The sequence below is a fragment of the Pleurodeles waltl genome, chromosome 5 (assembly GCF_031143425.1).
Source record: "Pleurodeles waltl isolate 20211129_DDA chromosome 5, aPleWal1.hap1.20221129, whole genome shotgun sequence".
NCBI lineage: Eukaryota > Metazoa > Chordata > Amphibia > Caudata > Salamandridae > Pleurodeles > Pleurodeles waltl.
Window position 1 is genome coordinate 1,309,933,023 of NC_090444.1, and position 72,089 is coordinate 1,310,005,111.

Below are 72,089 nucleotides of genomic sequence, written 5' to 3' on the forward strand. Positions count from 1 at the left end.
CATGTTATTGTGAAGTGCCTAACACCTCACTCAGGACAACCAAGTGGTTTTCCTCTGTGTCTGTGAATAGGCGGATGTCATCCTGGTAAGCCAAGATATTTTTCACACCACCCAGGATCCTATACATCAAGTTTTTAAAAAAATGATCATGCTAAGGCCCCAAAAGGAGTGTTGAAAGCTGTTAAACAGCCAGATTCAAGACTAAGTTCAACCTGGTAATAAGCTGACCCTACGTCTAAGGAGGAAAAAACTCTGGCAACCCCCAGCGGGCTTACATTTCATGGATTTTGGGTAGAGGAAACCAATCCACAAGGACAACTAAAATGGGAGAAACCCACTGAGGTAAATCAATAGGTTCAATAACATTTTCAGAACATATTTTGTCTAAATGTCCTTTCAACTGAGACCTAACACTTAATGGTACATTCCACACCATATGGACAACAGGAATGTCATCAGGCTTGAGAATGATTTTATGTTCATAACCCCTTTCTTTTTCCAATCTATCCACGAATAACGTCTTGTGTTTCTTAATTGTTAGACCAGCTTTAGGGTGGCCATCCCCCAACTTTTTGCCTGCCTCCCCCACTTTTCTGACACTGTTTTTGCTGGTTGTAGGACTTTGTGCACTTTACTAGTGCTAAAGTGTATGCTCTCTCCCTTAAACATGGTAACATTGTTTCATCACAAATTAGCCTATTTGATTTACTTATAAGTCCCTAGTAAAGTGCACTACATGTGTCCAGGGCCTGTAAACGCTACTCATGGGCCTGCAGCACTGATTGTGCCACCCACATACGTAACCCCTTAACCATATCTCAGGCCTGCCACTGGAAGGCCTGTGTGTTCAGTTTTACTGCCACTTCGACTTGGCATTTAAAAGTACTTGACAAGCCTTACACTCTCCTTTTTCTAAATATAAGTCACCCCTAAGGTAGGCCCTAGTTAACCTATAGGGCAGTGTGCTATGTAGGTAAAATACAGGACATGTACATATGTGTTTTATATGTCCTGGTAGTGAAAAACTCCTAAATGTGTTTCCCACTACTGTGAGGCCTCCTCCTTTCATAAACTAGCATTAGGACCGCCCTCATATACTTTTTGAGTGGTAGATTCTGATCTGAAAGAGGTAATCAGATTATATTTATTATGGCCAGAATGGTTAGAGGAAATCCTGCTTATGGGTGAGGTTGGATTTTATATTACTATTTTAGAAATGCAACTTTTAGAAAATTAGCATTTCTCTTCTCTTAAAACCCTTCAGTTCCTTATAGCCTGTCTCCAATCAATGTCTGGGCTGGGCTGGTTGACAGCTCCCTTGTGCATTTCACCCAGGCAACCACAAACACAGGACACTCAGTCGCACCTGCACTCATCTGCATATTGAATGGGTCTTCCTGGGCTGGAAGAGTGGAGGGCCTGACACTTACATTTCAAAGGCCAATGGCCTGCCCTCACACAATGAACTGCCAAACCCCCCACTGGGACCCTGGCAGACAGGACTGAACTGAAAGGGGAACTTGTGCACTTCAAAACCACTCTTTGAAGTCTCCCCCACTTCAAAGACATTTGGGGTATATAAACTGACCCGACCAACTCAGACACTTCTGGACCTACACCTGTCAAGAGGAACTACCTGGCTGTCCAAAGGACTGCTTTGCTGAGAAGGACTGCTTCCCTGTTGTTGCCCTGCGGGTCTCTGACTTGGCTGAGAAGGATTCTGCCTTCCCCAAAAGTACTCTCTAAGGGCTTGGACTGAGCTTGCCTCCTATTTTCTGAAGTCTCAGGGCCAAAAAGACGTCATCTTTTCAGGAAATTCCTTGTGCACAAAAAAAAAAAAAAAAAAAAAAAAAAAAAACATTGCTGCACCACCTGCCGAAATGACCGCAAAGCCTGCATTGCGACCGAGATATCGCTGCACAACCAACTGGAACGATGCAGCCCGACTTCCTGAGTGGAAATTTGATGCAGCGCCTGTCTTGCAAAGTAAATTGTGACGCATCATCTACCAGATCGATGCAACACCCATGCCTTCTTCCAGGGGATCAAGGATTTTCCCTGCATCCTCCCTGGGCATCAAAATATTCCCACACCGCGGTGAGGAATCAAGACTGCACGCCGAAAAACAACGCAAACAATGCAAACCCCTTGCAGCGTGGAAAGAAACAATGCATTGTCTGTGTCACAGCAGAAAATTTGACACATCTCCTCCTCCGTCGTCTCCGTGCATCATTATTTTTGACGCATACCAGGTACCGCTGTTTATTTCTAATGATTAAGACTCTTTTAAACTTTTTAAAAGTGACATTTCAACTTGTGCTTTTTGGATCTTTGTCGTTTTGACCTTATTTTATTCAGATAAATACCATCTATTTTTCTAAACCTGTGTGGTGTATTTTTGTGGTGTTGTCACTGTGTTACTGTATGATTTATTTCACAAATACTTTACACATTGCCTAAGTTAAGCCTGACTGCTCAGTGCCAAACTACCAGAGGGTGGGCACAGGATAATTAGATTATGTGTGATTTACCCTGACTATGATTGTGGTCCCTACTTGGCCTAGCGTGTATACCTCTACCAACTAGAGACCCCATTTCCAACATGAATCAACTGTTCCAGAGAGTTAATATCAGGTGGAGGAACAACCACCAGGGAAACAGGACATTCAATGCCACACTTCAAAAACATCCTGAAAGACCCCTCGCCCTTCCACTCCAGAATATTATAAACTTTTTGCCACATATACTATTGTATGAATCAGTTTGTCCTTGTAAACACTCTTCTCTGGAAAATACCCCAACATATCAAATTCTACACTACGTCAGGTGCATAGAGTTTCACATGACTTCATTTGTGTAAAAACAACTTGTCAGTGACAACTGTTATAGGTGACCCTGAATCAACTATGACATTCACCTTCACATCTCTGATCATTACCTCACAGACTGGATCCCCATCCTTTGGTGAATTACCTGGGGAATCCACCATATTTATGGATAACATGACTCTGGAATTTTTATCGTCTTCAACTTGACCATTTGTTTGTACTTATAACTTGCTCGCTAACCAGCACAACATTTTGCACATTCTTACAAACCCTTGCAAAGTGCCCCATTTCTGTGCATTTTAAGCAAGATTTGTTTAATGCCGAGCACTCATTAGCGTTTGCCTAATGTGATTTGGAACCACATCTGAAGAACATGCCTGAAAGCCCAGAGTTGCTCTACCCACCACTCCTGCCCTCACTTTTCGGCATGCCATTACACTTAGGTTTTGAGACAAAGATATTTACACTATTTCTATCAGAAGGTCTACCCAACTTCTTGGAGGCCATTACAGATCTTTCAATTCCCCAAGCAATTTCTGATGTCTCACCTATACTTGGATTCTTGCAACATAAAATCTCTCTTGAATTCTGGCACCAAAACAATTAACTACTAGTTGATATTGCAAGTAGTTATCTAAGGTTCCATCAAAATCGCATGTCGACACAAGAATCCCTAACTCTGCCAGAAAACTGTCAATAGATTCATGCTGGACATGCCACCATGTAAAGAACCTATGACTTTTAACAATGATGCTGGTATCATCTTTAGAATGGTCTCCCAATCTTTAAATCCTCTCCACATATTCATCCCGGATGGATGAAGGTGGAGGAGTTAACTGGGGAATGTGATCAAAAGATCCTTTGACCTTCTTAACCCAAGCAATTATGTAGCAAGGCTTCTTCCTTGCTGCATAAAATCCAACTCCATCAATGGCAACCAAAGAGCTGTCAAAAGATCTGAACAATTGTGTGCACTTCACTTTTTGCACACCAGGGTCAGGTAAAAATGCAGGAGGCAAATTAGCATTCTGCATACTGATTGTGCACTGTTCACAAAGCCAGTAATTAGCACAATAGATCAAAGGAAGACGTCACTGAGAAATGATAACTTAAAATAGAGCTATTGCAAAAAAATTCCTGACAGGCATGCAGATGAACAATCGAACAGCCAACACATGTACAGAAAAGTGTCTCAGTGACCAGTGGGTTTTCTGTATTCTTTGAATGATGATAAGTGATCTGATTAGCTGAGCTTAGATGTAACAGCCACTGGCAGCCTAGGCCCCAGATCTGTTTAGTAGAAAACAATCCGATTGGCTAGGACACGTCATGCTGACCAATAACAGATCACAACAACGTCAAAGAAAGCAACAGATTCACAGTGAAAGTGCTTCTCCGTAGATTGAGCTGCCCTAGCTCTTTGCCAAATTCATGAGGTGTTTCTAGACACCAAAGCAGAGGAGGAGTTGAAGAAAAACAGATTTATTGGAGAAAGGAGTGAACTGCAGTCAACATCCTCCCTAGCAACTGCCCCCGACTCCTGCGTTTTCAGTTGGAGTGCTGAACAGTCACTAGGGAGGATGTTGCGTGCTGTTCATTCCTCTAATTAGTCTGGAAGCCTCACCAAAGAGTGCCGGCATAGATTCTAAATTTTAAGATGCTACATTTCATATCACATTAATAAAAGGCCATAAGGCCTACAACATTCAGAACAACTGGATACCTGTTCCTAGTTGGAAATTATAGCTTATTAAATGCAACAAGGTAACTCCAACGTTATCCTAAAGAAGCGATAGGCCCTGCAGTAGGGAAAAACGAATTTTAGACTTTTTCTCTACCAGGACATGTAAAACGTAAAGGTACATGTCCAACTTTTTAAATACACTGCTCCCTCTGATCTGCCCAGGGCCTACCCTAGGAGTGACATATGTATTGAAAAGGAAGGTTGGGCCTGGCAAGAGGTTTATTTTGCCAGGTCCAAATGGCAGTATAAAATAGCACACGTGAGCTGCAATTAGGGCTGGGCGGAACTCGCAGGGTTATATGAAAACTGTAAAATTCTGCAGAGCTCCCAAAAAGTTGGAATTAGGCATATCGCAGACTTGAGACATGTTCAAAAAGGTTACTTACGTGGTTGGTAGAAAAACTGCTGCAGTCCGACTAGTGGCATTTAAAGTACAGGCCCTGTGTACAAGTAGTGCCACATTTCTAGGGACTTACAAGTAAATTAAATATGCCAATTCGACAAAAGCCAATTCTACCATGTTCAAAGGAGAGAGCACAAGCAGTTTAGCACTGGCTGGATAGCAGTGATAAAGTGTGCAAAGTCCGAAAAGCAAACACAAATGGTTTCAGAAGCCAGGGGGTGAAGGCAAAAAGTTTAGGGATGACCCTGCAAAAAGGACCAAGCCCAACACTGTTTTACATGGAAAATATTACTAAAAGCAAATAAAGGTATCCTTTTATTTACATATTTGTAGAAAAAGTATTGTTTTTAATATGATATAAAGCATCACTGTCCAATGTTTGTGTATTAGATATATTTACAAAATGTGTATTATGACTTGTTTTATATTTAGAAGGACAAATGCCTACATTTTAAAGTAAAAAAACCTGACATATTTACGAAGTAAAACTTTAAATGTCCAAACTATTGAAAGCATGGGTAAACCTAAAACACCATTGGCATTTGGCTTTGTCAGCCACGAGTGCGAATAGGATATGAAGACTGCACGAGCTAAACTTAAATCACAATTTTCAAACCTTTGCTATTTAATGTATTCTCTCAGTCCTTAACAGCTCCACTCAAAGATCACATTTTTTCCTTGCAGATTATTGCTTCAAGTCAAAGACTTTCACCCCCCCCCGCTTTTACATGCCACGCGACGCTTTGTGCAGGCCCACAAATAAAAATCATCCGTCTCACTTAACTCGGTGCATGAAATGTCCTCACCCCGCGCACATTTATTAAAGATGCACAACTGTCAGGCCCATAACATTACATTTTTCAGTGTATGGCCAAGTATGCCATCGCGGTCATTTTTTCCATTATTATCAGCTTTGCATGACTGAAATATTAGATCAGCTCAATTGCTTTCCTGACTGATGCAGGGCCTGTTAATTTGAGAATGTAGTCTCTTAATGCGAATTTGACACTCAGGAGCGAAGGGCGGTTCTCCTGCCGTTAGTGCGGGAGTAAGGCATTCCTTGGCCGCGGCATGACGAACGAGGTATGCGTGGCGCACTTTAAAAAGGGTTCCGGACCCGTGGAGCTCACCTAACGCTGTCCGTGAAAGAAAGAACCCGTAAGCAATCTGTTAAAATGAGCCGCAGCCCGGAGAGGATGTCTTCGTACCGCCGGCACTTCGAGGACTTCAGCAGCTCCTCGGTGGTGAGGCTGAGGGTGTGCAGCCCGTCCCCGCCGCGCCGGCCGCGCTCGGCCAGCTTCGGCCGCAGCAGCAGGGGGCAGAGTCTGGCCTCAGCGCCCCGGGCGAGCAGGAGGAGCACCGCCGGCAGCCGAAGACCCTTCAGCGCCAGGTAAACATTAGGGTTTATGCAGCTGCACGGAGCGGGACTCACTAGGGACCGCGAGCGAAGGGCGGGCTCAGCGCCACGCACCTGCGCCGAAAGTACCATCCACGTGATGCTGCCGTGCCTATATATGGACGGAAAGACTATAGAAGCCGTTTACTTAGCGGCACTTCGCTAGAGGCGTCCCGTTTTACTTACTTACATGCGAGTGTAAACATAGGCTCGGTTTCCTGCCATGCATCTGCAAAACATTTACACCCGGTCTCTTTCAGTGGGATGGTTGGGTCAGGACAGCATTTCCATACCTGTTAATGACAGGTATGCACTTCTTCAAATGACTGCTCTATGTTCCCACTGCAACGTTTCTAAGCTTTCAAAGATGAGAAGTCCAAATGTTTTTTTATAAACCTATAGGCCTGCATCATATCAGTATTTTACTAATCTAGTCAATATTTGTATGTCAGGAATAATTCAAGATTGTGGAAAATCAGACGACGTGTTTTTCCTTTTTAAAAGGTAAACTTGAAGCAGCAACTAGCAAATCTCATCAAACACACGTTAGAGTGGTCTAAACCACCCAAATGATTATTATTGGCAGAATAGCTGCGTTAAAGAATACTATTTTACATAAATTCACAATTAGCTGTCACTGACAATTCCAGAATGCCAAAAATGAACAAATGGTTAACATTGTTCTACGAGAAAGGAGGCAACCATAATTCACGTTCAATACTACGGTATTGTGGAGGTAAATAAATGTGCTGCTTGATTTAGGCTACTTCCTTGTGTGCTTGAGTTTAACGAAATATTTTTTCTATGAAATATTCAAACGTTTCACTCTTCCCTTTTAGAATGGAGAGCACACCTTTTCAATGATAAGCTATGCTATTCTCAACTGATTTTTGTATGACCTAAAATATCCCACATTCCAAAGCCAGTCAGTGGGCAAATAGAGTGAGACAGCAAAGCACAATATTGTTGATTAACATGGATTAGTTCTTTAAATCAGTATTAACGCAACAATACTGTTGGGGTTGTCCCTCTTAAAAAAACTGTCCCCACTGTAGTACAAATTACAAAAATTACAAAAATTTAATTCACCTGTTTTTTCTGTGAATCTCATTCTTAGCTATTTCTAAATGTTGGACTTTCGCAATTGTCAGCACATTGCAATATTGGTTTATCACAAAAATGCTTCGCTATGAGTTTATGCACTTTAATAAAGGCAATGAAATCATTCGTAAAAAAAAATAATGAAACAATGCAGAAAGTATTTTGAATGTCTGCAGGAAAAAAGGTAGAATCTGCAGATGACAGACTCTAGTTAATGTAAAAAAATATTTAACAAATCACATACAAGTGCATACACTATTTTTATTTATTTATTTTGAACTTTCCTGAACCCTTAGAAAGGAAAAGCTAACCGAAAATTGTACATTCTTTGCCCTCGTCATCCTCATTTCTCCTGGTCCCTTCTTTGTATATCTTGATGTCAACATTACTTTCACCTTTTGCACACCTCTCTTTGCAGCTTCTTTTTTTATTAGCATGGTCTTTGCACCCCTCCCACCTAATTGCACATCCTTTAGTGTGCTAGTACCCATAAGACATATTCAAGCATACGTGGTAGAAAAGAAACTCAGTACATCCCACCCTACCTTACATGTCAGGCATCACGAGTCAAATCTAACCCAGTTACAAGAACACTCCCCAAAATTGACAGAGAGAAGAAAGAAAAGCACATTCTGAAAAGTCAGATGTTAACTCGGTGTATATGGTAAATACAAATGTCTCACTTGTATTCGTCTAAAATCCATTGGATGTTCTCCTACCCCATCATAACTAGACATCTGGTGTATCACAATCCTGTCACCCAGGACACTGTTAAAAGGGGAAGACTAAGGACCATAATGGAGAGATTAATATACACTACTAGCTTGCATGGTTTTATTCTCAAGATGAACCAGTGGACAATGTGAATAATAATGGGGAAGGTAACAGCGGGCAGGGGACTGAGTGCCAGTGATCGGTGTGTAGGATGCTGGTCACAGGTTTCAACCATGGTAGGGATGGCACATCCTTTTGGGAGTGATTGAGTTAATACTACAGAGTTGAGTAAAAATAACACATATTTTGAAAAAGAAACAATTCACTATCTCCATGCTTCCACAAAATTTGGGTTTGGTTTAAAACCCTAACTCTGTGTGTAACACCTGAATTTAAAACTAGGCATTTATAGTTGCCAACTTTGTGAACACTCAGAGTTGCTGTAAAACTTTAGAAATCACATTTATCTTATCAAGTCCACAATCACAACCAAAATAAAACAGATGTGAAGACTGACTGATTACCAGGATATGAGCGAATTGGGCTCCTTTCACGCATAATGTTTTAATTTTTAACCAGAGACGTGGTTTGCCTTCAGACAAGCAGACAAATTACTAAGATTGCAATGATTTATGTGAATGGTATTAATTATGAGCAAAACTGTTAATTGTTGACACCAATTTAGTTTAGAGGGCTGAGATATTGATGTTTGGATTTGCATCACATTATTGGGAATATGAGATATTAAAAGAAATGCACCAATAATTGTAGTCTTGTTGCTCCTATATTTCATTAAGCATTTAAAACAGATTGACAAAAGATGTTGCTGCATTGTAATTCCTGTGTACAGATTAATCATGTCGCAAACAGAAAATATGTAAAAATTAATGGGATAATCGACTCAGTTGCATTGCAGGTCATTGTAAAGTGAGCTAAATAAACTTTACATGCATTATTATTTTATGAGCAGCCAATCCCTTAACAATGAGAACACGTAATGGGATTAAATTGACGATTTATTAACAGTTAAATTATTGACCCCCTACTAAGCAATATAATTGACATTTTTAACAATGCTTTTTTTTCAGTGAGATTTACAACTTGTGTACAAAAGAAGAAACACATCATCCAGAATAATATTTCCTAGGTCCATATATATTTGGAGGGCTGTTGTTTTAACTGTGATATTAAAGTATTTCAAACATCATTAAGCTAATGCCACAGGGCACGTATTAACAGCCTTTTCTTGTTTGTTTGTGGAAAGAGAACGGGTGAAGGTGGTGCTTAAGGATGCAATTAACATATCTCTCAAAAGAGTTTACAGTTGATTTGCTCCTGAGATTTATTTTTCAGAGGAGGAAGCTTGTAACTTGGGGCTAGTTGTTGCTTTTCCCAGCTTCTGAAAGAATTCTACTGTACATGCATGATATTGAAGTAAGCACTGCAGGCCCAGAAGGATGCAGCATCCGTGAGTGAGAATCAAGCCATGCTTGCAACAATGGGCATACAGGGTGCAGAAATTGAGTTTTAAATGGAATAGTGAGGAAAGGCATGTGGTGGTGCAGGACCACTGCACAGATTTTTCAGAGCTGAAATCAGGTACACGTGGCTGTTCGCCTTCAAGTTGTCATTACAGAATTTAAAACCGCATTTTTCATTCAGAGGTTCACCATCAAACATGAAAGCACAATGTCTTATGTTTGACTCGCTATCTGATGAGATTTGATCATAAACAGGCCACACAGGCACATAATTATGGAAACTGACGAATTCTGTGTACATTTCATCACTAGTGTCATTCTTCAAACAATCCTATAAATTTGCAAAATAAATAGCATTGATTTTTGAATTGTGTGCATGACAGCATTTTATTTAGTTTCTTGTGTTTCATGCACATAAATGCATGTGTTGTGATTGTTAGTTCTGTATCGTCTCCAGAATTGCTTTCTTTTTTAGCTTAATGCAACCATTGAGGGACACTTATTTACGATTTAATGATGGCTTAAACTGATGTTGCATTAAGCAACCAACTTAAAATAGGAAACTCGGTGTAGCTATTTAGAGCTCTATTAAGTAGCCAAACTGTGGCAACATTAAGAGTCCTCTGTATCTTGGGGCACACAAGGTTTAAAAAATAAATATGCTGATGAGGAATGGAATTCCACAATATTGAATCATTATCTGTCCTGCATCACAGTAAATCACTCACGTTTCTGAGCACTGTTTAATGACACTACTGGTAGCCCTTCTGGAGCTCTTCCAGTCCTCGGAGCTTTAGGGACTGTATATGTTTTTTTAAATTTCCTTTCTGGTGGCTGTGATCATATTTACTTCAAGTCCAAAATTACGCTACAGTCCTTAATTTGTGGATGTGGGTACTATTGAGAATGTACAGTTGTGTAGAAGGAATTGAGATCAATCATGTAACCTACCACATGAGCTTAAAACAATACAAAATCAGTATGCATGTGATATGCCTTCCTACCTATGACCAGGAGGGGGTTCTCCAGTATCTTAGCTACCAATAACAATGTCATTCATTGTTATTGGTAGCCAAGATACTGGAGAACCCCCTCAAAAATAAAGTTTTCACCACAACTGTTAGTAAAAACTGTCATTTTGATTAGCATTATTAGAGTCTCTTGCAGTTACCTTTAGCTTTAACTGACAATACCGTCTGTTAAAGATACAGTTTAGCTGCTTAATATTTGAAAAATCCTGCGAGTAATGTTTGCTTTATGTCAGAAAATCAGCAGAATTGCACAAGTGATGGTATTATTGCTGTTTTGCTTAGTCAGGAAATTAAAAGAAATGTATTAATTGCCCTTTCATTAGTCAGTGACATAATTTAAAGAAAATCTTGGAACCAGTAATTTCCCAAAACGTAATTTTACTACATTATCACGAAGGGCTCTGTTGGCATGGTAAAGGGAATTGAGCGGGGTTATGATGACACATAAATTTGTTTAAAATATGTGCCTTGAAATTAACATACTTGACCTGCAAAGATGCCTTTGTTGCCTTACCGCTGCAGGGCTCAGAAGGGTATTGTCCAGACTGCTGCACTCTGACAACATTTATCAGCTACATTTACCTCTGGGGTTTAAAGGCAAGGACTTATTTAATGACACCCCTTTGGATGTATGTGTCTTTGCATCTTTTCCACATCAGAGGTAAAATGCACTTGTTAGAATACATGTCAATATCCAGCCTTATAGAGCCATGAGATCTCATCAAGCGTAGCTTGCTCTTGAGTAACATTTATAGATATCAGTCATGTAGTTTATAGAAAAGCGCGATCCCCTTTGATCCAAAGTGCTATGGCTGAAACACTAACTTGTGGGCTATTCTACAGCATTTTACTTTAGAAGAGCTCTGTGAAGCTCAGTGTTTATTTGCTATTAAACAAAAATTCACCATAGTTCCTGTGAAATAGCACATAATCACTGATCTTACGTGTATGATTAACACAACATATGGCGACGATGCTTCCTGTAACTCTTCATGTAACAACTAATATCAGGAGAGCGCCTTGAGGCTACATTTATGGATTGCTATGTAAATCTAATGTTTTCATTGTTGATATGTATCGCCCAATGAATATGATACTCTCATTATAAAGATAAACATAATTTACTGTGGCTTAAGATAAGAAATGCTCTAACAATGCATAGTAGAGAATACTATTAGGAGTCGCAGTAACCAGGGAGAAGCGCGGCAAACGCATTATGAGGTGTTAGGTCTGGCAATTCGGGCAGTGAGGCTGCAGAAAAATAATAACTGATTTTGAAATTCCACAAGCCATAGGTAAGTCCTGCGATGGTAAATAATAGCTTAACTGCTGTACAATATCGGGAAACTCTACTCCTACAAACAGGTGCTAAGCTTTCAATATTATCAGTGGTAGCTTTTTTAAATTTAATAATTCACTGTTTCTTATGATGGGGTTTGTATAAAAACGTTTAACAGATCGCTGGTCTGCTTTGGAGATTTTATGAATGGAGACATTCTGAAATACTCGTCCCCGGCAAATAAAACCCTAGAAATGCTGTATTGTTTGTACTCTAAAGTCGAGTTAACAGTCACTGTGTATCACAGTGCACGAACGACAGCTATGGGAATAAAATCACTTTGAATTACACGCAGCAACATAATAAGAACACGCAGTACACGAATAGCGGATTTAAAATGCTTTCTGGGTGTGTTATGTAAATGCATGACATTAAAATGAGTGAAATACTTGGCAGCATAAGAGCCGGACGGAGCAATAGGGCCTGCTACTGATAGTAAGTCCTAGCAGCAAGGGAACAATAGAAAATGTACAACAACTGCAGGGCTAAACATAAATAAACAGAAAAAGCATTCTGCGAATCCACGTTATAAAAGCATCTAAATACAACACCATTGTTGCAAATTCGTCGAAGACAAAACATCTAAAACATTAGAAGCCAATTTAAGTCCCACACACTCTATAACTTGATCCAATATCATCAGGAATGATTAAAGGGTGCATCAATTAAATGTCCTACAACAGATGTCAATACAAGTTAGTTATTCGGAGGTTGTGATTGTGTAAGCAGCACATCATCCATTCTAAATATTCAGTTTGTCTGTAGACATTGGCCACATCCACACTAAGATACAGTGTGCAAAAACCAAGATGTGGAGGAATAACACAATTCAAGTGTGTAGGTGAGTTCCCTTAGTAAAACACCGAAGATGGCATCACTTTGTCATTCTGGTATTAAATCTGGTACATGTTGTTGTGCTGTTTTATAGCCATTAGGACAGCATTTTTGTTTCCCTTTCCTAGTTCTATAAATAGCACGTAATAGGATTACCCAGTTCAGTGGCCTTGTTAGTGCAGATTAAATTTGAACCTGTAACATGCAAGTTGCACCCACAACACTTAACTCACAACTATCATCCTGACTCGAGAATTGTGGTTTGGTTCGGAGCTATGATATAATTCTCAAGTTGCCTCTATATGGGAAAGATCCTGAACAAGGCGTCCGGAACCACGCCTGCGTTGTTCACACAAGCGGAACAAAGTTTGCCTGAACAACACAGGCTTTTTTCTCTGCCCTAACCATGCATGTGCTGAACAATGCACATGTGTGGTTAAGGCAGAGAAAAAGGAAGATCCATCGGGAGAGGACGTGGTCAGGTAAGTGGGGCAGGGTTGGGGGTAGTTTTTAGGAGTGGGGTGGGGTGAAGGGGTTGGGGTGGTTAGGTTATTTCATAATTTTTTTTAAGGGGCTGGGGTGAGGGGGTCAGTACTATGGTTTTTACGGCGGGGTGGGGTGTTGGGTTATTTTGTTTTTAGGGTCAGGGTGGGGGGTCGGGGTAATTTTGTATTTGGGAGAGTCGGGTGTTTAGGGGCAGGTGGTCGGGATTTTTTTTTATTTTGGAGCGGTTGGGGGGTAGGGTTTTCAGGGGTGGAGTGGGGGGTCAGGGTAACTTTGTATTTGGGGGTTGGGATAATTATGTTTTTAGGGCGGGTGGGGGGTGGATTTTTATGGGTGGGGTCGGGGTAATTTTGTATTGAGGGCGGGTGGGGGGTCGGGTTTTTAGGGGCCAGGTTGGGGGTTTGGGGTAATTTTGTATTTAGGGCAGGTGGGGGGCGGGTTATTAGGGGTGCGGGTGGAGGGTTCGGGGTAATTTGAATTTAGGGAGGGGGCGGGTTTTCAGGGGTGTGGTGTCGGGTAATTTTGTATTTAGGGCGGGTCAGGATTTTAGGGGCAGAGTGAGGGGTTGGGGTAATTTTGTATATAGGGCTGGTGGGCTATTAGGGGCAGGGGTAGGGAGTTGGGGTAATTTTATATTTAGGGCGCGGTGGGTTTTTAGGGGTGGGGTGCAGGTTATTAGGGGTGGGGGTTGGAGGGTCGGGGTAATTTTGTATTTAGGACAGGAGGTGGGTTTTTAGAGGTGGCGGTTGGGCTGATTTCGGGGTCCTTGTTCCGACCGCGTTGTTTAGGCATGCGTGGTTGCCACATGCGTGGTTCCATCATACAACCCCTCTATATAAATGTAATAATGCTTTGATTCTCCAAGCTACTCATTACGACTCACAATATATTCTGTATCATCTGTGAGACCAACCAGTTGTCATGTTTCTTGGTTCTCTATCTGCACTTTGCAATAGCACAATACAGCAATAACATGTCAAAGAGTAGGGTCACAAGCTGTCTATTGCAGCCAGGTAAAATGGGTTAAGATACATACCGAGGTGAGCTAGATCTGGTTCTGGTGGTCTTGGGGACATGTGTTTGACCCCATTGTCACAGGTTGAATCCTGGCAGTCCCATTCAGCCTTTCAGTTGATAATAAAATGAGTACCACTGAGTTGGGTACCCGTAAGCACCTGCTATTTGTCCATAGCCCAAATTACCTGCTTTGGGTGAAGCCCCTCTACATATATGCCTGTCTATGAGAAAGGAGACACTTGATTGGGCCAGAGGAAGCTGCGATGTTGCTATAGTATGGGAGAAGAGGAATTGCGCCTTTAAGAATGCAAGTATAGGTGCTTAGAGAGCTGCTGAAGGACTAGTTTAAGGTGTATTTGGGAAAAGCACTGCGCAGTTGGTATCACATGAATCTAATCCACTAAAATGAATTAATCTTCATCAATAAAGATACATAAATTTTGAAATGGCAAACTCTGTAGCAGGAATACAGCAAATGTAAATAAAAATATTTGGACAAGTTTTTTCAGTAGTAAATTAGGAACATTAATAGGTGTATCTGTGTATAGGGTTAGAACAATTGCACACACTGATATCTGCCACACAGTTCTTGTATTCGAAGTTCATACATATATAAGTTGCAATAATGAGTTTGATTCCACTTGCTCATATGTGGATCGTACATCAACATCTTTGCCTCAATGAAGAAGACAACACAGTTAAGTGATTTAAGGCCAATGTAAAATAATCAATGACATTTCGGTCTTGAAGTTCAACATACAAGGATTACGTCACTTATGTCACAATATAGGATTCTTTTTACTGGTTTATTCTCTATAGGGGTGGATCATTTTGGCAGTATTTCACAGAGCTCTGAAGATGGTCTCAGTGCTTAATTTGTTAAGTGGCAGGGCCCTTGCCAGGAGGCTGCTGCAGCTTGAATCACCAATTGCCCCCTCACCCCCAGCGCTGCTAACGACAGCACCTACACAACTACTACCCATCACACTCCTACAAGTGTGACAGTTCAGACTATTCCAGCCCCTTATATCTGTAATACTTGCTCGGGTAGCAAGGATTTGTTGTTTATAATGTATATTGAATTAATAAACAACTGCTGTTCTGCTCATCTCTATATTACACGAAGAGTGCTACCATTTGGCAGATTGTCATATGTGCCGGTGTTGCCAACTAAAGACTGGTACAGAACACCGGAAACCACCAGCTCAAATTAAGCACTGGGTCTCACAAGCCAAATTAGTGTGTACTCTAAGTGGATGCGTTCAGCACCTAGATAAATGTGACAGGTTGGGATTCTGTAGCATGACGTCTATACCCTATTTGTTTAGAGTGCAAAGACATATTTTGGTTAAATATTTTAACCCAGCCTTCGCTGTGCTGTGTGCTGTTGCCGTGCTTGCATTGTTTATAATCTCGCCGCCATCTTTTGGAAGCGCAACATACATAGTGACAAGTAATTAACTAAGTGATAGCAACACCTTCCTCTGCCTCTTCCTCTCATGTAACGTCACTCAATGGTGTAGGAATGCAGAAAGGTCTAGACACAACAGACACAATTGGACAGCATGGGAAGAATCAATACTGTGCACCTGATGCCATGCTCACTCCCTGATGTCCACTTTCATCCTGCAGCATGGCAAATCTATGCTTTGGGCCGGCCTTGGGGGCAGTAGTGGATCTGGAAGCAGCCAGTGCAGCAAACCAGGAATTCCTCAGCACAAGGATCAGTGAAAAGCGTGAGATGGTCGGCCTGAACGACAGACTGGCTAAGTACATTGAGAAGGTAATGTCTTCACTACTAACAATGACTGACAGGATTAGCTGCATGAGTATGTTCGTGCCTCTCTATAGTATAGAAGCACTCTGTTAACTTCTGTGAAACTAGTCCCCTTCCAGATGTTTAGTGGCCGAATCAAAAAGCATTTATGAATATGGAAAGTAATACTACGGGAGTACTCTTTAAATGCTCTTCAATGCCATTGTGAATCGACCATGAAACATTTAACTCCCTACTAGTAAATCTGAAAAGTGGACGCTGCGTTTCTGTTTGTATTATTCTATATAACTATTCGCTCAGTATGCTCTTTTTTTCCCCATTTTAGCAATTTTTAAGTCAATTCACAAAAGCATGTAAGAAAACGTGAACTGATACTAAATAAGTACTCTATATACTCCAAGATGCCTTGGTGAATATTCCCCTGTGTTCGCAGTGTCTCTTGTTTAAAAGAAACATTTAAAGGCATTGAAATCACAAAACTGATATACTAAGGTTGGAACTTATGAATGATGAAATGAACTCTTATCCACAGGCACGCGATTTAGAGCAGCAGAACAAATCACTCGAGGCGGAGATCGAAACCCTTCAAAACCGTTACACGCGGCCTTCTGGACTGCGGGCCCTGTACGAGGAGCAGCTGAGAGACCTCCACAGAACCGCCGAGCAGATAAAAGTTCAAAGGGTAAACTGCAGCGCACCTGGTAACTCATAAGATAGCACTGCGTCATCGTACGTTAGATACCTGCAGAGTGAATGCTACATCGAGTGAAACCACAACACACTACGGTAGAGATTCCATATTAAGATTTAGTTATTTTCTCTAAGGTGACCACAGCTCACAGCACACCAGGATCCTGATTCTAAAAGTTATTCACACATTGAAGCTGAGCTTGGGTGTGCAAATACCTCAATTCATGAGTGTATATGTATGTTTTTAATTCACAAAACCTACATTTACACCTGGATAGGTGACAGTAAACCAGTTTGATGTAAAAGTATCTTACAGCAGATCTGATTCAGTGGGCTTGTTTTAGGTGTTCAAAGGTTGGAACACCTGCTTAAGTAGTCGAACACCATCCTTGAAATAGTAAGAAATGTACTCTTGTCAGTGGCAGGAGTAAGTTCATATCTAGGGTAAGAAGGGTAAAAGAACATGCCCAAATTTGGTGGTGACGGTACCCGAAGGGCTATTTTTATAAGGAGAGAAGTGTTTTCGACAAAAGAGGAAAACTTAAGGAATTCTTTGAAATGCAAATTCACTTTTGTAAAGTACTTACTTAAGCTTAAATATACAGTTATTACATTTACTCATCCAAGATTACTGTTGCTGCTTCCCAGGAGAACTCCCGGAATTTTCTGTGAATTCCAGAAATGTGGGAACTTTAATCCAAGCATGGATTAAATTATATGGGAATAGATTTTCAAACTTTTGTTATACTCAGGCTCCAGGAAAAATGCTATGACAGCTACCTCTGACGTTTGTGGTCAGTTCGACCAACTAAGCTATTTAAAGGTACCTAACAAGCAGCATACAGTGTTATGTAAGTTACCACTGCAAGGTTTTTGCATTGTTTTAAAGTTATTTGCATATTGTAAAGCACTCAGGGTAGGTCGCTCCCCTGTCCCCGCAGCGCCACCAGCTCTTGTGTGTTGCCTTCTCCTCCTTCTGCTTGCTGATCCGCCTGTTACCCCCTCTGCCTTCTGTATCCTGTGTGCTTGTGATCCCCTGTTTGCATTCTGTACCCCAGTGTGATCGCGCCCCCCCCCTTTTGCTTCCTGTATCCTTGCGTGCTTGTGCTCCCCTCTCCCCCCTTTTTGCATTTTGTATCCTCGTATGATTGCGCCCCCCCCCCCCGTTTATTGCCTTCTGTACCCCTGTAAGACTGTGCCTTCTGTCCCACTCGTCGTTTTTCCCCCCCCTCGCCGTCCGTTTTTCCCGCTTTTTTGAGGCCGCCTCGTCCTTTAGGCCTCTCTGCGCCGCTTTTTTCCGCCTTCGCCTTTTGCCGCTTTTCCCGCCCACCCGCCCTCCTCCCGCCTCCCAGCTCACCCCGCCCCCCCGGCTACCCCCTTAAATGGCGGCCGCTGCGAGGCAGTGGTGGTGACCCTTGACCTCAGGGTAGGTCGCTCCCCTGTCCCCGCAGCGCCACCAGCTCTTGTGTGTTGCCTTCTCCTCCTTCTGCTTGCTGATCCGCCTGTTACCCCCCTCTGCCTTCTGTATCCTGTGTGCTTGTGATCCCCTGTTTGCATTCTGTACCCCAGTGTGGTCGCGCCCCCCCCCTTTGGCTTCCTGTATCCTTGCGTGCTTGTGCTCCCCTCGCCCCCCTTTTTGCATTTTGTATCCTCGTATGATTGCGCCCCCCCCCCGTTTATTGCCTTCTGTACCCCTGTAAGACTGTGCCTTCTGTCCCACTCGCCGTTTTCCCCCCCCCCTCGCTGTCCGTTTTTCCCGCTTTTTTGAGGCCGCCTCGTCCTTTAGGCCTCTCTGCGCCGCTTTTTTCCGCCTTCGCCTTTTGCCGCTTTTCCCGCCTACCCGCCCTCCTCCCGCCTCCCAGCTCACCCCGCCCCCCGGCTACCCCCTTAAATGGCGGCCGCGCGCAGCGGGCGCGCCGCTGGCACGCCAAAGGCGCGCCTAAGGCAAGCCCGTCTGCGCCCGTCCGTGCCTGGACCGCGCCCAGCGCCTGAACCCCTGGTCCCCGCCCCCCCCGCCTGACCTACGACTCCGCCATCCTCACCAGCCTCAACCCCGGCCGCACGCCGGGCTGCTACCGCGCCACCCCGAAACGGACCCACGGATCCTTCACCTGCAACAACTGCCACTACTCCTGCCATCGGACCCACTCCGCTCCCGCCGAGAACAACGCCCCCGGAAACAACCTCCACTGCATCCTGATCAACACCCGATCCGTCCACAGGCACGCCATCGAACTGTGGAACCTCATCAACTCTACGAACCCGGACATCGCCTTCCTCACCGAGACCTGGATGAAACCCACCTCGGCACCCGACATCGCCATAGCCATCCCCGACGGCTATAAAATCATCCGGAGAGACCGCACCAACCGCATCGGAGGAGGCATCGCCATCGCGCACAAAAACTCCATCCGAGTCACAACCGACACCGACAACTCATTCCCCGACGCCGAACATCTCCACTTCACGATCCACAGCGACCCCAAGACCACCCTCAGAGGCACCCTCATGTACAGACCACCAGGACCTCGCTCCAAGTTCACCGAAGACATCACAGACTTCGTCAACCCTCACGCACTCTCCTCCACCGACTACATCCTCCTAGGAGACCTCAACTTTCACCTAGAGAACCCCACCGACAACAACACCACCGCCCTCCTGGACAACCTCGCCAACCTGGGACTGAATCAGCTTGTCAACACCCCCACCCACTACGCCGGACATACGCTCGACCCCATCTTCTCCTCCAGCAGACACGTCACCTTCAACCACACCACCGAACTCACCTGGTCGGACCACAGCTGCGTCCACTTCAGCTTCAAGAAGACCACCGTGCATCACCACACTCAGCAACCACCAAGAAGACACTGGAACCGTATCACCACGGAACAGATCGCAGCAACCCTCTCCCAGAACCAACCCACCGGCACCACCGACCCAAACGAAGCCGCCAACAACCTCACCAACTGGCTCTCCGACTGTGCAAACCTCCTGGCCCCCCTGAAGACTCAAGCCAGCACCAACAACCACAAGAAAAACGCATGGTTCACCCCCTACCTCAAAGACTCCAAGAAAGAATGCCGCACCCGAGAGAAGACGTGGCGCCTCAACCAGACCGAAGAGAACCTCTCAGCTCTCAAGGACGCCACCCGCCAACATCACCAACACCTCCGCGCCGCACGAAAAACCGCCTACCGGAATAGACTGGACAACAACGCCCACAACAGCAAGGAACTTTTTGGCATCATCAAAGAGCTCTCCAACCCGGACGCAGAAAACAACTCCATCCCTCCATCACAGGACCTCTGCGACTCCCTCGCGACCTTCTTCCACCAGAAAATCACCAACATTTACAACAGCTTCCCGACCGCCGACGCGAACCCCCCCCAGAACCCGCCAACGAGATCACCACCATCCTCAACTGGAGCCCAACCACCACCGAGGAGACCACCCGCGCCATGAATTCGATCCACTCCGGCTCCCCATCGGATCCCTGCCCGCACCACATCTACAACAGGGCCGACGACATCATAGCACCACACCTTCGAGACGTCATCAACGCCTCCCTCACCACTGCCACCTTCCCGGAGAGCTGGAAGCACGCAGAGCTCAACGCCCTCCTGAAGAAGCCCACAGCAGACCCCACTGATCTCAAAAACTTCAGACCCATCTCTCTCCTGCCGTTCCCCGCCAAAGTGATTGAGAAAATTGTCAACTCGCAACTCACCATCGCCCTGGAAACCCACGACTCCCTCGACCCCACACAGTTCGGTTTCAGAGCCAACCACAGCACCGAAACCGCCCTCATCGCAGCCACGGACGACATCAGAGCCCTGACCGACAAGGGTGAGACCGTGGCCCTCATACTACTGGACCTCTCTGCAGCCTTCGACACGGTCTGCCACCGCACCCTGATACGACGCCTCAGCAACGCCGGCATCAGAGGCAAGGCCCTCGAATGGATCATCTCCTTCCTCTCCGGCAGGACCCAGAGAGTCCGCCTCCCCCCCTTCAGATCGACAGCCACGGAAATCATCTGCGGCGTACCCCAAGGATCTTCCCTCAGCCCCACTCTCTTCAACGTCTACATGACCCCCCTGGCAAACATCGCACGCAACCACGGACTCAACCTAATATCATACGCCGACGACACCCAGCTCATCCTTTCCCTCACTAACAATCCCACCGCAGCCCGAACCAAACTTCACGAAGGAATGAAGGAAGTGGAGAACTGGATGACAGACAGCCGTCTGAAACTGAACGCAGACAAGACGGAAGTCCTCATCCTCGGCCCCACTCCCACCGCATGGGACGACTCCTGGTGGCCCCCCGCCCTAGGCAGCACTCCCCAACCCACCGACCACGCACGCAACCTCGGCTTCATCTTGGACTCATCACTCTCCATGACCAGGCAGGTGAACGCGGTGACCTCTGCATGCTTCAATACCCTCCGCATGCTCCGCAAGATCTTCCGCTGGATCCCCACCGACACCAGGAAGACCGTCACCCACGCCCTCGTAGCCAGTCGCCTGGACTACGGAAACACCCTGTACGCCGGCATCACCAACAAACTGATGAGAAAACTCCAACGAATCCAGAACGCCGCCGCGAGACTCATCCTGGACATCCCTCGCCACCACCACATCTCCGGACACCTGAGAAAACTCCACTGGCTCCCCATCAACAAGAGGATTACCTTCCGACTCCTGACCCACGCACACAAAGCCCTCCACAACCTCGGACCCAAACTGATCAACAGCCGCGTCTCCTTCTACACCCCCCCGCGCACTCTACATTCCGCCGGTCAGGCCCTGGCAGCTGTACCCCGCATCTGCAAAGCCACCGCCGGAGGAAGATCCTTCTCCTTCTTGGCAGCGAAGACCTGGAACTCGCTGCCCAGCCACCTTCGCGCCATACCTGACCACCTCTCCTTCAGAAGGCAGCTCAAGACCTGGCTCTTCGAGCACTGACCCCCCCCCCCCAGCGCCTTGAGACCCTTTATGGGTGAGTAGCGCGCTTTATAAATGCGAATGATTGACTGTTCACTAAACCCCAAATCCTCCCCTTTATACTTACTCATATATATATATATAGAGCTGACTGGGAGCTTTTTTGAAATTCACAAAGAAATTCCATTAGTATTTCTTGGAAGCTGTGACTGTTACAGCTTCCCAGGAATAATACTATTGAGTGATATTTACACATCTGGAAATGCCATTAGTGCCATGTGTCAACACAACACTGAATTTGCCTTAATATAAAATTGTTTGTACCTCCATGGGAAATAATGTTGTTAGATGGTGAAACCAGTTCCGTCATAACCGTGCTGTATAAAACAGGATACACAGTGATAACGACGTGAAAAATAGGTTTAAGTATTGATTTGAGCTAGGGCAGAGTTCTCACAAAGCTAAAGAATTCAGTGCCTAGGAAGTAAAAGCATACATCTTCGAGGCATCCTGAGCTTACCCCTTAGTAGCATTGGACAATCAGCATGCTTACCTCAGAGAAAATGCATATGTAGTATTCAGGAGAACCACAGGAATGCTAAAGTCAAGAAATAAAACATGCAACTTAAAAAAGAATAAAATGTAATTCCTAAAACAACATAAAAATAACAGAAGTCCTCTAGGTAGATCAGGAGGTGTTTATTTTTAAAGAAATTGTAAGCAGTGCCCATAGAAAACAATGATGGGCAGGGGAGTTGGTTAATAGTAATTGTTAATACTATTGGGTGAGGGTACCATAACAAGCTGGCCGTGATGGAGTGGGCAGTTGGCCTCAGATTAACACTATTACCTTCTGACTTAGGATCTCATTTATATCTCATTGGTTGGGCTATCGTTTCACGAGGGCAATGGAGTAAATACCTCAGTCGCCCCGGTAGAGGCCCCTGCCACTAAATTTATAAATGACCCCCCCAGCTGTTGGTCATTTATTACGCATTGGCAGGAACTGCTGTCACTGCGGTTCCTGTCAGTGCAATCTGCTGTTTGGTGCATGGCTGATGCAACCTTGCAGGAAGCAGTATTCTTTTTTTAATTTTCTAAAAGAAAAAGGATTTTCTTTTTGAAAATAAAAAAAATAATGGTTCCCCACCATAGGAGTCATTTCCCAGGGTGGGTGGGGGTTAGGAGGCATTTTTTGTTTTTTACTGTCCCGCACTGCCAGGGTTTGCCTGGCAGTGATGGAATGGAGAACAATTGCTCCATGTCTGTCCATTCTCATTAGACAGGAGGACATGTAGCCATTTTCTGATGGCCCTTACTCCACTGGAGAGGTTTGGCTATGGCAGTGACGGGGTAGTCACCGCTGTAGCCAACCCGACGGTCTGCCCTGCTTTTAAATTGGGCGGATAGACCTTTATGTTGGCGGGAGGTATACTCTGCCACTGTAATGTGAGTGTGGGTGCTCCTTGGCCCGCTGTGCACCTGGAAGTACTGTATTTAATATTATAGTGGAGTTTATGGAAGGACCATTGCTCCATCAAAAACACTAAAGTTAAAAAAACGCCTTCTCCTTGGTTCTCAGACAACTTTTATTTTTAGTTATCTATAAAATCAAATATGTTTTGACCAACAAACTAATACAGAAATGGTTTACATTTGCAAGATTTTCCGATTTTTTGTGAATAATATTTTAGACAGTAACCCAAAGCTACATAGGCAAAAAGACCTCTTGATCGTATAATGTTAATACATTATTTTTATTTAGAGTTGATTTGTAGGTAAAACCTGAAGCTCTCCACATCTCTTTTGTGTGAAATGGAATCGGTTGTGCCTTAAGTTAAACACCTTTGTTTCTATTGGTTGGCTTCTTTGGAAAGATGAAATGTTGAACTGTCTCAAACTATGGGATCTCGTATACTTTGCAGTAGGTTACAGCTCCCCCTAAGCCAATGGCATAACATAAAATGATGCCCCCCTGCAGAATGTGAAGAAGGGGCCCCATATCCTCACAGATATTGATTGGCCTTGGGTGAATGGGGCACCTCTGAAGGGTTGCCCCCGCCCTGTATCACAAAGACTGCTGGGTCCTGCATTACACCCCTGCATGCTATGCCATCATGAATGTGGGCATCCTGTTCCCCCCGACATGTTATGCTGTTTGGAGGAAATTCACCAGTTTGACGCACTGCTTGTTTTATGCTATTCTTTTGTTTGTAATTCTTTTAAATGTCCTGCAAAGACGTGTTAGCAGTCTTATTGTGTATGTACTTCCTGTGTCTGCCTGCAGCTGTTTTTTGTTTCTGGAGCAGAGGCACACCATAATAAAACAAAACAATGTAATAACTGCACTTGACTCCTATTCTTTCCTAGGACATGTCCTTGGCGGCAAAAACTGGAGTGGCAGATCAGCTGGAATCAATAAAGAAGCGGTTTGAAGACGCGGTGGAGGAGCGGAAGAAGGCTGAGAAAGACATTGACGCTTTCCGCCCTGTACGAGTCCTGTTATTTTTGCTTCACATTAAATGGTTGTAGCTATAGCCTTTCTCCCACAAGCCCTCGGAATAATATATATGAAACTTTCCATAGGACTTGGGCCTTGTAAAGTAAACTACTGGAGAGACACAAGCTCTCGTTACCTGCTGCTTTCATGTAGGTTTGGTAGTGAGCACAGCCCTTCTCTTATTTCACCAAACATTCCCTAATAACTCTAGACTGTATGCAATATTAGATCATGCTGCCTGTCTTCCAGATGAAAAGTCCATCAAAAAACATGAACATGAACCAATAGTCAGGTAAACTTAATAATTGATAATATGGTACATAGATCTGGAGACTCACACAATCTAAAAGATACATTTAAGAACAATTTACAAGTTTGACTTTGGGTTAGACCTCAAATAGCATTTACTGTGATGTGCCCTGCACGGGTTTGCGCACTTTATAAACGTAAAACTTAAATTTCATCTATTATAGTGGAAAATCATGACATGTGTATTAATGTTTTCTTACCCAACCACAGTTTTATGTATAATCTGATTATCAGCCTAGCTGTAGCTTGTTGATTCTCCTAATTTTCATACTCCACACACTTGCACAACATTTCTCCCCAAACTGACAATAGTGCCTAATGAGTTGCAAGTTAGATCTAAAAAAGGATATGCTATTTTGTCACAAGTTAACTTCAAGATTGCTGGCCTCACGATTTTGAAACTAGATTTCTCAGAAATATATTTTGTTCCAACATTAGTACGGTTCTTCTACTTTTGTTTGCAGCAGTAACCACATAGTCTGTCATTTGAATAATTTAAATGCTTAGATGTTTTTATCTTACCTGCATGTAGGGTGCTATTGTTGATAAAGCATGGTTTGCAGGTAGCCATATATAATTCAAACACTATCAAGCTAAACAAATACCAGTATGGATTTATCCAACAAAAAGTGTTTCTCTGCAGTGGTGTAACAGAACGTACGACCTTGAGTCCTTTATCCCAAATAACTATAGATTCTTGGGGGACCATTCACACTATAAATTACTTTCTTAAGGGCATTCTGTATCACAGATACATGTGGGTTAGTCCACATTCTCTAATGCCATTTATTGAAAAGAAAATATAATGCGACCAAAGGATTGCATTGCAAGGAAACTTGATACAGGGAATAGAAACCTCAAATCCACATCTTGTTCGTGTTCATGTCTTGAAAGCCATCTTTATGAGACATGTACTGTTAGCGCAATGACCCTGGGAAGCATCTGTTCTTATAAAGCGCGTTTCTTATCCTCGTTCATCGTTATTTTTAAATGCAGCAGCTTTTTCTTTCGATTTTTTTGGTGAATTCCTGTGCTGATTTCTGGGTAGAGTTTTCTTATGAATCCTACCTATGACTTTGTTATTTAGAGCTTGTCTCATTGACTGAAAGTCTTTTGATAGGTTCTGTTTGAGGGGCCTCTCATGCAACAGCTTTTAGTTGAGGAAACTCGCCCATGGGAATAGATTTTCGAGCTTTCAGTTGCTTGTAATTTCTTAAGAAATGGAGTAGCTATTGAAAGACTAGTGATTGAAATAGATGAGTAGCTGAGTAGCCCTTGCACAATGAAAGTAGATATTTTTCCTTCTATCATCTTTTAATTAACTACTAACATTGTACTTTATAACAAATCGATATGGTGATCACAAGGCAGCCACTGCCTTGGAAGTTAAGCATGATTTCCCAATTGGCTGTCTCCTTCATGGTGAGTTTTTGCACGAATCTTCTTGGAACACATATACTTACAAATCTCTCAGTTAAATTAGCTTCATTTAAGCCCCATATTGCAGTCAAGGGCATTAACCCCCTCCCCCCCCCCTCCCCCCCCCTCCCCCCCCCCTCCCCCCCATAGATCCAAATGTTGGGAAAAGAAAGGCAGTCTGACTATATACATCATTTCAAGCGGTCAAAACCCTTGCCTCATAATGCCTCACAGGAATCTATGTTTATAATTGTTTTAAAGTTTTGGCCAGTGCTGGGTTACAAGACAACACATCATCATATCCAATATGTTAAGTTTTACATACTCAGAATCATCGGTGGGTGATTACAAGATTTAGTGCCCATTTGTTTTAAAGGGGCTGTCTGCCGCGTTATCCCAGCAGTACAGACTCCGTGAGTGTTTTCTTTTTTACTTCCTCATGTGCGGAAAGGAGACACTAACCCCTTTATTTGCTGCCTAATACCACGGTGCCATGTTCACGCGTCCAGGCCAGTTTCAGACCCGAAGAAGGAGCTCCCTGATAACATATGGGTTAAATTTGGCTGAGCTGCACTATTGGAGAGAGGTTGATTTTGTTTAGGCCTACACAGCAGTGTTAAAGAGGGAATCTAGATTTCTTATTGTGAAGGGTGGGCAGGCAGCGATGCACAATTTTCTAAAGTATTTAATTAGATTTGCTCTTTCTGGTTCATGGACTTATTTTATAGTTGTGCTTGGTGCATCCAAGTTCATCCGCTGTACCAGCTCTGCTGGCCTTGCTGAAGGCCTTTCATTACAGTACAGGACGATTAGTTATAACAGTGGCGCACAAGCACGTTTGTGATTCTGCTGCCAGGACAGTTCTGCATGTGCGCTGACCCAGCTTTTGTTTTCTTCCTGCAGGACGTGGACGCCGCCACAGCTGGACGCATCACCCTGGAGAAGCAGCTGGAGAGCTTGGAAGCAGAAATTGTGTTTCTGCAAAGAGTTCACACTGAGGTACGAAAGTGCTCCTCAAAATGAAGAATGCGGCGTCTGTGTCCACGGGTCCGATGCAGACTCCAGATTATGTTCAGCACGTGCCCTTTCTGTACCATGCAGGAGATCGAGGACTTGATGCAGCAGATATACAGCGCCACCACCAGCGTGGACATCGCTTTCTCCATCCCAGACCTGGCTGCCTCTCTGAGGGACATTCAGTCGGAGTACGAAGGGATTGCCGCCAAGAACCTGCAGGTGAAGTCGGAGCTCGTGCCCTGCGTGGGCCAGAGTGACATGTCACATCGTGTCCAGAGCAACGAGGCGCAGCCTCCCCTTGACGCGCACATATTGCTCTGTAAACATCTGATGTCCCCCCTCCCCGCGGTCCCCCCTCATTAGATTTCACTACTTAACCCAGCATTGGAATAATTCCGCCCGGGTGATTGATGGTTTTGGGGGAAGCTTTGCTGCTTGTCTTGTTAATATGACAGTACACATTTTCCGCTTGCGGTTCCCTGGCTTACTCTCCTGCGCGTGTTTGTTTCCCCTCCAGGAGGTAGACGAGTGGTACAAAACCAAATTTGTGGACTTCAATCAAGCTTCCACGAAACACGCGGAGAACGTGAGACGTTTCAGGGAAGAAATGGGAGACTGCAAAAGAAGTGTAAGCTGATTTGAAAAGGCCTTCCAGCTTAGGCTGTGTCACTTCCAATAGGACACTTGCCGGGGATGTCGCTAGGCCGTAGAACATGCCCGCCTGCCTGAGCTCCTGTCTTGTGGAAGTGACGTTCTTTACTCTATGGGGTTGTTGGGGGAGGGGGAAGACGCAATTTTCGCCGAGCATTATACAACAATAAAACACAGGGTTCGCGGGTCTGGAAAATTTATTTCAGGAGGCCACGGCACGAAAGGACTGTCACCAACTTTACCTCATTTCCTGTCTTGTTCTCAAGCTAGGCATCCATTTCAGGCACATTGGAGTCGATTGCTTACATTTCAAGGATATTTTGTTATATTTCATGTATTTATATCAATTTCAATAAGATCTACATTCAGAAACACAACCAGGCAGACTGTTAGCAGCAGTAAACGCATAAATGCAGGAGCCCAAAGTGTTTCACAGGAGCCACTGCCAGGCACAGCTGCCAGACTTCGCTCCACCTCCCGCATCTTTCTTTTATCACCTACACCCTCTGCTTCTTTATCTCAGTCCCGAAGGTTGTTTTTCATTTATGCTTTCACCATTGACACTGTTGTCCGACTGCCCCCCCCCCTTCTCTCTTTTCCGCCTGTTTCTCTTTCGTTGAGGGACAAAGTCTGATGTTGAAAAATATTTCAACCCCTAAAAGTGAGATGCTAGTGTTCGCCACCTACAACCACCGGCATAAATTAAACATTAGGTGCCCGTTCAGGCAGATCCAATTCTCCCCAGAGGGACTTGGGTTACGTGTTTGGACAAGTTCAGCATAGCACACATCTGTCTCATGGATGGGGCCTGATCTGTCACCTATCTTCACTTTCTTAACCAGGATTTGGTGCTGTCCTTGTGACTGGAAATGCAGCATAAAAAGTGCTTTTCTAGTTCCGACCGTCTTGTCGTCATTCCACGTGTATCTACAATGCTTCAGGGTCTGGGGGATTCTTGCTTCAGCAAAGAATTAGTTCGCTTCAGCATGAAACAGGCGCTGACAAAGTCAACAGGCTGGCTTAGATTGTCAGCCTTTTAGATTTGTCAGTGCTTATTTTGTCATGGTTTTTGTAAAACCCTTTTGTTCAGGGAGCTGCTGGGCCACCTGCAATTTTAATCAAAAAATTGTGTAAAGGCAAAAATATTTTCTGTTCTGAAAAAGCATACATTTCATAGTAATCCCTGATAAGGAAGGCACTACTTTATGTACAGATCTTCCCCTTGCGAAAGTACGGAACACTATCACTTCCAAGTAAATTTAGCCAGTGGCTGGAATGGGCTGCCCAATTGCCCTATGCTGTGTGCTTCGGTGGGTGTAAGAAATGTGAGGATAGAAAAAAGAACGAGGTCGATTTTTTGTACAAAATATAAAACAGGTAAACATTATACAAGTTTATCAAACTGGGGAGAGAGGAAGCTTTGCTGCTTCAAAGATCTGGTTGATTTAGGGAATGCCTTTGGAGAAAGGATTTCAGGGTAGACATGTGCCACTGCTGCAAAGACTGCTGGAAGATGAGAATCAGTGGTGTGAACCCTGGCAGGTAGCTCACTCTGGCATCATTCTTGGGTCATTGACCCTATCACCGTTCAGGTGGATGATGGTTACAGCTATATCATCATTGGTGGCCATAGGAAGCTTGATACATGATTTGAGCTTGAGATTCTCCTGCGAGGCTGAGGGGGGGCCTCATAACGTAGCAAAGACTATGTACTGGTGCACATCTCTCACTTAGGGCACCACATTGATAAAGCCTCCTTGAATTGAACTGTGACTGTGCCGTGTGGCTGTTGATCCCACCTGAATAAATTAAGTGCACATGTGCACAGTTGTTTGTTTGGGCCCTCTGATCCAATTTCAGGTTCGGGCATCCAGGGACCATGGACATCTAAGAACATCCTAGCCTCTTAATTTATGTTGTATTTTCTTTGATAACAACATGTGTATTCAGTTCATTAGCTAGGAAGAGGCTAGAGAATGCTGTTTTTAGGTCGAGAGCGCAAGTGCTTTGACCTGTTGCAAGTATTGTGGGTGTTTAACCAGGCCCACTCCACTCCCCTAATTTTCACTCATTTGTGGGCTTGCTTTTCAAAAATCCTTTGTTATCATTGGTAAATGCTTTATGTTTGCTCCTCCCTGGAAAAGCTTTCTTACCACCTTGCAGACTGCCCCTGTTACATGGATATTTGCACGATTGCCGATACGTTTGACTGCAAGTGAACTTATTTTTTCTTTTGTCGCTCTCCTTTGCGCTCATGGCAGCAATGGCGCTTTGAATCGGCTTGCTTATGTCAACTGTTTTACTTTTCATTTTCAATTTATGTGGCAAGAAAAGTCAGATTAGGAATTTACAACGCCAATAGCTCTAACTCGAGCAAACACAAGACCCATTAGATTGCCAATGCTTGTTTATTGAGCATCTCCTTATTAACGGTCTGAATTAGAGGTTGGAGGATGAGTACTCTGCCACAAATGTGACCGACATCCCGTCCACATTATTACAAGTCTAATATGTCCTAATGGACTTGTAATAAGTCAGAGTTGACATCCATGAAGTTTGTGACACAGTAACTGTCCACCAAATTCTGAATCATAGCCTGCGTGTAGTATTTAGTTTTGTGAATACTTTGCTACATTAAAGTAACCTTGTTAAGGAGTTCAGTACAAGAGGTAAATTACTCCACTCGTCACAGTAGGAGCCCAATAGTCTCTGATGTGGTGTGACCCCCCGAACCGGATCTGACAAACTCCCTTTTACTACATTCAAAAATTAAAGCACTGGAAATATTATGTATGGTTATTATTTCCCGTGGAGTAGAAGCACAACCTGAGACTTGTCACATGACCGAGTCATAAAGCTGAAATTAAGAAGTGTTCTAACCACATTAACTATATTGCGCACTTACACAAAGACCACGAACTGCACTATCTGTCAGCACTTCACCTGCAGGTGTATTTTAGCAGGTAACACAACCTACCTCACTTGATCCCGGAGCGATTTATCCCTGCACCACTTTGACTATTCAAACGGCCAATGGTTAATTAGCCTTGCTTTTCAATCAATCAATCAATCACGTGTTAAGTGCGCTACTCACTTGTGGTTGGATGTGTTGTCCACTGTCTGTCAAGTGTGCTGCTGGTTAGTTCCAGACGGTTTAGTGGTTGGGTGAGAGGAGGAGGTTATAAGCTTATGCCAGTGTTCTCTAGTAAAGGTTCTGGAGGAAATGAGCCATAGCTGATTTCTAGGATGTTCACAAGATGAATATTTATAACAACTCGAGAAGAACGAAAGGCTCTGCCAGGGCTCGAACTCGTGACTTTCAAGTAACCCAGAGAGCTCTGCAATTGATGCTTATCGGACCGACCTTAGTTTATTGCAGTGCCTCTCTCTTAAAAACAACCTTATTATATTAGTCTGTGAAAGGTGTCGCAATTATTCAAAGCCAGGCAATAGCTCTTTACTTTATGTCATATTAGTTTATGTTATATGAATTTTTGTAGCTCACGTTCTACCACAATTACGGCCACACAGCACTAGCGTGGTTTTGTACCACCTGCTTTAGTTTGGATGATTCCCTCACGGACCTGAGCCTAGTTTTATTTATTTATGTTTTTTGTGTGTTTATTTCAGATTAAGTGTAAAGAGCTGGAACTGGAAGCCCTTAAAAATAAAAATGCAGCTTTGGAAGCCCAAATTAAAGATGCTCAGGAAAAGAACAATGTTGAAATTGAAGAACTACAGGTAAAATTTCAATCAATTACATTGCAATATTCTGCATACCTGATTGTTCACTTGAAGAACACAGATGTAGGCTTATAAAGTAACTGTGTTCCATCGCTAGTGGAGTGTTCACCCTTATTATTTGTGTGTATTCCCATGGGTACGACCTCCACCCATTCCACTTCCCTCTAACACCTAGTAGGCATTATAATGATGACAAGAAAAAAGTACAAGTGCCATTCAAAAGCACATCTACATTTACCTCCTATTTTGTTGTGCATTGTGTGTGGGGAGGTCCTCTACAGCCCTCCGCATAGAAGAGAAAACCTCAAGTTTCTAGCACCCCTTTGCCATGAAGGCCCAGACTTTGTGTGAAGTGCAAGGCAGAAGTGTCCTAGCAGGCGAGTGAAAGTCTGTATTGCATGATTTCTTGCCATCCCCAACATCAAGGAACTATTCCCTCCTCTCAGCTTTTGTACCCGGCAATCCTTTTTGTAAGACACCACCCACCCCCAGTATGTACAATTCGTCAACAATTTACTATTTCGATTTTTAACCAAAGTAAAGGTGATAGTGGCCAATGCGTAGCATGTTGCCTTAATCGCACCACAAGTTTGCATTGGTCAATAGTAAAAGGGATATGTTATCCTTATGAGTCAGGAGATCCCAAAAAGCACTATATTTAGAGCGGCTATTGTTAAACATATATTAAACAATATTAGAGGGAGCTCTCAACACCTGCTTTTGTCAGCTGTATGTCCGATGACACTGGCCACTGCATTACTAAACATTATTGATTAGCTGAGATTAACAATGAACAAAAATGTGAATACATGTTTTGATAGCTAACGTGCTTGATGTAAAGACCCCAGGTAAAATAGGATGAGTGGTTTGTTCAGAGTAGTTAATAGTTTTACAAAATGGTTTTAAGCGGTATACAACTTTACAGAAACAGCTAAAATCACCATAACCTAAATTAATATGAAAATGCTAACTGAAACCACCTCCCTTGATATCTTGTGAGCGATTTATTCCCGACCCAGGCGACGTAAATAGCCAGTTAACTCCCTTGCTGATGATTCTGTTGTATACTGTCCTTCACAGAAGGTTCAGTGATTGAGTGAGAGGAGGAGATAATTTCGTTCATCTCAGTGTTCTCTTGTACTGGTCCTGGGGGGCGCGAGTCTTGGCTAATCTCTGGGATGGCCACATGAGATGGATATAGATGCAGTGGATATAAATGATAATAATTTATATAGTTCTTGGTTTTCCTGAAATCAGACATGATTGTGACCCTCGAGGACCAATCTTAAACCTCTTCTGGTGCACGCTAATTCTTAGGTCAATCTCAGTCTAACAGAGCGGAGACACAGGCAGTAGAGGCGGCACGGCATAATAACAATTGCTGTTATGAATCTATGTATTTATGTATTTGGCATTGCTATAGCAAGAACCTAGCCAAAAGGTAGCAAAGTATTTTACTTGGTCAAAGAAAAATGGAAAGTTCATGAGTAATAGAAGAGGAAGCTGGGTTGTGGATGGTTAAAGTAGTGTTCTTTAAAGGGTTGAGTCTTCAACTGTTTCCCAAATTGGAGCAGCGTTGGGACTGTCTTGATAAATACAGGGATGTTGTTCCAGATCCTGACTGCATATTTGGAAACAGCATTTTCTTTTGTTTTTTCTTCCTCACACTTCTTAATCTGCAGTCAGATGGTGTCCTGGCTGCGGGCGTGCCCGAGAGACACCTATGATGGTGAGCTTGTCTACAAGATAAGCAAACAATGCTCTTCATGATGTATTTCTGTATATCATGCAGCTTGTTTTGAAAGTAGTGTGGGCTAGCAAGGAAAACGCCAATAGAGTTTAGTTAAGAAGGGGGTGATGTGATCATACTTCTTCAGGGCCTGGATGAGACGTGCTGCAGCATGTAAGAGGGCCCTAAGGGGAGTCAGTGTGGAGTTTGGGAAACCATGAAGTAGGACATTGCCACCATCCAGATGCAAGAGGAAAAGGGCTCCAACAGCAGTTTTAAAGTTACTTTCTGGAAGACATGATTTAACTTTCTGTGGAAGAGAGAGTTGGTACCAGGCCATCTTTGTTTTTTTGGCAATATGTTCCTTGAGGTTGGTGTTCAGGGTGAATCAATTTTGCTTGCCATTCAATGAGAACTGGGTGTTCAAGCTGTCAAGGTTCATGATATATTATGTCCCAACGTAAAGGTGAACCTGGGGAGTCTCTCTAATGAAGTCTGGCTACAATCTAGGTAAGGTGAACAACTGATGCGCCTTCTGCTATGGAGCAGTTTAGGTGACACAGTATGTAGCAAATATATTTAAAAATGTTTTGTATTTTTAGGATAAAATTAAGAAACTCCAGGAGGACTTGAAAACAATGAAAGAGAAAATTGCCCTTCATCTACGTGAATACCAAAGTCTGCTTAATGTGAAAATGGCATTGGATGTTGAGATCGCCACCTACAGGTGATAGTAGTTGTGAGCCAGTCATCATGTTCAACTTGCAAGCTATGCTCGGCTGACTTCAGCTTTTTGGTTATTTTTTCACATATTTTCCACATGGAAAGGTGGGCGCTAATTTAACTCTTTGTTTGCAGGAAGCTGATTGAAGGCGAAGACAGTCGTCTCTCCACCTCCGTTAGTGCACATCACCTTTTGAGCAGAATGACAGGATGTCATGGAGAGGCCAGCACCATTCAGAGTATCTCCAAAGAGCAAGCTCTGGAGGTAACTGAAAGAAAAACTCTCCTCATCAGGTAAGAATGTATTTTTCTGTCTTCTTCTCTTTCTAACTCCCTACCTATTTGCTGATTAGATCAGGCTTACCTCACCCCCCAGTTCTGCTCCCACCTTCCTATCCAGTGTCCACACGTCTAAAGTTGGATCATTCTATTCACAATGCTTTTCCCTCTTTCCCTCTCCCATGATCCTTTCTTGAAAACCTGGTCTTATTACTAACTCCCAGTGTTTTGTTGTTGCCAAGCTCTGAGTTTGTTGTGCGTTGATGAGGTTTGACTCATGATATCTGTTTAAGAACTATATAAATAAATAAACATCCACTAGATCCTTCATCCTACTTCCTACACAGCTGGAGTAATTTACTCTATCCCCCTGGTGGAGGTGCAGGTGGGCAAATTTAAAACTGTCCGCCGGCCGAGCAGACATTTTTAGCATTGGTAGGAACTACCATCAACATGAAGGAGCTGTATGGCAGACTTACAAAGCTTGTTCTATTTTCAAAAAGAAAATCCCAATGAAGCGTTACATTTTTGTTTAAAAAAAAAACAAAACACAATGCCCCCCTTGGCATGGATGTTTCATTGAGCACTCTGCTATGCCCCTTACCGCCAGGCTTTTCCTAGCCGTGATTGGCATTGAAAAAGGGCCCATGTCCGCCCATTTTAATTAGGTGGGCAGACATATAGCCAAATGTCTGATGGTCCCTACTCCGTTGGGCCATTGGAGGAGATTGAGCACGGCAGAGACAAAGTATTCTCAGCCATTGCCAAACTATGGACCACCCACATTTAAATAGTCTTGTTGGGGAGGGAATTCTGTTGCCATTGTGACGGAGTTCCCTCTCTGCCAAGATTTTTTTTTAAATAAATCTGTTTATTAATTTTAGATAGCGTAACAAACTGAGAGATATTTAACATAAAATTACAATAGAGCTGCACTTGCAATACCCAAGTAATAAAAACGGCACAAGTATGCAGTGGAAAGATCACCCCATAGAAGAAAGAGATTCAGAGTAAGACATCCATTCACCCTAAACCTTGTGGTGTTTTTCTGGGCAGCCCCTGGATTTATAAACATGTTGTTCGGCCATAGCAGCAAGGTCCATCTGCCTTGTCCATGTGAGGGAGGGTGGAGCATGATGAGATGGCCAATGCTGAGCAACGTCTCTTTTCTCAATAATTAAACCCACTACAACATGCAGCCGGGTCCTGCGGCTCCTCTCTTCCCCCATGTGTCCAGCAGGGCCAAAAGAATCAGTTTCGGGTCCAGTGTAACTGATCTATGTATGACGTGAGAAGTAGTAGTGCAAATGCATGACCAGTATGTTTGGATACTAGGGCAGTCCCAGACCATAATGAAAAAGGGACCCCTCAGGTGCCGGCACTGCCAACACTGTGGTGATACATTGCCATGATGCCATGCAGGCAAGATAGGCTATAGTAGACGTGGTGAAGGTACTTCAGTTGGATGAGGTGGAGCCTTATCAATATCGCAAGGGCTCTGGGGCCCATTTTTCCCTCAACCCAGTCATCATCATCTAAGGGACCCAGGTCTCCTTCCCAACGTTCCCTGAGGGTAATAAGATGGTCTGGGATATTGTTTACCAGTGAGCGATAAAAGCAGAATACACCCTTCTCGATCAGGTGTGAGTTCGACAGGAGCGCCTGCACTGACTTGAATTGGGGCAGGGGCTTTAAAGGGTCTAGGGAAGCCTCAATAGCACGTTGCAACTGCAGAAAGCAGAATAATTGTGACTTATGCATTGTGAAGGTGGGAATGAGATGTTGAAACATGCACCTGTCCATGCCCTGCCATACGTCCCCCAGTGTTGAGATGCCAGTAGTGTCCCACACCCTGAAGCTCTCAGTGAGAGAGCCAGGACCCAGCCCAAAGTGGCATCATTGCCGTCTGCACCCATTGCCATCTAATTCACCTCAGAGATTGGTGCCAGGCAAGCAGAGTCGAGCAAGTGGCCGGGGGAAGGGCCATGGGAATAGTGCAGCCATGGAGTAAATTGAGGGTGCCTTGGTGTTCCAATTCTACAAGTTCTGCTGCAACGGCGGGGTCCTGGTGGTCAGAAAAGAACCACTCGGTGATGGGGAGAAAGTGACCGGCCCAATATTATAAGTGATGCTTGGAAAAACGCAATCCACCCTGGTATGGGTGTAGCACACACTTGCAGAAAGAGATACATGGCAAGCCCCCAGCTCAAATAAAGCATCTCACTTGAGATTGTAGTGTATGGAAGAAAGAGGGGGGGTGGAGTAAGGATTATTCTGTAGGGTGTTGAGGAATCTCAGTAACAAGATCATTTTGAATAATGCGCTTCTACCGGCCACATTAAGGGGAAGGGTGGTTCAGTGGGCCATATCCCTTCTGGCTGCAGTGAAGAGAGGCGTGATATTAAGGTTCCAAACCTGCTGTTGAAAGACAGTAGCTTGTATCCCCAGGTAGCAGAAGGGATGCTGTAGACCCCTGGAATGGGGTTATGACCAGCATGTTATTTTGGAGGCCCTGGAGGGTGGATTTGGACCGCCTTACCGTGATGCAAAAAGCATTGGCATAAAACTTTAGCATGTTTAAAAGATTGGAGATTGAGATCCCAGGGATACTCAAGTAGACAAGAAAGTCATCAGCATAGAGCAGGACCTGGTCTTCATGGCTGTCAGGCCACTGGAAGCTGCATAATTACCAGATCCACTCCACTAATGGTTCGATGGTGAGGGCAAATAAAAGGGATGAGAGAGGGCAGCCCTGTTGAATTCCCTTTTCATCTGGAATGATTTGGAGGTCACCTCATTAACCCGGACTCTCTCCAAGGGTCCTGAGAAGAGCATTTGTACCGAGTGGCAAAAGTAGGGACCAAAGGTCATATGTTTTAGCAAGCAAAACAGGAATTTCCATTGAACCAAGTCAAAAGTTTTCTCAAAGTCAATCGAGACAAAGGCCTGACGGTCCGTCATGCCCTGAGAGAGGGCAATGGCATTTTGTAACCCTCGAAAGCAGTGACGAGTGCTGCAGCCCAGCAAAAAGCTGTTTAGGTCCGATGAAGAGGGGATGTGATGACTTTTACTAGTCAGTTTGCTAGGACATTGGCAGGGATGTTAGATTCCATATTGAGAATGGAGCTAGGCCTGTAGGATCCACAGTCCCTGGGGTATTTCTGTGGCTTAAGGATGATAGAGATCATATCGCCACGAAGATCATAATGGATCATCCTAAGTGCTTTCCCGTACATTGCAAGCAGGGTGTGGATAACAGGGAGCCATATTTTTTATACATTTCTAGTGTAAAGCCATTAGGCCCAGTGATTTCCCAGTAGGGAGTGCACATATAGCTGTCGTGATTGCAGCCATTGTAATGGGTTAATCCATTTCCTGCTTATCAGTGTCGGCCAGCCAAGGGAGAAGTAAATCCTCTATGATGGGATGGAGACCTTCAGCCTCAGATATTGGGTGGTCAGCGTAGAGGCGGGTGAAATAACAGGCTATTTAGGGTGGGCCAGCCAACTCTCGACCCATCCCTGTGACAATAGGGGGATCAGGTAGAGGGCAACCTCCCGGCTTGCCAACCAATGCAGATATTTCCCCGCCTTATCCCAAACCTCGTAAATGCGACCCTGGGAGGCAAAATGAGCAGAAGTTGCAGTATCCAGGTGTATCTGCCAGAGCACAAGCCTTTTTAAATCTGTTTCTTATTTCAAGTGGGTGGTGGCCCGCCAAGGCCTTTTCGGCTAAGTGGAGATCATGGTCGAGGGCCAAAACCACCTTGAGTCTGCGGGAGCGGGCAGCTGATTGGTTGGAAATTAGCTGGCCATGAAGGGTCGCCTTCAGGTCCTCCCATACTATGGAATGGGATTTGACAGAACATGAGTTGATGTTGAAGTAATCTGAAATTTGTGTCTGAAGGAAATCCGCAAGATCAGAGTCAGTGAGCCTCCATGCGCTAAGGTGCCAGTGGCTGAGTTGCTGATGTCTGGAGGACTTGAGGGCCAAGGTGACAGGGGCAATGCCTGTCAGTGCACATGGGTGGATTGGGGAATCAATCAGTCTGTAAGTGTCAGTGGAGGGTATAGAGATAATCATGCCTGGCATGGGACTTGTGAAAGTGAGAATAGAAAATGCATTCTCTGGTTTGGTGTGAAGCATGTGCCAGGAATCAGAGATGGCCAAAGAGTCGGTCCAAGCATCTAAGTCGTATGTATGACAAGTAGAAGGGTTGTTCGAGTCTAGCGTCAGATCCATCACAGAGTTAAAATTGCCCCCAGAAGGGTGGGACAGGGGATGGATTGTAGGACTAGGGGGGAGAGGGCCTATAGTGTAGAGGACACCAGCAGGGGAGGGCATAAATGAAAACAATTGTCCAGTGGACACCCTCCATGTCACCCCCCACCAGTACAAAGCAGCCATGGGAGTCGCAGTGGGACCGTGTTACAAGTAGTGGGACCCACTTGTGTAGGAGACTAGCAGTACCCAGGAGCTGGCAGTATATCCAGCATGGCAGACCCAGGTGTAGCCCCCCTCCCCATTGCAGCGCAGGGCAGTGATTGCCAAGGAGGTGAGTTTCTTGCAGGAGTACCAGTAGAGGGGAGTGGCATTTAAGGTATTAAAAACAGCCCCATGTTTAAATTAGTGATTGAGGCTGTTTACATTCCAGGAGAGTGTGGAGAACAGTGTATTAGTATGTGTCATGTGGGGAGGTATGTGAAAAAGGGGCAGGTGAGAAAAGGTGGGTTCTGAGTGCAGCAATAAACTGAAATAAGAAACAATACAATAGGATAGAGAATACCAACAAGCCTACGAAATGCCCCAACAAAACTCCCCCCACCCACCTACAGACAAAAACGAATAAATAGGTGGAAAACAGGACAAAGAATAGCTCACTGAGTCATAATCCCTCCCATTGAAACCAGAGCTGATAAAAGGCTATAACTGCTGGTGGCAGTCATAGTCACATTAATATGGTTGAGTAGAGTTGCAGGGGCAGCACAAACATCCCTAGGCGGAAGGTCCCAGTCATCCACAGGGCTGGTGTAGGAGGAGGGTGAAGCAGGACAGTTGGGGTGAGGGGGTGTTGCAGAAAGCCTCTCCCTGCACCCCACTGGAGTCTGGGGAGGTGGGTCTTCAGGTGTGTTGGCGGTTGCGGCATGTTGATCTTGTGCGCTTCCTTGGGGGGGAAGCAGTAGCCCTCCTGTCTCCGAGGCACTGTACAAGGGGGAAAGGGTGCTACATTTCAAGGGGAGCAGTTTAGTAGCCCATGAGAGGGCCTCTTTGGGGGATTTAAAAAAACAGAATTTTGATTTATGGAGTACCTTGAGGCGTGTGGGGAAGAGGAGCATGTATCAGCGGTCTGCTGAGTGAAGCTGTTGCTTGGAGCCATTGTATGTCTTTCGCAGTTGTTGCACTGCATGGATTCAGTCCAGGAAAATCACCACATGGGTACCTTGATAGTGGAGGTCGTTCACCTTGCAGGCCTCCCAAAGGATAGTGTTATGGGCCTGATAATTCAGGAACTTGGCTATCATGGGGCCCCGGGAGGGGGGGTGTTGACCAAGGGAGGGGTGTGCCCTCTCTGCCACAAAGCAGGTAGACAGAGAGGAGGTTGGCAGCCAAGAAGTCAGCTAAGTCTCAAGGAATTGTTCTCGGGATTGTCCCTCTGAACCTTCAGGGAGTCTCACAAAGTGCAGGTTGCGGCATCAGGCCTGGCCTTCAGCATCCTCCGCCCGACTTCCATTGACAGAGACATCATCAAGAGGTGATGAACTGTGAATTTGAGTTCCCTGGGGGTGTCCTTCAGCTCGGACAATCAGCCCTCTATTTCTGTAACTCTGCCTGTCACTCCGCTGAAGTCTTGGTGCAGAAAGAGGACCTCCATGCCGATTTTAGTTTCCAGTGCAAAGTGAGAGGCTTTAATAGCCTGAAGGATGGCATCAGTGCTCTTGAAGTTCAATGGCAGGCCAAGCAGGTCTCATGGAGCAGTTGAGGATCCTTGGAGAGCCATAGTGGGGGATGTGTAGTAGTTGATTTTAGCTTGAGTGAGAGGCAGAGGTTTTATCTCAGCCCATGATGGCTCACAGAATGAATGCCGCGAAGGAGGGAGGTCTCCAATTGAGGTGTTATGCCCCATAGGCTTGCATTGTGTCGAGTGTGGAGTGGCTATGGTAAAGAGAATGTGTGCCTGTTGTCAGGATCAGCCTGGCCCGCTTGCCCCCCTGCTGGGAGAAGCAGGAACAAAAAAGGGGGGTAGGGGACCATGAGCACTCAGGAGACTGTGGCAAGCCGGAGAGAGGGCCTGGATCAGGGCAACATTTTCCCTGCAGAGTGGAGTAGGGCTGGCACAGGTGGATGCTCTCCCGGGCACCGTCAGCACTGTCACACTGGAGTGGGATTGATGGGAACTCAGACGGGAACGCCCACCATCTTGGCCTGGTTGGCCACGCCCTCTGCCTGGAATTAAATCAGGCCCAAAGTTTTAGAATTGTTTTAAAAGCAACCATCATAAAATGTACATAATATTTAAAGTGGAACATTAGAGCAATACTTGACTTATAATCATATCTTGGGTGTAACAGCTGCTAGGCGTAGCTCCACTGTAGTGGTGGCAAAGATAGGACATCTGGTTAGGAAACTTTCAGTCTCTTTTAAACATGTTCTTAGCATGTAGATTACAAGTGCTTCCCATTGCACACCCACTGATTTTGTGTACATTGATGCCTAAAAATATTCATAAGCAAATGGGTGAATTAGGAAGACTTCAATGTAACTCTCTGTCTTACTAGCAGTAAGTAGAATAGCTCCTTTTGTGGTGTTCACAAAGTATTGTGACATAAATATCCACCCCCTATGAATAATGTTTGCTTTAGTCTTGTCACTCTGGTCTATGAACTGTATTTATCCATGTTGATGTATTGGCCATTTCAGATAGTGCTTTGAATGCTCCTTATTGGCCTAATCTGTGGACATTGTTAATCTATCTTGGTATTTACTACATATCTACCTGGTGCCCAAGATTTCCACTTGATGTATGCCTAACTTGAACTTCTGCCCACTTCCTATTGCTTGCTCCCAGATGATAGGGTTCATAATCTCGGTTATCTATGTACTTCCTCTGTTATCAGTGTACTTCCTCTGTTTCAGCTCTTATGAAATCTGAAACATGACAGTTCTCCAACTTTCTTTTGATTCTTTGAGTTGTATTTTCTTTTAGTGTCATATTTTATTTTTCTCTATGTTACTATCTCTCTGTCTTTACTTTTTACCTGGGTAACACTTTAGTACATATGTGTTGTGTAAAGTATACAGTAAGGTGATACAGGGTGTGCCACCAGTTGTACAAAAAATGTAATGCTGTGTGGTCATGTAACTAGGTATATATGATTTGAGAATTTAATTATTTCTTTACAAGTTATGAGATCTGATTCAGAGGCCTCAACTTAAATGTAAATTGATAGTAACTAGTAACTCTGATTGAAGGTGGTAGGTGCTAAACTATTGTTATCATTCCTTCCTCATCCGTGCAAGGTAAGTATTACATTTAGCGGTTTGTGTACTCAACCTGGCAGTATGGTTAGGACACAAAGAAGTTTTAATGGGTTTTCCAATGGAGGCTGTTGATAGATCCATCGGTACTTCTTCTAACCGCTCAGTTTTGGGACTTGACTGCAGAGTTAACACTCTCCAAGCATGCTGGGCAAGAGGGACTTCCTGTGGGAAAAGGGAGGTGCTTCTTTTAGGAAATAACCAAAGGCAACCTCCCCCTCATTTGCAAGAGTATCTAAACAACTGGTGAGTTAACATGTATGTAAAAGCAGTAATGTGCATAGATTAAACATGAGACAGAGTGCAGGCATCAATGTATTTCCAAATAAGCAGAGTATTTTAGGATTGTTTACTTTACATTAAGAACTCCAGTGCAGAGCAATGTGTTACCGGTCCAGACCACTTTTTTTGGAGAAAGATTTCTGGAGAAGTCCAATAGGACAGCAGCCTGAATCAGTGTGTAGTGCCTAATGGGGAGTGGGGCATGATAAGCACTGCTAATACAGAGTTCCTAGTCTACTTTCTATGAGGGAGACTGATGTTGGAAAACTCAGTGGCTGCACCATTGCACAAGTCTCCTTGTTTCTCTGTACTTGTTGATGTGGTGACTAATAATTCTTTTTCTATCCACCACTTGTGTAGGAGAGAAACACCAGCCCTCCTACCCTTATAATCCAATGGAGGATGAATTATGAAGGTTTGTCCTCTTGTCAGGTGTCCAAATCATACACTGAGCCTCCTAACATGTTCTTAGCTCTTGCCAAGGCCCTTATCGCGACATCTGGTCTTGAGCATTGTAGACCTTGAATTCACACCCTTGAGGAAAAGCTGTGATAAGCAGCCACATTCCTTAAAAATAGCATCCAAACTGGTTTCATTAGATCACCCATCCACGCCATTTTCACTAAGATAGAAGATGAACATATCTGGGATCATTTGTCTAATACAATAACTGTCTCCCCAAACTAATGCAGTTGCAACGCCCCACGTAAATCCATTTGACCTTGAAACTGAGTGGGTGGGTTGCAGTAACTATCATTCCATTGGAAGCTTGTCTGATGAGGAGCAAAAACTACTCAAATAGGAAGCATAATCACTACACTAAAGAAAGGGGGAGACAAAGACTATGAGGCAGAGCTAAAAAGAAAGCACAATCACAACAGAGATGGGTGCACATACTGCTTGTAATAACCCGCAACAGCTTACCCTGCTTCTGTTCCAAAGTACCAAAGAGTTCACTGCCAGGTGTCTCATGACTGTGACCATTTGACAACATTCCCGTTGATTGACACTGAAGATCTGTACCTACTACACCTGCCTTGGACCTCATGAGTCTGACAAGTAAATGCCTAGTTCCTATATGAACAGTATTTGCCTGCAACTCCTGAAGTAGGTCACCCTCTGTCATAGCTACCAACACGCTATTACAAGGCTCCATAAAACACAAGTGTCTAAGCTGCCTTTAACATCATCCCAGCTTAGATGGTGAAACATCTGGAACTACTTATGGAAGCCAGTGGGCCTCAATGGAGGCTTTTAATGGACCCCTTCCGCCTTTTCTTCTTGACTAGGAAGTTAGCTGAGTGATTGCGTTTTGCATCCCCCTTAGTGTGAATGCAACTGTGTCGAGCTGCTTGTGCACTTAGGCTATGTTGTGCTCCATCAAGTGCATGTGGTCTTTATAAACTGCCAAATGACCCCATGGAGAATAAATCACTGTGAACCACCATACCTCACAACGATTGGGACAACACAAAAATGCCCCCTCAAATGCCCTTTTTCATTTTAGGTGTGAACAAAGTTGTGTCAAGGCCCTTTGAAAGTGGGCCCCAAGATTCCATCCTTTTTCTGGAAATGGCATCATGCACACCACTGTTGCTGTGTGGAAACCACTAACTTACTGCATCTTAGGAGGAGACAAAGCGTCAGCAGCATTATGTAGGACACTTTTAAAATAATTTTTTATGCAATTATTTCACTTCAATTTTATTGGCAAAAACGTACATAACCACGGGAACTCATGTTACAACAAACAGTGACCCAAGTAAATCCCTTGAGCAAAATATATCCAGCAATATGTGATATAGTCTCTGCACATGCATTACATAGAGCAGCATCTTTCATTTTAAGAGGATGGTCCCTAATACTAGTCAGCAATACTCAGCGTTGAGCCAGGATTAACAGCATTGCTGTGAGTTTCCTAAAACCTTTAGTGATGTTGAGTACATATCCCAGTAATGTCAGTAGTGGAGAGCTGTGCATCCTATGACCAATGATGTCCGTGATTTTATCCAGTACTTCAGGTTAGTGTTTCTACATAGTGGGACATAGCCATGTCAAATGAAAGCAAGCCATGTGTCGGGCTCCATGCCTACAGGAAGTGTGACAGTATGTTGTGACAAGTTTAAGTAAAACTCCAAGCATAGTTGTGTAAAAAGTTGAAGCTGATCAATTTATGTCTACAATTCATGGATATTTGTGACATTTTCATGATACAATATTTCTAACAGTAATTCAAAAGTTCAAATGCTAGATCAAACTACCACCTACATCTTGCAGGCAGGTCAATACCTCCCTGAAGGAAGTTTAATGTTGGATATAGTTTAGAAGCCCATTAGTACAGCCGTTTTAAATTCTATCACTCACCCAACTGTAGTGCATGCCCAACTGGTCTCACTTCACATGTGAGATAAGCTTTAGCTAGAAGCCATTGAATTTTAAAGGATTACATCATCCACCAGGTCCCTCTCAGCCACTGAGTGTGGTGGGTTAGCAAGATGTCAATAAAGCACAAAATGAGCTTAGGCTACATAGAAATAAAATTCTGTATCTGTCATAGAAAAGCTTCCTCTGTCACCCAGCAGCATAGTATATACTTCCTTCAAGTCTGTTTACCTGTCAAGATAAATATAATCAACAGGGATCCGAGGTGTGTAAAACAGCCTTTGTTATTGGGATTGGTATGCTTATAAATAAGTATAAAAATGTTGTCATCACTACCATTTTCATTAAGACTGTGAAACCTTTCTATCCACATAGTCACCTAAGTTTCCAATTCCTCATTTGCTGGGCCATAGCTGTCCATAATGGCCACCTTCAGTGGCCTACTTATCTTCGTCTCCAAGTATTTAACAGATTTCAAACACCAGTGCACTGGATAATCAATCTCCAAGTGGAATGCATTAGTAGTGATTGACAGAATCGCCGATTATTCCCAGTTTATCTGAATACAAAAAAGGGATCCAAGCAGGAGTATTTTGCAGATTATTGGTAGGACGTTATTTCTTTGGTGTTGGATAAATTGCAAAATATCATCAGTTTCCAATGAAGTTATCAGCCGTCTGGTGATAAAGGGAACCCGCCTTTTCTTGTGATGTTCAGACAGTTGACATGCTTGTGGCTCCAAGGTCATGGCAAAAAGCAGGTACAGGGGGAGCCCTTTCTGGTGCCCTGCCTATTGACATTGAACACAATTCATTTTCATCCTCTCTGCAGTCCTGACTTTCACAAGTCTGTTGTTTTAAGTAAGTAGAGTCCCACACAAACTCTAATAAGAAGGACTTTAAAAAAATGCCATTCCAGCGAGTCAGAGGTATTCTAGGCATTGAGGAATAACATTACAGCTTCAAGCACAGGGTTGGGTAATTCCTGAGGGCAAATTAGGTGGTCAAAGTATTATTTAGAACACTTTAAACAGGATATTGTCCTTCATAGACATCAGGACCAGCATAATCACAAAGGGGCTGTGTCCACACTTGCAAATCCACCACAATTAGGAACAGCTTTATGAATGTAGCATTCTTTACCAAATCTGCCTTGTGTCACTGCCTAGCCCACTTTTACATACACCACTCACTCACCAAAATGCCTTAAAGCCCACACTAAGGGCAGCATTGGTGTTCATGTCCAATCCCATGCCAGGAGTAAGAGGAACAGGCCAAACAATTCCCCACTTAAAATTAGTCTTATCCATTGGTGTGTACCCTTGAGCCGTTTCACTGAGCAAAAAATTGTTCTGGAGAATGGTGGCCTGTTAGACCTGAAAGACATTTTGCCTAATCACCTCCTGTTGCTGAATTTCATTTTTGTTGTCTTTAGGACTCTGTGCACTCTACCTCTGCTAACAAGTGCTTGTGCTCACTCCTCTAAATATGGTAAAATTAGTTTACATGCAATCTTCACATTTAATTTATTTATAAGTCCATGGCAAAGTGGTACAACATGTACCCCGAGTCTGTAAATTAAATGGTACTAATGGGTGTGCAGCACTTATTGCGCCACACACTTAAGTAGCCCTTTAAACATGTCTCAGATCCGCCATTTCAGCCTGTGTACAGTTTTTAATTGCCAATTTGTCCTGGCAAAATAAACCTTTTGCCAGGCCTAACCCTTCCTTTTGATAAGTCACCCCTAAGCTAGGGTCTAGATAGCCCATAGGGCAGGTTGCAATATATTTAAAAGGTTGGACATGTAGTTTTAAGTTTTAGATGTCCTGGTAGTGAAAAAACGTTTAAATTAATTTTTCACTACTGCAAGGATTACCTCTCCAACAGGATAACATTTGGTTACCTTATTACATTTAATAAGTAATTAGTTTTGATTGGGAGCTGGTAGGAATATCGAGTTTGGTGTCTAAATAATTGTAATTTAAAACCGTCTTTAATGGTAATATCGGATTTTAAGTCACAATTTGGGTGGTTTCAGGGTAGTTTTCTATCTGAAAGGAGGTTCCAGATGGAAAGCAATGAATCAATTAAGTTCTCTTTGAGAGATTATTCAATGTACAAACTTTGCTGGGAATGGCAGCCCTATTTGGACCAGGTCCAGCGGTCTTGGGAGCGCATGCCATTGTCCCAGTTTAGGTTGGGCTCCATCAGATGGGTACTATGTTTCCCTCAAAGACAATTTGAATCCTCTAACATATGTATTTTCCCACTCGAAGAGGTATCTACACAGTCTTTGCTGCACTTCTCCCTTTTCTGCAAATGTTATCTTCCTTTTGCACAACATTATTTAATCCCTCTCTTACACAAACATAAACTCCACAGGTGTAGAGTGGCACTGCTTTATTTGCAGCAATGGATGTTTAGTCATGGGCTCTTTTCTAAAATGTGCAATACGATTGTGTAACCTAATGATTTTTTAATATGATTCTTGTACCTTCATTTAATGATGTATGTTGTATTTTTGAATTCAAATGTTATTTATGGTGTGCCTATATGTATTTACTGTATCCTTTATAGTCTGCTTTTAAGTGATCGAATAAAGCTTAAAGAAAAAACATCACAATTCTGAAAATGCTACTTTTTGGAAAGTTGGCATTTTCTTGCCCCAACCATTTGGTGCCTGCAGCCTGTATCCTGGGTCACATGACTAGATGTTGCTGGCAGTTGATCTTTGTATGTTACTCCCGGACAGTGAGACAAAGAGGGGATAGGTGATGGCGGGATGGGCCATCTCTGACTTGATGAGGGGACAGAGCTGTCATCTACCACACTTGCATACATTATAGAGAGAGAGCAGTAATCCCACAAATCCACTTATTTCCAACCAATGCTTACTGTATCACAAAGTGGAGTGGATTCATATTTACCAAAGTAAATATCACCGCTAGGTTATCACCCTTGTGTTTCTCTGCCCCCAATGAAAAAATATTATTTTATGGAGGGAAAGGTCTCACCCACCTAATAGTGGCATGCATCATCATTTGGCCAGTCCCTTGGAGGATCTGTTCTGAACTATAGGGACACAATGAGCTCTAGAGTCTTCCCTGCCACTGCACAGCTGACCTGCTGTATTGGACCTGCCTGCACCTACAACTTGGCCTGCTGAGTCCCACTGATCTCTTCTGGACGGAGTACCTGATCCCCAAGATGTGCCTTACAAGGTTCTGGACCCTTGGTTGGTATCAGTTGAGCTCCTCCTGTGAAGAAAGGGAGAAATCCTGAAGTTTTGGTCTCCTTGTGACCGTGAACAGGCCCGTTCATGCCAAGATCTCACCGCCCATGACTACCAGCAATTCAAAGCACCGGTGAACCTGACTGTTTGTGCTACAGTGACTGCCAGCGACAACCAGTAACGCAAGATATACACTTTGTGCTACAATTACTACTGTCCCTTAGTGCTCCTTTCCCTCGCTTCTCTCTCACTCCACTCTCTCTCTCACTTTTGCTCTCCCCCTTGCTCTCTCCCCCGCCGCTGCTGCACCCGCGGCTCCGCCTCCTTTTTCACGACATTTTTCGTCTGCCTCCCACCTGTCCTCTCCTCCCCCTAACCTCCTTACTTAATGGTGGCTGCTGTGTGGTAGGCTGAGCAATACCACTGACCTGGTCAGTGCATTGCTCTGCCTCCTGTGGCTCCACCTTGTAAGTAGAGCCCTTTCCCTGGCTCCTCTGAACTCCTGACCGCCGTCAGGAGTTTAAGGCCCTCCTCCACCCGCAGGCTTCTGCCTGCGCCTCATCCCTGGTGTCTAGTGGGCAGACACCACCAACTCATCCGAGCCACCAAGAGAACTGCTTTAAGACCGAATCAGCAACGCACACAGCCACAAGGAGCTCTTCAACGTCGTGAAGGAACTCTCCAACCCCGGCTCCAACGACATCCCGACATCCCAAGACCTCTGCGGCTCTCTAGCCTCCTACTGCCACTGCAAGATTGCAGACATCCACAACAGCTTCAGCACCCAGACTCCCCCGGCAACCACCAACACCACAGATTCACAAACCTCCTGCTCTCCTGGACCCCCATCAACGACAACAACACCACCAAAATCATGAACACCATCTACTCTGGCTCTCCATCTGACCCCTGCCCTCTCCACATCCTCAACAAAGCAAGCTCCGTCATCGCACCCCAACTACGGAAGATCATCAACAGCTCCTTTGAGCCTGCCACCTTCCCGGAGAGCTGAAAACATGCCGAGATCAACGCCCTCCTCAAAAAAAACAAGGCGGACCCAAAGGACCTCAAGAATTTCCGGCCTATCTCCCTGCTCCCCTTCCCGGGAAAAGTCATCGAGAAGGCTGTCAACAGACAACTAACCCGCTTCCTCAAGGAGAACCACACCCTGGACCCTTCCCAGTCCGGATTCCGCAGCAACCACAGCACCAAAACCACCCTCATCGCCGCCACTAACGACATCAGAACCATAATGGACAGTGGCGAAACCCCGGCCCTCATCCTTCTGGACCTCTCGGCCGCGTTCAACACCGTCTGCCACCACACCCTACGCTCATGCCTTAGCAATGCTGGAATCCATGACAGAGCCCTGGACTGGGTCACCTCCTTTCTCACCGGCAGAACCCAGAGAGTCCGTCTCCCCCCAATCTGCTCGGAGGCTACCGAAATCATCTGCGGCATACCCCAGGGTTCGTCCCTCAGCCCGACCCTCTTCAACGTCTACATGGACCCGCTCGCTAACATCACCCAATCCCACAACCTCATCATCATCTCATAAGTCGACGACACCCAGCTGATCCTCTCCCTCACCAAGGACTCCGCCAAGACCTTCCTCCACAAAGGAATGAAGGCCATCGCTGAATAGATGAACAGCAGCTGCCTCAAACTCAATTCCGACAAGACGGAAGTCCTCATCTTCGGCTCCACCCCCTCCGCATGGGATGACTTCTGGTGGCCTGCCACTCTCGGAACCACTCCGACTCTCACCGACCACGCACGCAACCTAGGTTTCATCTTGGACCCCTCACTATCCATGACCCAGCAAGTCAACGCCATGTCCTCCTCCTGCTTCAACACCCTCCCCATGCTCCGAAAGGTCTACAAATGGATACCCACTGAAACCAGAAGAACAGTCACTACGCAGGAACCACGGCCAAACTCCAGAAGAGTCTGCAACGCATCTAGAACGCCTCCGCACGCCTCATCCTGGACATCCCCCGCCACTGCCACATCACAGACCACCTGAAGAACCTGCACTGGCTCCCAGACAACAGGAGAATCACCTTCAAACTCCTCACCCACGCTCACAAAGCACTGCACAACACCGAACCAGAATACCTCAACAGACGTCTCTCCTTCTACACTCCGACCCGGCATCTCTGCTCTGCCGACCTCGCCCTCGTAACCGTCCCACATGTCGGCAGAACTACAACCGGCGGTAGATCATTCTTGCACCTCGCCGCCAAAACGTGGAGCACTCTTCCCACCCACCTGTGCCAGACCTAAGACCTTCTTACCTTCAGGAAACTTCTCAAGACCTGGCCTTTCGAGCAGTAGTAGCACTTCCCCTCCCGCTTCTTCCCCTTCCCCTCCTCAGCGCCTTGAGACCCTCACGGCTGAGTAGTGCGCTTTACAAATTCTTGATTAATTGACAGAGAGAACAGTCAGTTTCCCTGAGGCAATAGTTTTTTAAGACCTTTAGTTTGTCATGTGGGGTCCCTCAGGACTCATCACTGAGCCATACTTTGCTTAACATTATGTGGCCCCTTAGCAAGACTAATTCGAGCTTTTGGATTTGCACCAGTAGCATATGAGGATGACACACAGATTGTGGTCTCTATCTCGGAGGATGTAAATGAAACGACTATTTGCTTCAATGGCTGTATGGGAGCTATTGAACAATGGATGAGCGATAACAGTCTTATGCTTAACTTGGCTAAGACAGAGGTTCTTCTGTTTGGCAAAGTTCCCGTATCCTGGGACCAATCTTGTTGGACCCTGAACCTGGGTTTTCCTCCCCCTCCCATATCATTGGTAAAGAATTTGGGTAAAATCTTTGATTCTTCTCTGTCTTTTAACTTACAAATTAATAAACTTCTTGTTTTTTTCTGCTGCATAAGATTAGAAAAATTCTTCCTTTCTTCCTGTATGACCTGCAAAAGTCAGTGATTACAACCTTGGTGTTATCGAGGCTGGAATACTGTAATGCATTATATCTAGGCATTCTCCAGTGCCCTCAGTGAAAACCTCACTGTTTACAAAATACAGCAGCACGACTTTTTAAAGAAAATTCCTAAATTCATGCCAGCATCTGCTACAGTACAAGAGTTGCATTGGCTCCCAGTGGAGAAAAGAGTAAGGTTTAAGGCTCTGTGTTTGCCACATAAAAATCTTTATGGAAACGGTCCAGCATACCTGCAGAAAAATCATATTTGGTATAGTCCCGCTCAAATTTTACTCTCGACCAACTCTAAGACTGTTGAGGTTGGTAAATTCAAAAGTAAGACTTGGGGAGGTAGCAGTTTTATGTATTATACTGCACATCTCTGGAATAACCTACCTGTATATCTAAGAGGTCAATCTGATTTATGCAGCTTTAGGAAACAGCTTAAAACCTGGTTATTCTCCATCCCAAATTAGTTAGATGTAAATGCAAGTCTTACTGGTTCGTTCACTACTCAGTGATGCAGTGATGCAGTTATTAGCGCCAAGATGCCATCGGCAATCATGCGCTTTACAAGCAAATCAATTTCAATTTCAATATGTTCTCCTATATTCAAAACAACAGTTCTATACCACATTGAGGACTGAAACGTGATTGACAATCTGCAAACATCGTACAACATGGACAACATATGTGAAGAGGTAGCTGGTAAATCTAAAGAATTATGAAAATTAAATAGGTATGCTCCAAATACTCCTTATTAATAGGTTTGATATTTCTTGTCAAACTGTTTTGTAAATTTGACTGAAGGACCCTGTTTTGGTTTACCCAAGGAATAGTGATAGAAAACAGTACAAGAGCATAGTCTGCCAAGAAAAGATAGGCAATTGATTGATTACAAGGACTGTATTTAAAACCTAAAATAAAATCTAAAAAAGGCCTGCCTTATGCTTGAGACTACCAGGCCAATTAGCAAATCCTAATGTGTCTAGTAGAGCTAAAGAAACCTCTGGCTAAGGGGGTTTGCTTATCAATCATAATATTAACATCTCTCAAAATATATATCTGTTTCTAAAGCTTATGTTCTCTAGAAACCTTCCTTACAATTGGACTAGGAGATAGAAGAATTAGGGGCCATTAGTAGAAAAAATAGGTTGTAAGAGCTTTATGAAAGCTGTACCATTAGTAAGACACCTGATATCAGAAGAAAGAAAATTCATTAGATTGAGGTCTGCCACCGAAAAATAGTGCCCACGAAGATGAGAGCTCTTAAAGGCAGGAGCAATAAGAATTTTCTAGTTTACAAGGAAGCGAACTTTGAGATGATCTACCAAGAACGGGATGTTGTCCATCGTAAGAGTATAGCAGGCCAGACAGAGCTAAAGAAACTTCTGGCTAAGGGGTTGTGCTTATCAATCATAATATTAACATCTCTCAAAATATATATGTGTTTCTAAAGCTTATGTTCTCCAGAAACTTTCATTACAGTTGGACTCTAAGAGATAGAAGAATTAGGGGCCATTAGTAGAAAATATAGGATATAAGTGCTTTATGAAAGCTGTACCATTGGTAAGACACCTAATATCAGAAGAAAGAAAATTCATTAGATTGAGGTCTGCCACCGAAAAAGAGTGCCCACCAAGATGAGAGCTCTTAAAGGCAGGAGCAATACGAATAGTTTTCAAGGGAGCGAACTTTGAGATGGTCTACCAAGAACGGGATGTTGTCCATCATAAGGGTATAGCAGGCCAGACAGAAAACCAATGAATTTACCTACATGTGAAATAGATGCAGTCATTGTATTTCAATCCCTGAACTAGGTGAAAGGTAAGATTTGTAATTCCCTGAGGTCTGTTTAAAAGAGTAGCTTGAAGGTTTAGTTAACTGCTACATCCCAGTCAGAACACAGGAAGATGAAAGTACCTTTTAACAGAGGGGTATTATTTAGGTTCCACAGTGGGAAGATTTTCCATAGAAGATGAAGTTGGGAGAAACAAGATGAAATCACTGAATTGAAATGAGTGAAGAAGGAAAATTCGTCCTCAGGTTTGTTTCCTATGTTTTTTTAACCTTAGGAGTGAATAGAGTATTGCTGACATCAGATGTCCGGGACAGAGATTTCATGTTGTCCCCAAGCAGTAGGACTTCAGTGACATCGTCTTTCAGTTTAAGAATGTTCTTTAACTTCAGCTATTGGATTGGATTGGGTCTAGGGAGTCACTGAAGTTGGTGAGGAGGGATGTTTAATTTGGACTCAGTCAGAAGAGCAAACCAGTTAAAATCCAGGTCTGAACATGCACATCAGTGAAGTAACTGGCAGGGGGCAGATATTAAGGAACATGAGCGACAGAGCTGAGTCCTGTGGAACACAACATAAGATGGTATAGTTTTGGGAGTGTGAAGGGCGTAGTGCAATTAATGCTAACGATTGGAAGTGACCTTATCATAAGGAGCACAACCAAGCAAATATGTTGCCACTGATTCCCTCAAAGGCAAAGTGATGACAATGTCATGATAAACAGTTCCAAATGCTGTCCAGAGATCTAATACCACCAAGGATTCAGCATCTCCAGGATCTTTACTGAGCTGGACGTCATCTGTTGTGGTTCTGTAGGTCATTAACTATATAGCGTGAGAATTCTTTTTCGATGATTTATGGAACTGCAGTGATGAAAGGAATGGGCCTCTTATAAGCAGGCTCCTGGCTTCAGAGGTTTTTTTGCCAATGGCATGACAAATGGGTTTGGATGTAGTGAAAAATCATGTTTAGCATAGCAGGCAGGAGGAAAAATAGTTGTGTAAAGGTAAAGACAGTTGAGCAAAACTGAATAGGGTTTTGGTCAAAGTGACTCTTAAACTGTAATTTTTTATTTCAATATTTTACAATATATTTGGTTATAGTAGGCTATGCATTCAGTCCTGAATATCTAAGAAAACGAGATTCGGTTAAACAAGTGTATTTAAGTTGTATCCAAGTATAGTTACAGAAATCCTATTCCTATACAAACCCTCACCAGGGCAGGGGCATAATGCAGGCCTCTGCAGGATATGGGGGCCCACAATCCCTCAGCTCTTCAGAGGAACCCTATTCAGCCTAAAGCAAATAAACATCTGTCAGGTATGGGGGACAAAGTGACCCCTCTAAACATTCTGCAGGATGGCCCCATAATTTTGTGTTATGCCACTGCGCGAGGACCACTGTACTGACTTGTGTCCAGCTCATCTTACAATCAGACTGTAACTGCCCCTAGAAATACTCTCTATACAACATTTTACATTCATCATTCCTTCCCCAGGACAATATTATTAGAGACTAGGACACTGAGAGGGGACTTGAGAAGCAATTACACAAAATTAAATGCCAATGGACCAACATAACTTATATGATGTTATTGACGTTAAACTTTTAGGATCATTCAAGTCATTTACATGTCTTGATAGATATTCAGAGTTGGAAACTGTAAGACACTGCAAACTCTTATAAATGTACCATGTCTGTAATATATGTGTGGTTCCTACAGACACGAGTAACCACTATGCCATATACTGATCTAGATGCATCAATGACAGATTGCAAAACATTGTCGCAGTTTACGACCAGTAAAGATTTTTTTTAATTAGGTTAGTTTGTAAAATTGGAATGCTATAAAATTCCAATTCATAGCACTTTGTAATGTAACTTAGGGCAATATGTACGAACACATTTTTCCATTGACACAGAATGGGAAATACCCTTTTCCACATCTGGCCCCTAGCTCCTCAATAAGAATAAGGTAGGTTGCAAACTGCGAATTACTCCTATTGGTGGCATCACAATGATAGTGGCCTACTAGAGTCAGCCATCCACCTTATCTGTGATTACCTTTTACTAAGGTAAACTGTTTTTTAAATGTAGCCCATGTTCCTTATAGGAAGTGGGGCTGTATTTAAAAAAGAAAAGTTTACTTTTTTCACGTCTGTTTGAGAGTTGGTAGGGGCCAAGGCCTACTCCCCAACAACCATTTTTTAACCTTCCCTTTTGTGAATGGTTTACCACTCAAATTCTGTAATTTGCCAATGTTTCGCGATGGGATTTCAGTTGCAAAACATTGATATATGTTGTACCGATTCACTGTTTGAATGGGGCATCTTCTGCACCCCCCTTCCAAATACTTCATCATTACTGGGGGTCTTAATCCTATTCTAGGAGCTGTGAAAAGTTTTCTATTAAAATGGGATTAGGACACTAAGAAACCGTTTTGCAGTCCCAAATTCCCAATCAGTGTTTGCGACAGAAAAAATGCTTTGTACATCTGGCCCGTAGTTCTTGCAAGAATAACATTTGTGAGATGACCCCATTAATAGAATTCTGAAGCATACGGATGCTTGATGACTTTTCTCTTTCCACATACATAACTGTATTTCTTTTTATTTCATGCAGTTAAAACAAAGGTGAAGTTGAAGAGGAGAGTCCTGAGCCTGATGTCCCCGAGCAGAGCTGGTCGATGACATAAACCAAGAGTATTTCAGCCAATTGCAGCGTTTGCTTCAGCTCCTCTAGCTTCACTACTGCATTTCACCCAGTGGCAGATGAAGGACGAAGAACAATCTGGGGGCCCTTTTTTTGCTTGTGGTGCCTTGTTGTTGCTTTCACCTTATTAAAGGGCATATGAAATCCTTACACTGACTAATGTCTGAGCACACATTCATTCCTGCATCATTCAGTCTGTTGTGTGAACCACGATAAATGTGCAGCTGAGTTCAGTTGGTGGGTTGGCACAGTAGCCTGGCATTGTGTTGTTTAAGAATTGCACTTATTATGCGGTCAGATTTAGCTGGCAAAAACAGTACTACCTGACGGAAAGGGCTATCTATGTAGGAGGCGCTATTTAGCACAGATGCACATCCCCACAGAGAAAAGGCGACGCAGTACACGGCCTCCCATAACATGAGCGTAGCCCGACGGAGGCAAGCGGAGGAGGCAGCGCAGGGAATATCTACCCATCGGGTCCAGCTACTTCTAAAGGTCACCACCAAAAGAAGGTATTAAGAAGTTGCATTGCCCCCAATATCAGGCAGAGGAGGTGCCACACCGGGAGAAGCGAAACGTATGTCAAAACCCCACGTGCCGTCATTTAGCTAATTTCAGATCCGTGTGCAGCAGCACATGTTTCACAGGCGTCATTATTAGCGTTCCCACCACACGTATTGAAAGCAGTTCTGTATGTAGCACCGCATGTCCTTGGTTATTCAAAAGCAGACCTGCAGATACAAAGAGCGAAGGCTCATGTCTATACCTTAGTTCAGTTTAAACATCACAGGCATCTTCTTTGACAGCAATGGAATGTTTGTTCCACCTGCTGACGTGACACATCTATATCGGAAATGAAAAACACTCTTTTATTAAAGATGTAGGCGTTGTGTGATGCACAATGCTTTTTCGCTAAAGCAGAACGATTCCCAGAAGTACATGGTTTGTGTACTTTCGTACTCAAAGCCTTCTCTCCCTGAGTGGAAAGGGGACAATATGGACAAAACATGCTCATCGGAATGTAGGAGAAGTTGGCAAGGCAAATGCATGATTTGATATGTTCAAATACTGATATTTAGGTACAGTCATCATGACGAATTGCCGCAAAACTCTCCCCATGTCACAGCAGCAAGAACGACCATCTGCAGAAGCAAAATGTATTTGTCTCATTTAACCTTAGGAGCCAGCACAGAAACGGAATTTGCTGTGCACGAAATAATGATCAGTCTTCTCACTGCACATGCACGCAGGATACACATTAGAAGCCATGAGAATCTTAGTTTTACCACGCATCCATTACCAGTTATCAGCTTTACTATGCAATCTTTACCATGTAGGTAAGTACCACACAGGCCTTTTTAGGGCCTTTACAGTAAGGGACTTTGTAATCCATGTAAGTTATTTTTTAATTGACAGACTATGTAAGTATATATATATATATATATATATATATATATATATATTTTTTACTTAAAAAACCAAAGGTTACAGAAACGTTATAGTTATGCTCACATTTTAAACGTATCAAACAATACAAATTCATCTCTTAGAGTTAGAGTTATCTCAAGTAAATATAACTCATGCCTAAGGTAACTATAACTCGCGCTCCCGTCATGCACAGTTATCTGATCAATAATTTTACTGCAGATGTTAAAGTGACATTATCAATGATGTTATCAAAGATGTCATGAGTGCTGTAATTTGTGGGGTAATTAGCAGTGCATGGCAAGGATGTGAGTTATAGTTGCCTTAGGGCACAAGATGGTGTTGCCCGGGGCTGTAGAGGGCCCCCTGCACATGATTAAAGAAATGCCCCTGGGAGGTGGTGGTCTCCGGGGATAAGTGGGGGAGGGTCGGACACCCCCCCCAACAAATAATAAAAGCCCCAGGGAGGTGGCAGTCCCTGGGGCTGCTGGGGGGTCCAGGCACCCCCACGCACTTCAATTATCAATGCCCCCTCGTACTTGGCCCATCCATGGACTTCAAAATTATGAAGTGCATGAGTCTGTGCTTTGTTTTTTAAAAATAAATTAGTTGGATCTGCTGATCCACTGTGAATTTCTGGGTCCCAACATGGCCACCAACACTTCCTTGTTCAAGAGTTGGCAGCCAATCAGATCTCAGCACAAGATCGGAAGGGGTTGCTAATCCTTTGCGTCCCTATATATACAAATTTGGATTTACTTTATTTTCTCTAAAACTGCTGATTGGATTTACACCAAATAACAATAAGGGCGCTTTCTGAACCAAGAGCTACCTTTCTGCCAAATTTGGTGTGATTCTGTACGGTAGTTTCAAAAACCCTATCGAAAAATGAATGGGGAAAATGTGTTGTGGACCCCGCCCTTTTTCTTGGCCTCCACTTGATGGATCACCCCGAAACTTTACAGACATACGCTGAAGTGAGCATCATATTTTCTTGGAAAATTTCATGAAGATTGATAAACGGTGCCAAAGTTATTAGTAAAACAAAAAACGTATTTCCTATAGAAACTAGGTCCTAACTATAACTATCTACCGACGACCGCCACTAGGAGATATATGAGAAAATAGCATTTAAAATATAGTGACATCTGGACGGTTGATCCTGCAGGAATACTGGGGTAGTCCAGTGGTACCACAAAATAATAAAAAAAAGGCATTCTGATTGGCAAAGAAGGCTTTTTTCCCTATCGGCCCCTCTGGTCCTGTGGAGCACAGCAATCTGATTGGCTAGCTGCAACACAGAGAGAAATGTTGTGGCTGCTATTTCAGGATCTTGGTCCCTGTGTCCTGAATAGAGGAAAACATTAAGATACTTGGGGGCACAGTTGGTGTACCATGACCCCCTGGCCCATCCCTAGGGGTCAAAATAATTTTTTTAAAAAACATTGTGCCACGAGTACTACAGTACGTCTGATACCTGCATGTATCTCATGTATATCATGTGGCTTCAGCAGGACTGTGGTACACCAAGACCATGCAGGCATCAACAAATAAGCTTGTATGACGCTTCAGCCCCTGTACTGCAGAAGTACCACTTTACTGAAATAAATAATATAGAAAAAATGTGGGGTGGGATCTGTGGGTAGTTGGCATCCTGAGGGAAGTTGGTTGCAGGACCTGGCCACAGGATAGTCCTATGGACAGCCTCATCTCATGCATGGCCTTTAGCCATGCATGACAAGTTGTTGGACATCTGAAGGAGGGTTGGAAGCAACCTCCTTTGCCCAACCCCCTTTGTGCATGCCTAAAACTATACTCAGTGAGGGAGTTAGAAATTTGCTGAAAAAAAACAGAGGTTAAAGTGATGGTATAGTTAGGTACTATAGATATATAAAAAATAAGGTTTAAAAACAATAAAACATGAAATTCATAAGTTATATTTTATTGACCTAACAATAACTTGCCCCTCTACAATGCACTACTTATAACCTCATATATTAAGTCATGCATGACATGTTGAGTGACATCATAGATGACATCACTAATGACATCTCAAATGACATCATTGATGACTTTTCTGATCACATCACTAATTACATCATCCAATGGATATGACAGTCTGCTAAAAGCTTTTCATATTGCAGGGAACACTTAGACCAACTTTTCCACAACATCTGTAACACTAATGGGCCAATCCTTTTGCAGCAAGCAGAACATGAAGCATATCTATGAAATAACCCACAATAATTATATATTATGCGCTTTTTAATGGTATTGAAGGGCGTAAGAAACGTAATTACTCTGCCAATATTAATGACATCAGCAGCTTATTAAACCTTGAATACTATTCAAAAACACTGGTTATTATTTACCTTAATGAGCTGTGCCTGTTTAATATCTCATCTGACCTAGAATTTTAATTCAACACCTTCATTTCTATACACTAGGCAATTATTAAGCATGCACTACCCGGACCAATGGACAGCCCTCCGTAGTATGCAGGAATACCTTACATCTATTCATGAAATGAGCAGTAGGGTCTACACTATATTAACAATGCTTACAATCATACTGCGATTCTATTTATCTATGAGTCACCCATACATTACCCATACATTACTCTTTGTCCAGCAATGTATATGTTAGAATTGTCAAATAAATATATGCATTTTATAAATCTTCAATTTTTATAGGAATTTTCTATAGTACTACATGATAACTCTTTAATCTTTGTATGCTTACAGACATCCACAAGTAAATAAAGTATTGTAAGAAGAAGGTTCTTTTCCTCACACATTAGCAGTCCTGTCAAGCAGGACTTTACATTCAAGAAGCATTTGACACTGCAATGTCAAAAAGGATGCTCCAGACCCTATTCTACTTAGTCTGTGAGGAGCAGACAAATCATTTCTGTCCATTCAAGTCAGCCTTTCATTTGCTTCTGGGATTTCACACCTTTTTCACCCCTATTAAAATGCTAACCAGTGGCTGGGGTGAGTTACAGAGCCAATGCAAATTAGCTTCCAGGAGCTTCAGGCAAAGAAAAGGTAATTTTATAAAAGTAACTTTTCCTTAGGATTTATTAAACATCCATCTTCACCATTGAATTGGATTTTGACGTACTATGAAATAGTTTTTTAATTAATTTCTAGCTATTCCCATATCTGAGATAGGGCATTAGGATTTTTAAAATGAACTCTAGTTTTTTAAATAGGACAGCTAGGCCTGAAAAGTGGTTTTGGGGTTCTTGATGTAAGGACACGTTAACATTACTTTTTACACATCCTACTTTTAAATACAATGCATCCTGTCCTGTGGAATATGAGGCCTACATTGGAGGGTCTTGTTAATATTAACAAGGGAGGTTTTGACCTCTCAAAAGAGTCTATTTTGCTAGGTCAAATTGCAGTTTTTCCACTGCTACAGTCAGGCTATACTATTAGGCCTGAAGCCATGTTTGCACTGCCACTGTAGTAGATGGCGCAATAAGTGCTGCAGTCCACTTGTGGCATTTAAATTCCATTCCCTGGGTACATCTTGTAGCACATATAGGTAATTTAAATATACCAATGAAGAATATGCCTGTTCAACCATTTTTGGAGAGGGAGCACTGGCACTCTACCACTTGTTAGCAGGTCTAAAGTGCACAGAATTCTAACACTAGCAAAAATATTGGGTCCTGCAAAAGCTGACAAATCTGGGATGACCATGCAGAAAAGACAGATTTTCTATAGGAACTCATAGAAGGTTTTCCAAACTTAGCTATGCAAAAGCATGTTTCCAGAACCAAAATGTAGTCATGATTTAGGGAATCATGAAATGTGAGATTTAAGCCTTACAAATAAGACTTGGTTACATGGAAATTCCTCTGGTATGGTAGAATTGCTGCGTACATAAATAAAGCTCTATAGACGAGTTAGTGAGCATTCTTGGATAGGTCCACCAGAACACTTTGGTCATAACCCATAAAGTATTGTTTGTTTGGGTATTCACAACAAATTTATAGATAATTCTCCCTGGTCTGGGCACGATGGTGGGTGGCACTCACAAAATTGACGGGGGTACTGGGAAAGGTGTTCCTTCTAGGTTTAAAATATTTTCCTAGTGAATTGATTTTTTTCAGGTTTTCAGCTACAGTAGCACTTTTGTTTTACATTCTACTTGCTCAAATGTACGCTTTAAAAGTCAGAAATTTCAAGATGCATTTTACTAAAGATGTAAATATTTCAAGGTATCTTTGGTAACAAAAAAAGGTAAAGGCCTATAAAGATTCATGGCATACAATCCAATATTTAGATTTCTAGAACAGAGAAGAGCTATAGAAGTTGAAACACAATGATCCAGTGGCATTTGTAAGGAAAAGCCATGTACGTAGCAACATCAGGAAATTATAAAACGTAATCTGAATTTTGACTACAGTAGTGATATTAAAGGTGCTTGTCATTTTGGGTACAGAGGTAGCAACTGATGGATTACCTTGACTGGTTGTATAGTAGGGAAATTTGGTCTTGAAAAAATATTTTGGGCAAATCTTTCAAGCACGTTTTGATGGCCCACATTGAATTGTGGTCACCATGAATTTCAATAGAGATACTATCATAAGGAAAAATGGCACAAAGCAAGGATTTATTGCACCCACAGATTTCCCAGCTGTCTGGGAGCACTGAAACTGAAAATGCTGTCCTGGAATATGGCATGGCGACTAATAGAGGACTTAAATGCATTAGAATATTTGCTGACGTTTGATTTAATAGATTTACAGGGTGCAAGAAATCTATTTGGGATTTGGGAATATAAATTGGATCCTAGACATTTGTCATCCCAGCAATTTGTGAGCATGCATATGGTCTTGGAAATGGTGGATGATCATCTCTGTAACCTCTACTTTAGAATATATCATACCTAGCCTGGAGGGATGTTCCCAGTTTGTATTAGTAGGAAATACTGAAATGACTAGACGCAAGCCTGGTGCCCACTCCTTCCTTTAATCACTACATACATCAACCATAGTAGTAAAAGACTCTTGCGGAGACTAATGCTCATAATTCACACTCTAATTAGATAATATAATGATATGGATGTAATTGTGTCTGGAGATTTTAAGTCTAATTCGCTACACACTGCTTTAAATAAGCGGATACTGTGAGGTACTGAGTACCTGCAAGTAAATGGAGAGTATCATTACATTTCAGCAGCAATACAGTATCTCAGTAGCAAACAGACAATCTAGCACATTGAATACCTACACTTTTATGTTTGTATTTCAAGGACTGGCTACAGGTAATAATCAACAATGCCAGCGTGGCAGCACGGGTATTAAACTAGCTTTGCTTCCTTTTGTGCAATGCACTAGGCTGAGAAATCAAGAGATGCTTTAATAGCTAGTTTACAGGATTTAAATCTTTGTTCTTTATATGGTTGTTTTTTATTCCAATGCACTTCCTGTTATGTAATTCATTTTAAAATAAAATATTATAAATTAGTTGTATTCTCAGTCTTTGTGATGTTTTATTTCCCAGTGATTAGAGTTTAAGGGTTTTAGTTGGGCTTCATGCTATCATATGCTGCACGTTAGGCCCCAGTTTTAAGAATAGTACAAATTACCTTCTGTTACAGTTAGCTCACAGCAGTAGTATGCATAAATAAGAGCAAAGATATAGTGGCCTCTCTAAATGGTAAAGGGTAAGAGATTGACAAAGAAAGAGTGGAGGACAAAGATAAAGAGAAATAGAAAGAAGCCAAAGGGTATACAAAAGGAACCAAAGTAAAGACAAAGAAATGGGAATACAAAAAGAAATGCAGAAAGAAGGAAATGATAGAAAAGAAGAACGAAATGAGAAACAATCACAAATAGGGCAAGAGAGAAAAGATGGGAGAGAATGAAAGAAGAAAAAGAAAGAAGCAGAGAAATAATGAAAAAAGAAAAATAGAGAAAGAAGGATAAAGAATGAAAGAAAGAAGGGAGAAAAAAGAGGAAGGCAAGAGAAAAAACTAGAACAAAAGAAAACAGACAGTGAAAGAAAGAATACAGTGAACCACTTAAGAAAGAAGGGACAGCAAGCTAAAAAGACAGAAAACGAGGGACCTAAAGAGGGAAAGAATATGAGAAAAAAGGAAGAGAAGAGAAACTTAAAAAGTAAAAAAGGAGAGAAAAGGGAGAACAAGTAGAGAAGATTAAGAAAATATAAAAACAAGTAGAGAAAGTACAAGAAAGAAAAACAGAAAAAGAGGCAGAAGAAAAATAAAAAATAAACTCAATATACAAAAAGAATTAGAAAGATAGGAAGAAAGAAGGAAAGCAAAAAAGAAGAAAGGTGAGAAAAAATCAAATGGAGAAAGATAATGAAAGCATGAGAGGAAAAAAGAAAATGAACAAATGAAAGAAAAAAACAGGAGTAATGGAGGAAGAAAGGCAAAAAAAGAGCGAGGGAGAAAGAGTAAACGAGAATGAAACATTTTACACAATTTGAAACTGTCATCTTCCCTGGCCTAAGAGAATTCCTCTGACTAAGTGTGGTGGTCACATATGTGCAATTAGAATTGTTCACAAAATATAACCATCACATATAAATGTAATAGCAGGGAACAGGTCTTTCCTAGAAAACAGGGGTAAGTAGACCAAATACAAAACCCTTTTTTCTGTTAATGCACTGATGGTTGGAGCCAAACCTGAGACAGATGCCTGTATGCAGCTTAGTTCGAGGTCCTCCTGGACTCTCAAGGCCAAAATGAGCTGAGCTTTCTTGTGCCTTCGGCTTGCTATCCACACTGTAACCTCATCCGCCAAGACTTGAAGACAAACATCAACTTTTAATGTAAAACAGGAGACAGAAAGAGACAACCATCTACTTATGAATTGCACAATGTGAAAAAAGAAAATCTAGGATCAATCCTGGCTTTCCCACTTGACCAAACTGTGTGATCCTAGGCAAATACTTTATTTCACCATGCCTCAGTTTTCATATTGCATATGAGGCCATCTTGAAATACATGGGTTCAGGCTTTGCACTGCATAAAAACTTCTCTTGTGTTTGATTTTATAGACTATGATGTTGCTCCACGAATAATAAGAATCTAGGCCATGTGTAGGGTGTGCATGACAACTGTCTTTTTCTAATTATTTTTAATGAGATTTTCAACATTTTCTTACCATAGTATTATACAAGCATTTTCGCCACAACTGTTACTATACTCAATGCTTTACACCCACAAGCCCAAGCATTACAGGAATATTGGAAAGGTTGCAACCGAAGGGCACACATATCCATATATTCTCTAGCTATTACTCTGCATGTACTACCTGTCTTCGCTCCTTCAAATACCATCCCTGCCCCCGTGCCTGGGTAGCAATATATTAAAGCCATCCCACCAGTGACCTAATATCTTTGGGTCTTTATGTGGGCATCCCTTGATTTACACACTGCCTCCCAGGCAATAGAATAGTCCATCTCTCTTAACCAATCTGAAATGGAAGGGGCCTCCTTCAATCTCCAATGGCTTGCTATATGTCCCTTTGCCAGCATACACCCAATCTCAATCAGCAGTTTCTGCGCTCCATTCCCATCCTACCTTTTAAACACCCCCAGTATTGCCAGCTTTGGGCTGTGGTCAATCAGGATCCATACCTCTGTCTCCAGTTTTTCAAAGATCTAGTCCCCGTATCTTTGGATGACTGGGTGCCCCTGGTCTGCCCACACCGGTGGTAGTCATGTCCCGTTCCTCCCCCCATCCTCCACAGTCTATCAGAGGTGTAAATATCCTGTGGAAATATCTGAATTGGATGAACTTTAGATGAACCAATATAACCAATTCTCTAGCTATCATCTTGGCCTTGATCTATTCCTTCTCAATGATTGCCCCCAGATCTGATACCCACCTCTTGCTTAATTTTGTAATTGGATCTGGGACTTTAATCACCAATGTATTGTACACACAGGACATACCCTTTTCCCCAATAGCTGCCATAGTACGTTTGACCTCCAGCAGATTATAGTCTGGAAGTGGGGCAGCCTGGGCCTTTGGGGCCTTGTAAGTGTTCAATGCATAACTCAGTTATGAAGATAAAGGAAGAAATGAGACCTGTGCAGCTCATATTCAGCAGTTAGCTTGTTGTAGAATAATATATGGCCCATCGACCGACATCCCTCAGTTTGGAAATTCCCAGCCTCTCCCAGGTCTTAAAGACTTGCAGCTACGCTGTTTCGGACAGCCTTGTACCCGTCCAAAGTGGTGTTTCTTTAGTGAGCGCCTTGTTCCACTCCATACATCCAGTGTCCCTCCCCAGCTTTCTAGTGGAATTGCTGTGATAGCTGGAAGTGCAACAGGAATTTTCTCACCATACATCCAGGACCATGGGGCTGACCCATCAACAAATACCTGTTTTAGTATTGTGGCAGGAGCCTCTTATCCCCCAGATATCCAATTGTTGATCACAAGTGAATGGGCTGCCTGCAAGAATAGTCTCAAGTCAACAGCCCCTGTCTGTCTGTCAGATGTGGACTGTATGCATTTCCTATGTGAGATTCTCAGAGGGGGTCCCTCCCCATATGTGGCTGTTCAAACAAGGTTGCTTATTTGCGAACCACTTCACGACGGACATGTGTGTAGTTCTGTAAAACATACAACATCTGTGGCAGGGCTAACATTTTGAACAGGGTGATTCTCCCCAGCAAGTTAAAAGAGAGGGTGCTCCAGCACGACATGTTTCCCTTGACCTTATAGACAATGGGTGCGATGTTCCTATCCTACAACACCATTGTCCCTAGAGATAATCATACACAAACATTTGAATGCTCCCTGATCCGAGGAAGATTCCGAGGGCTATAACAGGAGAGGCCCTACCAGCAGGATAATGGCAGACTTTCCCCAATTAAAATGAAGCCCAGACACATCCCCATAAATCTCAATCATGAGAAATAACTTTGGGATAGACAGGTCAGGTCTTCAGACATATATAAGAGCTTCATCCGTATAAAGGGAGATGCCCCACACATGCACATCCCTTATTATCCAACCAGCCACAGGTTAAAAAATAAGAGAAAATGGAAAGTGGGAGGGGGGCATCCCTGGTGAGTACAGCTACCTATTGGGAAGCCCTGTGTCTGGATACTTTTCAACTGATCTCTTGCCCACGGTAAACAATATAATAGTTTAACATAGTTTCAGAAGATGGGTCCTGAAATTCATCCTCTTTAAAATGTCATGTAAGAAGGGCCATTCGACTGAGTTGAAGGCCTTATCGAAATCCAGCTGTACAAAAGCAGCCAACACCATGTTTAATCTGCGAACACAATGCCTAGTTCCCCTAGCTGGCATAAAACCATTTTGGTTGTGATGCAGCAGGGACTTTACAACTTTTATCAGTCAGTTGTTTAGTGCTTTTGCAACCAGCTTGGCCTCAATGTTAATTAGGGAGATCAGCCTGTATGACGACCAGTCCATCAGAGGCTAATGGGGTTTGGAGAAGACCACCACAGTGGCCCCCTAAGATCTAGAGACAGTATTCTTTCACAATGCACCTCCTCAAACATGGTGAGGAGGTGTGGGACAAGAATGGATTCCATTTTTCTTAAAAATTAAAAACAATGAATGGTATACCCATTCATACCCAGGGCTAAGCTAGTCAATATCTCATGTAGTGCTGAATAGAGCTCCTCCTCCAAAAGCGTCAGATCAATGTCTGCCCTGTCAGATACGAAAAGTGTGGGCACCACCAAATCTTTGGCTATTGGGTGCCATTATTTAGTCTGGCAGGGCGGGTACGACTGGTAGAGTGTTTGATAGTACTTTGCAAAAGCTTCAGCTATATCCCCCTTATCCTAGGTCACGTCTCCATCCTGCTGGCTGATTTTGGGCACAGACCAGTCTTCTAGCACTTTAATGGCCATTTGATAGATAGGTTTGCTGGTTTTATTCTCAGATTTGTAGATCCTATGTTGCTACACCAACAGGGTCACTTTGGAATTCCCTAGTAGTCGTTGCCTGAGGGCCACCCTGACTACCTCTAAAAGGTGTTGTCCCTCTCAGTCTTGTAACTGGACCTATTTACTCTCTAATGTGCTTATCTGTATTTCAAGAGTATTGATTTCCCTTGCATTCTTTCTCCTCCTAACTGATAGATATGCAATAATTGTGCCTCTGAGTACCACTTTCCAAGACTCCCACAAGGTGATGAGGGAAATGTCTAGCAATGCATTTAATCTAAAGTATTCCTCTATCTGCACCTTGAGGAATTCCTGACACTTAACATCACATAGCCACCCAGGGACATCTTAAGGACACCCCGTATTCTAAATGTGTTTACATCTATTTTTCAGGTATACCGATGTATATTTTCAATATTGTAACAGCAGCAGCTCACTTATATTACTGCATATAATCTTTGTGACACCCTCTGTTTTCTCATATGAGAGGTCCTTTTTTGATCTTAAAGAAACTTTTTATGGATGTTGCATGAAACATCAACACAACATTTGTCTGCACAATGTCTGTAATAGACTCTCGCACATCACCCACATTATAAATACATTTAAGTTAAACAGTATATAAAACAATCTGTGAAAGAATAATTCAAGATCATCAGGGCAAGGCTCTCTCCAGCACAGAGCTGGCTCAATCAAGAGCCCCCAGAAATGATCGAGCCGTGGGCCAAAGTCCACTTTGCCCATGCCTTAAAACGCCTAGGTAGCCACCCAGGGTGGAGGCACCAGTGAAAGCTGATCCATTGTTCTGCCCTCCCAAGGTTGAGCGCACCAGGGGAATGGTCCGATAATGCCCACAGATGCATTCTGGCTCCTCTTGCATCCAGAATGCCAGTGGTAGGTAGAAAGAAATAGTCCAACTGTGAGTAGGAGCTATGGAATAAGAGTAGTATGTGTATTTGCAAGTCTCCTGGTTTCTGACTCTCCAAACATCAATGAGCCCCAGGGATTCTGCCCAAGTTGCAAGGGTTGGGTTCTGCTATAACTGGAACCATATATTCATATCGATGTGGAAGTGCATTATATTGTTCAAGTCTGTGCCCACAATGATCCCACCCTCTGGAGCTGAGGCTATAATTTTTATCAGCTCGATCACAGTTGGTTCATGCAAGGTTGGTGGGACATACACATTTACTACTGACCAAGCGTTCCCATGTAAGGAACTGGGTATTAGAGCATGTCTTCCCTGCTTGTCTGGTATTATGTCCCTGACCACCAAGAGGAATAAACTGTGGAGCAGAGTGGTCACTCCCCTGAACCGTATAAGAAACCCATTAGAAACCTAGCATGATAAATACTGTCAAAGTGATATTGAGCGAATAAATCACAGCTGTTGCCCATTAATTGCGTCTCCTAAATTAAGACAACTCCTGGGGCCATTTTATGTGCTTGACGTAGTATTGTCGTCCTCTTAACCTTATCAAGCAGCCCATTTACATTTGGGATAGTAGTTTGTAGTAAGTGTCATCACCCCGAATGTCATGGTGAGCCATAATGTAGGGATGCCAGTACCTTGGGAGATATATCCAGTATGTGGTATGCTGTGGTAGATAAAACAAAATGTTCTGTCCCTAACTTCCCCCCTCAACACTTGTAAACTTGCTGCATCTGTCGCTCCAAAACCAAACATATCCATTTTAAAACATGATCGATATTAAATCAATCGGGGGGATGGACCTTCTCTTGCACCAGCCATCCTTTCCATCGATACCAAACTCCCCTAACAGTAGCCAGTATAGCTGTTTCTTCCTGGGAGCTCCACCCACCCAACTCACAGAGACCGGTTTTGGGGTGCCGGCACCATGTCCTTCAGTCTGTACCCCTCTGTTGGTGCAATGGTCACAATCCCCCATCTTCACTGGAGAGGAAGAGCCACTCGCCCTGTGGACTTTCGGCCCATGCAAGCCCTATCTCAGTCTGTTGCACCACCTGAGGTTTCTGTCCCTCCGCAGGTGCCCCAAACCCACTTCCTCCCCTTCTGAAATGTCATTGGCTCTGCCGACAGCTTGAGAGCTTGTTTCTGCTCTTCAGCCCAACCCTATGCCTCCTCAAGGCTCTCAAAGAAAGGGATTTTCCCTGAAAGAGCACTTTAGGTTTGGCAGGGAATAGTAGCAGGTATTGGACTTCCATAGCCCTGACTTTCTTCTTTACTTCTAGGAAGGATTTTTGTTGGATCTGCACCTTGGATGTATAGTGAGGGAATATGAAGACCTTAGCCTCGGCACAAAAGACTCCAGGACAGCAGCACACCAGCCAAAGTATATTGTCTCTGCTCTCATAATTTAGCACCCTTATAATGGTAGGTGCTGCCCCTAGTAAGGTCTCGGGGCAAGTGCCCTGAGGGTGCTCTCCAATACAAAACATGGTGACAACTCAGTATCTAGGATCCAGGACTTAAACCAATCAGTGAAGAATTTCTCTGGTCACTGGCCCTTTGCTCCCTCTGGCAGTCCCACCAGTCTTAGGTTTTGCCTGGCCTTCTGCATCCTCTGCCCATCTCTCGAGAAGGTATGCCAGTTCAAACAGCCACTTGATTTCCATGCTGGAAGAGCCCATCTCGTCTTCGAGACCAGAGATGGGCCCTTCCACCTCAGTATTGCAGGAGGACAAATTTAGCAGGTCCTGGCAGAGAAGGGATACCTACAACCCTAACCTGCCAATCTTAGCATTTAAGTCCTTGTGGGAATTATTAATAACTTGGAATGTGGTGACTGACAAGACCAATTCCTCCTAGGCATGGGTGGCCACCTGCGACCCCCTTCCCTCACCTCCTGCAGAGTTGTTGGCTTTGTGAACTTGTCAATCTGGCTTCGGCCCATGGCTGTAGTGACTTTATTCTTCAACATGATGTATGAATCTCTGTTGTGTCTTTGGGATATTGCCTTCAAATGGAGGGGGCAAAGAAAGATCCACTCTCGCCTGAGAAGGCCAGCACTCCTCATTCCATAGGAGGCGGGGCACCAAGTCACCCACAGACCCACCCCAGTGAGGGCCACCTCACCAACTTCCACACTGCATCTCTGGGTGCCCTCTGTCTAGTCACAGGAAGGGGACAACCTCTTTACCACTCGAGGCTGAAGCTCCAATCCCCTCTCCAGTGCCGCTGGGCCATCTTAACAGATTCCTTGCAAGGGGTGCAGGCTGGACCCTGTTTTTACTAACGGCCCCCTGTCTGGCTTGGCTGTATCCCCCTGCATCAACAGCCACAACCACACTCCCTGTCCACTCCTCAATCATGGGGGGTGGGAGGGGTCTTTTCTTCTCTGCTGTCCTCTCTGCATGCAGCACTCTCCAGGAACCTTAAGCACAGCCACCTCCTCACTGCCACACTGCAATAGCTTGGGTGTTTAACGGCCGCCCTGCATTGGATGGTTAAATTTTGGTACATAAGCAGGCCCTGGCTGCAGCCACCTCTGGTCTCCTCTAGTCTCCACCCAGCACTCCCCTTTCTGCGGCCACTAGCTGGGCTCAGAAGAGGGCCTCTGCTGCCGGGGGAAGGAGTGACCTGTCCGCTCCTCAACTGGCTTCTTCTTACCCAGCCCCAGTGGTCTCTCCAGCACCGCCAGGGTGGATAATAGAGCATCCCCCCACCAGACCATCTCCCTATACCTGCAGCCAGCTACCAGTGGCTGCTTCACTGGCAGAAATCACAGGGCATTGGACTCGGGTAAATATCCCGTAGTCCTCAGGCTCTCCTCTGAGACATTTGCTGCTTGCTTGGGGCTGGATAATAAGGAACAAATCAGCTGGCGTGGAGCCTGCTCAGAACTCAGCCCTCATCTTAGCCTGCAAGGCCACCCCCCTCCCTCATGTCAACTGTCTTGCCTTTTAGTTCACTAAGGCATTTCCATCAGGGTGAATGGCATGAATGCTTCTAGTTCATGTTTAAAAATTATCACGTTTAACAAATGCCTTTCAATACAGTGATATAATCTGATGTACTAAAGTGAAATGCTTCTGCATCTTAAAGATATACATTTTTTGAAGGGACTATCATATTTCACATGGCGTTTAATGCACAGTTTTCATGGCTCAGCTTGTGCATTGGCTCTCGGCGCCAAGCCAGACCCTGGCTCTGTTCTGACTTGGCTCTCTCCATTAATTTGTTAGTTCACCATCTCTTCTTATTGTTGCAAAGAAAAGGTACTATTGGCTTTAAATTGTACTGCAACCTAAAGACATGGTTTAAACACTGAATTCAGGTGAAATATAAAAAAGATAAATAATGCATAGAAAAAAACAAAATTGACAAAGTATTAACCCAGCAGGTCTGACTTTGCATTGCTTTTGTTTTTAGGCAGATGTGCACGTTTAAACAGGCAAAATTTTATTATTTAAAGTCTAGAAGAGCCAGTAGCCGATGTGGGCTGACCAGTTATCCCATGCTGTTCTCTGTGGTGGAAGGACAATGTAAATGACTGCTTTTTTATGGTAGTATAAAAGACACAGTCCACTAGAAAGTCATAAAGAGATCTTAAACTACAATATATAAAAAATACACAACACATAGGGGGTCATTACAACATTGGCTGCGGAATTCTGCCGCAGCTATTATGACCCACATCTCGGAACCCGCCAAAATTCAGACACCCACACAAGTCCGCCACACCAAAGGTCAGTGATAAACTGGCGAAAACCAAACCGACACCGTCACGCCAACAGAAATACGCCCACACTATCACGACACATGAATACACACTGCGGTCTTACAACCGCAGTATTCCATTGGCGGTACACACCGCCGCGCTCAAAATACACACACTCTTACAAAACACATCCACATTGGACAATTCGAAATACACACACCTGATACACATACACACACCACTCCCACACACCCAATCCAATATAAAACAAACACCCACATCACCCACAAACCCCTACTACCAAAAATCGAGAACGAAGCACAGAGAGAGACACCACCAGCAAGTACAACAGCATCCACAGGCACATAACACCATCACCCACACAACTTCCACGCACCTCACACAACACACCACTACACATCACCTACACCACCACATGGCACAGTAAAGACAGCCCAGGTTCTTGGAGGAGGAGCTCAGGGTCATGGTGGAGGAAATCGTCCGGGTAGAGCCACAGCTATTTGGATCACAGGTGCAGCACACCTCAATTGCAAGGAAGATGGAGCTATGGCGAAGAATAGTGGACAGGGTCAACGCAGTGGGACAACACCCAAGAAATTGAGAGGACATCAGGAAAAGGTGGAACGACCTACAGGGGAAGGTGCGTTCCGTGGTCTCAAGACACCACCAGGCGGTTCAGCGGACTGGCGGCGGACCCCCACCTCCGCACCCACAACTAACAACATGGGAAGAGCGGGTCTTGGCGATTCTGCCTCCTGAGGGCCTCGCAGGAGTTGGTGGAGGAATGGACTCTGGTAAGTCAAATCTCAACTATTACATCCCCCACCCTACCTGCATGCTATCACACCCCCTCACCCTCGCCCTCACCCCTATCACTCCAACTCCTCACAAATGTACCAATATCACAAACCACACATCCCAACACCAAGCCCTGCATGCAAAAACAAAGCATGGATACCCATCACTAAAGCATGCCCACTGCACATACCCATACACCCCCCTATACCATC

At 43.7% G+C, this 72,089-nt stretch overlaps 1 protein-coding gene across 2 annotated transcripts; it reads left to right on the forward strand.

Moving 5' to 3' along the window:
* Positions 1-6,049: 6,049 nt before the first annotated feature.
* On the forward strand, positions 6,050-55,223 carry LOC138296435 (desmin-like). Of its 2 annotated transcripts, none has more exons than XM_069235551.1 (11): positions 6,050-6,365; positions 16,025-16,175; positions 16,702-16,851; positions 24,179-24,298; positions 26,940-27,035; positions 27,138-27,272; positions 27,571-27,681; positions 31,335-31,445; positions 33,780-33,904; positions 34,036-34,194; positions 54,978-55,223. In XM_069235551.1, exons 1-11 carry the CDS (start codon positions 6,151-6,153, stop codon positions 54,979-54,981), a joined length of 1,377 nt encoding a protein of 458 aa, XP_069091652.1. In that variant the 5' UTR covers positions 6,050-6,150; the 3' UTR covers positions 54,982-55,223. The 2 variants fall into 2 exon arrangements, with proteins under 2 accessions (XP_069091652.1, XP_069091653.1); XM_069235552.1 differs by lacking the exon at positions 6,050-6,365 and adding an exon at positions 6,548-6,677.
* Positions 55,224-72,089: the final 16,866 nt, after the last annotated feature.

Excerpts from the sequence above, each read along its gene's own strand:
- LOC138296435 (XM_069235551.1), top strand. The coding sequence starts at position 6,151 with ATGAGCCGCAGCCCGGAGAGGATGTCTTCGTACCGCCGGCACTTCGAG. Across the intron at positions 16,852-24,178 it reads AGCAGATAAAAGTTCAAAGG|GACATGTCCTTGGCGGCAAA; the intron begins GTAAACTGCAGC and ends ATTCTTTCCTAG. Across the intron at positions 27,682-31,334 it reads TGGGAGACTGCAAAAGAAGT|ATTAAGTGTAAAGAGCTGGA; the intron begins GTAAGCTGATTT and ends TGTTTATTTCAG.